At 39.1% G+C, this 71922-nt stretch overlaps 2 protein-coding genes across 3 annotated transcripts in view; one reads left to right on the forward strand and one right to left on the reverse strand.

Annotated features, from left to right (window-relative positions):
• Positions 1-2521: 2521 nt before the first annotated feature.
• PSPC1 (paraspeckle component 1) lies at positions 2522-59428 on the forward strand. Of its 2 annotated transcripts, none has more exons than XR_003248655.1 (9): positions 2522-3023; positions 4767-5068; positions 7495-7590; positions 8337-8533; positions 12545-12629; positions 13239-13347; positions 57243-57348; positions 58808-58920; positions 59276-59428. XR_003248655.1 is itself a non-coding variant. In XM_026035045.1 (9 exons), exons 1-9 carry the CDS (start codon positions 2649-2651, stop codon positions 38743-38745), a joined length of 1578 nt encoding a protein of 525 aa, XP_025890830.1. In that variant the 5' UTR covers positions 2522-2648; the 3' UTR covers positions 38746-39321. The 2 variants fall into 2 exon arrangements, 1 of the variants encoding a protein (XP_025890830.1); XM_026035045.1 differs by lacking the exons at positions 57243-57348; positions 58808-58920; positions 59276-59428 and adding exons at positions 30272-30329; positions 34853-35022; positions 38560-39321.
• Positions 59429-61237: 1809 nt separating this feature from the next.
• Positions 61238-71922, reverse strand: part of MPHOSPH8 (M-phase phosphoprotein 8) — a 19328-nt gene continuing 8643 nt past the window's right edge. The window contains exons 4-14 of the mRNA XM_026035029.1: positions 71891-71922; positions 70756-71007; positions 70101-70226; positions 69926-70014; positions 68683-68823; positions 67794-67880; positions 65854-66008; positions 64956-65110; positions 63949-64076; positions 63292-63375; positions 61238-62591 (exon numbers count right to left, since the gene is read on the reverse strand). The exon at positions 71891-71922 is cut by the window's right edge and continues 65 nt beyond it. Coding sequence (XP_025890814.1) covers positions 62550-62591; positions 63292-63375; positions 63949-64076; positions 64956-65110; positions 65854-66008; positions 67794-67880; positions 68683-68823; positions 69926-70014; positions 70101-70226; positions 70756-71007; positions 71891-71922 — 1291 coding nt within the window. The 3' untranslated portion in view covers positions 61238-62549. The remainder of the gene's footprint in view (positions 62592-63291; positions 63376-63948; positions 64077-64955; positions 65111-65853; positions 66009-67793; positions 67881-68682; positions 68824-69925; positions 70015-70100; positions 70227-70755; positions 71008-71890) is intronic.

Raw genomic sequence — 71922 nt, forward strand, 5'->3', positions numbered from 1 at the left:
GGATTTAGTTAGTCGGACAGTAAGCTAGCAGTCGTGTTGCTTCTGACTGTGTATGCATGGCACCATGCTGCATGGTGTGTATTTTGGAAGTTTCCCAAGTACCCTGCTAGTGATAACATACTTCAGCATACAGCAAACACAACCTTCCTCTGCAGTTGACAAAAGGAACAATATTGGTGCTTTTCATAGTTCTGCTTCTGTTTCCTTCCACTAAAATGTCTTTTTCCTTCAGAAAATGCTGATTATACCAAAGACGGTGCRCATGCAGAATATGCCACTGATGTTATTAAATGTAAATATTTAAACATCCATTTAATACTTGAGCAAATAGTTAAATATCCACTTGCAAAATCATAATCCAAAGTTATGCTTGCATCAGAAAAAAAAAAAAAAAAGGAGTCTGGTATATGTCTGTATATGGTCAGTATGTTATTAATACCAAACCAAAACAACAAACAAAAAGAAACCTTTTAATGTCTTAAAATTCTATGGCAAAGAGAACTTTGCTAGTACAAAATTAGGGTTGTCTGTGTGGCCTTTTTACAAGGTGAAAGCAAATTACCAAATGATCATAGCTATTGCTCTCCACGACTTTCATGCAGTTCAGCTGCTTAATATTAAACATAACTGCACTAAATGTACAGTTAAATTGAACAGTTTGGTAAAATTCATTGGTGATATAAGTTATAATTAGTAAGTTGGAACAATTTAAATTGATGTTTTAAGCAGAAAGAAAACATTAGAACGTGAACTTTGTGGGTCCACCTTGCCTCTTTTTAAAATTGTTTTCATTAACTGGTGTCAATGGTAAAGTACAGCAAGGCAGGAAACGAACCGTCCATGACTGTGATGATGAAGGAACAATAGCCAAGTGTTAGATGACACAGTGCATGAGCATCCTGTATTAAATAACTAGCTGTTTGGGGATATCTATTCGTCATTTTATTGTTTCTGAAAGTTGGAATTTTATTAAGTTAGAGTGAGATAATGTTCAGTGTTTTTAATTTTTCATCAACCAATTTCCCAGAATTACTTGAAAAAAATGCAACAGAAATGTTTCTTCTAGCAGTCAGTAATCATTTGCTATTGAGACATTRCTGTAGCTATGGAGACGTAAAAATGTAGAAATGGATTCAGTTCGTTTCTTACAATACATAGGAAATTATTGTTTTGTATATAAATACTTGCAACTTTTATTACTAACATGATTTGGAAGACTGTGCCTGAAAATCTTGGCAATTTTATTAGACAGTAGTGGCAATAATATTATGCATATACTCCTTTTTTTCTCACTTCCTGAGCCTTCACATTCTACAGTGCATAGTCCCATCCCAATTTCTAACATTGCCTTCACTCTCCTTACTTTTTTATTAGAACCAACCAATACATTGCAAATTATATTTTTTTTGGACAGTCAAGGTGATAGGAGTTTCATCCTGCTCTTCTGCATCCATCTTGTATCCCTGTTAAAGCCTGACCTCCTGCCTTTGCTTGGAGTAACTATCCTTCCTCTCTAATCTGCACTTTCTAACTTTCAGACGTTTAAATCTTTGTTCATTTCACTGCTTTATTCCTAGGAGTCTCTACTGGAGGGGGTCAGAGAAAGAGACACTGTTTGGGGAACTCATGGTTTCTCCAGATCTTGATATATGCTTAGAGAAATAGAGGAAGGTGATTGAGATCTTGTACTTCAGATGGAAAATAAACAGGCAGAAAAACTTAGAGCATTTCCCAAGAGATGGGGAAGTCCCTAAGCAACAGGTTGATACACCTATTTTGGAATTGATTTCTTCTCGAACATCATGCTTGATGTTGCTTTTTCAAAGAGCACTCCATGCCATGGATTAAGCTAAGTATATGAGATCTGTTGGGCTTTTTCAGTGTCATAGGTTTGTTAATAAAATAACTATTTTCTCCTGAAGCTTTGCTGTGTTACCCAAGGAGTTCCCTTGCTTGATGATGTACTACATGGGCACCTGGACCAGAGAGGCTACTGCAGCAGTGGGAGCCGAGGAACTGCCCTTTTCACCACGGTTTCTGATGGTTTTATCCCTGAGGAGATTAATTTTTTTTAATGAGATACTGTGCAGCAGCCTAATTACTTGTTGCACCTTAGACCCAGCCAAGCTGCTGTATCTGACAGGCGAGCAGGAGACCTCGGTGTTGGACAGTGAGGAAGCACCTGCAACCTCACACCTTTCGGGAGAAAACTGTCACCTTTGTAACAAAGCCGCTGCCCTGTAAGAGACTGGTCTGCCAGCAGACATAACGAGGCCTATTTCCAGACAGATTGATCCCCCACATCTAGCCCGGGAGCGCCTTTCTTGCAGCGTCCCCGCGTCCCTCGGGAGAAGAGCAAGAGCCGGGAAGCTCCCGCCCGGCCGAGCCCTCAGCGCTGGGACGCAGGAGCCCCCGCGCATGCGCACGCCGCCCCCGAGCGGCCACTGCGCGGGCGGCCAGTGCGCAGGCGCAGCGGCCGTTGGCAGCGCGGCCGTTGGCGGGCGGGGCTTCGCTCCGGGACGTTACAACTCGTCGAGGTTGGCGGCGGCGCCATTTTGAACAGGCTGCGGGCTGGAGGTGACGGTTGGCGAGCGCGGCTCCGCGTCCTTCGAGAAAAGCGGCGAGAAGGAAGGGAGTGAGGCCTGACTATGGCAGCGAATAGGAACTTGAAGCAAGTGCGGATCGAGAATAGCTCCCCAGCGACGCCGCTGGGCATGGTGGGGGGTGGCGGCAGCATGAAGGGATTGCGGGGCCTAGAAACGGAGAATGAGGCGGCGGCGGCGGCCATGGCGGTAGTGCCGGGCAAAGAAGCTGGCGACGAAGAACAGGAGGTCGGGTTCACCATCGACATCAAGAGCTTTCTCAAGCCCGGCGAGAAGAGCTACACGCAGCGCTGCCGGCTCTTCGTGGGGAACCTGCCTACCGACATCACGGAGGAGGATTTCAAACGCCTCTTCGAGCGCTACGGGGAGCCCAGCGAGGTCTTCATCAACCGCGACCGAGGCTTCGGCTTCATCCGCCTGGTGAGAGCTTGCGGGGGCTGCCTTTGTATGCGAGAGAGGTTTTCCCCCACACGCCCCCATCGCCTCCTCCTTTCCCTGCYGGCATTTATTAAACGGACAGGGTCTTCGCCGCATTCTTGTCCTCCCTCTGCCGCTAATGCAGCTTTCTCGGCCTCCTCTTCCCTCCCCTTTTTGCTTTCACGCAAGACGCCTGCATTTTAGCAGCTTTCCCAAGCCTCTGGCCTTTAGGCTTCCCCCTCGTTGCTCGGTATYTCCGCAGGTTTCAGCATGTCTCCCTCAGTTACCATTTTCATGCTGCTACCACGGGTGCTCTTGCGGGTACAGCATGAATGGTAGTAAGTGGGAGAAGTGTTTACTCAATCTCCTTGGCGTAACACTGTCATGTAATAAAAAATTCATTAATCGCATTTAATTGGGAGTACTCTTACAGTACTTAAGGACATTTTCCATTGTGATGAATTTTAGCCCGTATAGTTCACTATGAATATAGATTATGACGTGTGAAGAAAATACATTAATTTTAGAAGCCTTTTGGTAAAGAGTGTATGATGTTGTTTTAAAATACTACTGTTTAGGCGTTGTGAAATCTAAGAACAGAAATAGAATAGAAAACTAAGTATAGAATTTCAAAATTGGGAACTTAGGTTAGTGAAAATAATGGTGTCTAGGTAAGAAATAAATTAATACATTTTTAATGCAATTTAATCAATATTATCTTGACCATGCCCCCCCCCCAAAAAAAAGAAATATTGAAAAACTTGAGATTTAAATCAATCAACTGCCTATCAATTTAATGTTCAGGRTTACATTTCATGGCTTCCACATTGAGAATGCACTGATTTATATCCTTGCAAGAAAACCCTTACAGTGCTTTGGGCTTCCATACTTAGGATTTTTGATATAGTACACTATTTTGCTTTGTCTTCCCAGTCTCAAATAGCTTTTGTTGTTGCTGTTTTTTTTTTTTTTTTGTCTTTGTTGTTTTGACAAGGTGGAGTAGGTTTACATATATTATTCAGATGTATGTAAAATACAGACTGGTATTGCATTTATCTAAATTTCTCTTAATGGCAAATATACTTAGAGAACGGATTATTCTTTCACAGATTATCTAGTCAGGTAAACTGCAGAGAAAATGGCTGTGATCTAGATCTTTTTTTTTTTGAGTCTAAATAGTATCTAGCTAAGTGAAAAAATTTCAAAAGTAAAATAAGGATAGTCATTAAGGAAGACTATCTTGAGGATCTGAGCGCAGAAAGTATGTAAATGAATACAAGAGTAAATTATTTGTTGATKAAATTTGAATTACATGTCCATTAAGTGTTTTTTCAGCAACACTGATATGTGATAATGCCAAAATATTCATTTAAAAAATGAAGTCTCAGATGCTTTGATGTAATATTTCAAAGCACTTCTTCCTACTATACAGAGGTAAGGATGCAGGGTTTGCAGTTTTGAACTCTACTGAAAATGCTTTACAAAGCAGAACACACCAAACAAACATTGACAGAAGTAAGTTCATGAATGTGCAATTAAAGTTTGTGCGTAAGGCATTCTTTGAGTAAAACGTACAGGACACAAAAGTCTATTTTTAATCAATGGAAGGAAATTTTTTAAAAATAGTGTTGAATGAGTGTTTAAGGTTAAAACATATACATACAGATGCACATATTTTCTTTGAGGGGGAGGGTTTTCTGTTGTTCTTGAAAATAGTGCATATGAAATGTTTATATTTTGAAAAAGGAATCTAGGACACTGGCTGAAATAGCAAAAGCAGAACTTGATGGTACTATTTTGAAGAGCAGACCACTTCGAATTCGATTTGCCACACAYGGAGCTGCCTTAACTGTGAAGAATCTTTCACCTGTGGTTTCTAACGAGCTGCTGGAACAAGCATTCTCTCAGTTTGGCCCGGTGGAAAGAGCTGTTGTTGTAGTAGATGATCGTGGCAGAGCTACAGGAAAAGGTTTTGTAGAATTTGCAGCAAAACCTCCAGCACGGAAAGCTCTAGAAAGATGCAGTGATGGAGCATTCTTGCTTACAACGTAAGTTCACAGCTCTTTGTTTGAATTAGTATATATATTTTGTTAACCTGGAGAGAAGCAGCATTTGTGATCATTATCTGTTTCTTTGATTTTCATCTCATAAAAGTCATGAGATGAAGAATTAAGGTGATGAACACCCAAAATACTCCTAATTTTTTGATGACTTTTTTTAACTGACCAGCTGTAAATCTTAYAATTACTGTATGAAAGCCTGTCAGTACAATTATTTTTTGTTAACTTTTCCTTTTCTACATAATGGGTCTTTTTTTTTTCCCCCTCCTTCATTGATTGTGCTATTATGATTCTTGAAAGAATGTGGCAAAACCTRTTATATTCCTCTGCCTTTTGGTGTGAGACTGTGCACCGAACTGCGGGTGATATTTTTGTAGATACAGGAATGTTTTTGCTTGCTTTTGTACTCTTAAAGTTCTACTTGTGACATACATTTTGAAAATGAAGACTTTGATTCTGCCGAAGTCAGTGGGAGAGATCTTTGGAAACTCTGTAATTCTAGAGCAAGCAATCTTGCACATTACAGCAGTTTCCTATATCTTCTTTAATTGCTAAATATTATCATTCTTAATTGTGCTTTCATATATGCACTATTCACATCTTCAAATGTTTCTTAAAGATTATGTGAAATAATAGATATTCAATAATATATTTCACATTTATATTATTTTTTCTCACTTGGGAAAGTAAATTTATGGTCTCACAGTGTTGAAGATGCTCTGGGTAGTTGCTGCCATTCCATTGGGGAGCTCTCATGGGGAGTTCTCCTCCTCTTTCTGCCCTGTATTATTGATATTTCTGCCCCTTGAAAATTAGGCTAGATAGTTGTATAAACCATCTGAACTTGGGAAAGGAAAAGAAAGACGTTCAGCTGTTTCTGTTGGTTTCATTTTCTGGCAGCTCCAGCAAGTGAAGGTGCTTGCTAACAGGGGTAGTAGGAACATTAGGCCCAGGAGAAGTTAAGTCTTTTATTTTTTTTTTTTCTGGGAGAAGATAGCAGTTGTGGAAAGGATCTGGTGCTCCTCTTTCTAATGCTAATGAGCACTTAAATCTTGTCTGTCACTGAACTGCATCCTAATTATCTGGATCAGTGCCCACATAGTAAATTTAATCTGAGTAAGTCTCTCCTATCAAAAGGTACCAGCAGTTTGCTCTTATCCCCTGGGTTTTCTTGGCATTAGTGTTTGAATGGCAGCATGGGGAGCCAAACCAGGCAGCATACCTACTTCAGTGAACACCACAGTGTTATGTGAATGCTGTAGTGGGCATGAGGGATGTCACAAGGTGGGGAAAGAAATTAAGCTATACTGAGGACACTGTGTTTTCTTGTTTTATTAACTCTATAGGTGTGTTGGATTGAACTGACCATCTGATTATGGCCTCAGTAAATAAAAAGTACTTGATCTTGGTCTTGCTTAGGAGGTTGACATGTTCTGTAATGAACGGTTTTAGTATAATCAGTGTGATTCTGCTGGTGTAGTATTTACTTGGATAATTTCCTTTGGAATCCAGGATTTTACTTTCTTAGCTTAAGTCCTAAAAGTCTTTTGATGTATAAACCAAACATCAAACCCATGCATTTGRAACATGAATTTGGAGAGATATTTATTTTAATCATGAACATACTGAAATTACAGTTTAGTTGTATTTAAATGTCAGACCCAATAACAATTGTCATACAGATTAAGACCAGTAGCTACTGAGCCGTGCTCTGTGTTTCCAGATTTCATTTTTTAAACCTTCCTTGATGTCCAAATGTTCTTAAAATGTATTGCTGGCTTTTTTTTTAAATCCCATGAAAAAATTTTGCAAAATAATGTAAAGATGTCGAATGCTATAGTTATGCTTTTGGTCAATACTTGTCTCTAATTACTTCAGGAAAAGAAGGAAGGTGTTCTTGAAAGTCAATTGGGAAAATGGTTTTGTGAGAGTATGATCATAGAATGAGTTAAAGTAATTTAGAAATAGTTTTTTTTCTAGTCATGGGAGTATTAGTGTTAAATTATCAGGCTTTGTTATTAGTAGAATCATTTTTAAAAATAATAACATGCCCTATTCCATGTGAATATGAATATAGTAAATATTAGTCTGTTTTGGATTTCTTTGTGGCTTAAACTAAACTGTCTCACTGATGAAAATAAAAAATAGCACCTTTCTAAGTGTTTTGTAATTGTTTATAGAAGACTTTGAGTTTTTTGAATATACTCTTTAAACTTCCTTATATTTGACAATAGACACGACTATATAATGGAAGAAAAACACCTTTTTTAGGAAGAACAGCTTTTTTTGAATAGGTTTGAATAGGTTGTAGGTAATATATTGTTACTTGCCTAGAGTGCTTCCTCAAAATACTAAGGTAACTTTGTAAAGTGTTTAATTTATGAATCAATTATTCAGTTGCAATTCTCTTTCAGAACACCTCGACCAGTTGTTGTAGAACCAATGGAGCAATTTGATGATGAGGATGGGCTCCCAGAGAAACTAATGCAGAAAACACAACAGTATCACAAGTAAGTTTTGGTTTAAGTTTTATTTGATAAAACGTGATTTACTTGATTGGCTTAGGAAATACGTGTTTTATTTTGGGTCTATATGGTAGAGGCAGATACAGCGTTTTATTTTTAATGCTGTCCTGTGTCAGATGACTATAGAACCTTATTAAGCTTTCCTAATCATGCAAAAATTGAAACTTAGATACTGAGTCTTGACTGTGATGTCAGAYCACCTGATCTAACTTGAAAAAGGAAATGTTTAATATGGCAATTTGATGATTATTTAGGAATCTTACTGCTTGAAGGTGAAATTATTATGATATGCTTGTGGAATACCAGGTTTTAAAAAACGTTTTTTAGTTCTTAACTGGCAGTGTTATTGTTGAAATGTTAACTAAAATGTTTGCATGTTTTTAGAGATTCTGGTATTTTCAATAGTGTAGCATATTCAAACAGCTAAGTTTGTGAATTGATCAGTTGCTTTAGAAGGCTGAATGCAGTTAATTAGTGTCACAGCTTTAGGTATTTGTATCAATATAGATTTCTGTATTAATTATATTGAATGGGCTTTCATTTGGACAGCTTTTGTTGATTGCCTTTACGGTTGTATCTAACACTAAACTTTGACCAGTTGGTTTAGAACATTACCTGACAATTTGATTTGAAGTCAGAACCACCCTTGATTGTTTAGAAAATCTTTGTCTGCTACATTTATTGATCCAAATGTATGCCTCTGTAGATTTTAACTGCAAATTTTTAATTAGGGAAAGAGAACAGCCTCCACGTTTTGCTCAACCTGGAACATTTGAGTTTGAGTATGCTTCACGGTGGAAGGCTCTTGATGAAATGGAAAAGCAACAGCGTGAGCAGGTTGACAGGAACATTAGAGAAGCCAAAGAGAAACTAGAGGCAGAAATGGAAGCAGCTAGACATGAACATCAGCTAATGCTGATGAGACAAGGTAAAGATGAGAACCTGTTAGCTTGAAGTTTTTGTTGCATATTTTCTTTGAATAGCATATTGAGCTGTATGGTAAACAGTGATCTTGCTGGACTACTTTTAATTAAATGCATAGAATGAGAAGGGAAGCAATATTTTAACTTATGAATATTTGATTATTTGCAGAGATGGGTTAAGAAACAGATACTAATAAAAGAAACATTGGGAAAATGAGATTCCACAGGTTTATTTTCTTTACTTAAAAGTTGTCTAGTTTGAGTTGCATACATGGAAAAAATTGAATTGTGACCTCACATTCTGCAGTAAAATTTGTTTTCGGATTTTACTGTTGTATATAGTACTAGGTTGGATTATGCAGTGTTTGTGGGCCCTGTGTAGGAAAAAATGGATGGCACTTCTTAGTGCTGTTTTGTACATCTCTCACACAGCTTTATCCCAGAAGTTTATTTTGTAGGATCTTTCTCTTGAAACCCAAATTAAAAAATTCATGCATGTAGTTATATATAAAAATAGCTCAAGCGAATATTATCATTATTTTCATTCATCCATGAAACTGCAAAATTCTGTATCCATCCTCTCTAATTTTTTGGTCTCGTTCTCTGCCTCGCCCCCACCCTTTCCAGTTTGGAGGCAAGCAAACCCACTAGCAAATGTTTTCAGCCAGTGCCTTTGCAAATGGGACTGGGCAGAGTATGTTTCTTGGATGGAGAGGAAGTAGCAGGGCAAGTGCCCATGACTGTGCTTGTTAGCCTTCTCCCCAGGCCTCTATAGGCTTGTAATTATTGCTTTTGACACTGCTTTCCACTTGAAAACCTTTGAGTTACAGCTTCAGGTACTCCATAAGACTTCAAGAACTGTAAGACTTTTGAGTGGGTGAAGGGATCTCAAGTGTCCTTGCCTGAAGGATTTTGTAGTTTGCTAAAAATTTGTTAGATTATGAAACTGTGTACTAACTAATATGAGAGATTGAATTAAGAATACCTAGTCATTTTCAAAGGGATTTGAAATTCTTGAGATTGTAGGGAATAGATGCATTTCAAGCCTTAAATCCAGATAACTAATATATAAACTTAATGTTCCATTTTTGCTTTATGTAATGAGTAGCTCTTAAGAAATGTGTTTATAGTGCATCTTAATGTTATATAAGAAACCTAATGTTATGTAAGATCTTATACTGAAATACGGAACAAACTAAAAATTAACCAGCTTTTTTAAAATGACTTGATTATATTCATCACTGACATAACTAATTGTTAATATTTCATAGTGCAAGTGATTTGTACCAGAATCTGTATGATCAGTTTCTTATAATTTCTTGAACAGTCGAAGGACAAAATAATCCCTATTCTTACCTAAATTGTCATGTCTTAAACATGTTTTAAACTGAAGCTTGAAGACAGTGACCTCATTTATTAAGATAGAAAGCTCTAAATGGGAGAGCATGGGAGAACAGCTATGTCCTATGGATTTTGTGTTTTCTTTTAGGGACAACAGGAAAAAAAAGATATCTTTTTGAATATCTGCTAATCATTTTTTTGATACGTTATGGAAGGTTATTTCTAGTGTTCAAGAGGCATTAGAATATGGATGTTTTTGGTGCTGATACTAAGAGTGAAGAAACATACTACTTTTTAATGTGGGAATGATCCATTCCTTCCCTACCCCTCTCCTCCATCAATCATTTTCGATTAGAATATTTCACTTTGGTACCAAATAACTTGAATTTTGTTCAGATACTCAGTGTAGTGCTTATTCATCTGAAGACTTCTAACTTGCCAAGCTCCAGAGGTCAGTGAACAAGTTGTTCTTCTGTTTGATTTTCCTGTATCAACTCTCTGTCATGAGTATACAAAAACAAGTATTTCTGATGTATTTAATTTCAGACATTAGCTCTTTCTAAATCTTGCTCATTTGAACTGAGTGTCTGGGTCCATGTAGTTAAGAACATACGAAGATGATCTATCGCTGTAAAGTTTTTTAAGAAAGCATCAGTGAAACTAAGCATCAAAACCTAGTCTGACTATTTTTGTATGCCTAATGCATATGTCACAAATTGAGTGTTTTAAAATAGTTGTCCTCAAATATGAAATGTAAGACTTCAGTATTCTAAATGTCAGCAGCTAAAAAGAAGACAGGAAAGGTTGATTATTATTTTATATACTTCTACTGATTAAGCAGGAAATAGTTTTCATAGAAATTAATTTTCCTGATTTAGAAAGACTAGGTTATGTTGACTTAATATACCAGGGAAACATGAGTGCTTATTACTGAAGGAAGAGACTTCTTTCTTTTGACGGGTGTAATTTTTCACTCCTAACTGTCATGTTTGGAAAGAATATGAGTAAGAAGTAATTTATAAAGCAGAATACATACTTCTAGGTATAAATAAATTGACATAATATTTCTAGCCCACACATTGTTCAAATGCTTCAGAATTTTGTAAATATTTGCTCATATTAGTTTAATAAAGTAGTGGGAAAGTAGTAGTGATTAAATTTAATCAGAAACTTATTCTTTGTGAACTGTATAGAAACCTCGCATTTATTTTCTATTTTTAGAACCTGAAAAATCAGTTAATTTAAAAATTTGTTTTGGAGTTGGTGGTCCTGCTTGTGGGAATAATTCCTGAGGTGCAAATGTACTTTCACCTTCTGCAGTCCTTGCTTTGCAGAAGATTGAGTAGAAGGTGAAAAACATGCCTATTTAAATACAAAGCAAGCTGTGCTTGTAATGCTTCCCCTCCCTTTCCCCATTTCCTAGGCATCTACTTTAGTCCCATTCTCTTTTMTTCAAAGTAACATGTGTCCAACATGTCCAGAACTACTGTCAGCATTGCAGATCTCTTAATACGCTCAGCTTTGTGCACAACCTGAACCTCTGTATCTGTGTTTTTATTAGGTTAGCAGAGCTTTCTACCAATATTTTGTCATGGTCAAATGATACTGAACCATAAATTAACATGTTGAATTTTAAAGTACTGACAAAACCAGGAAAGGCAATAATTTTTTGCCATGGCAATACTAGGAAAGAACTGAAAAAGATTGAAGTATACACCTTAGAATACAAGAGAGGAAATTGTAAATTAATAGCAATAAATATAGAGAGATGATAGGAGATGCTTTTTTCATGTGTAACACAAGAAAAGGAGTATGCGACATAAAGGAATAAAGGCAATCGGTATTGAAAAGGAGCAGAGGCAGAACTGCAGAGGAAACCTCTTGTCCCATGTATTTGTGGTGCTGTCCAAGTAAAAGGATAATTATGGTCAGTTGCTAAATGAAGTACTATTGAAAAGAAATAGCCTCAGATTTTGTGATTTGAGTGCATATTCAATACAACCATTATTCTATTAAGTGTTAGTTTTGCAGAAGAGATGATAAAAAGGAGCCTGCAACATTTCCTTAAAAAAAGGACCTGTATTGTCAGTAAGATAAAAATCTGTATATCTTATTTGATAGAAAATAAAAGCAATGCACAGCTTTTTTGTTAGAATATACTGGTCATTGTAGCTTTGGGCTAGTGAAGTACAAGGTTAAATTGTAATATGTGTTGATGGAGTTTTGAAAATAGTCATGTGCAGAGCCAATAAAGATGCATTAGTTAGAGGAGCTAAGAAATGCAGAGAGCAGTGTGCATAGTACTTACTCTAAGGCATAAATGGCTTATTATAGACTGGTATGGTGGAAATTTCCTTACCTTGGCCATGAAAAACACCATGTTGCTAAAGTCCTGTGCAAACAGGCAAAATTTGTGACCCATATCCTGCCTGCTTTGGAAGCAGTGTCAATCCTGTGCCTTTGTGTATATATGGGAGCCTTCAATTCCACTTTGTTTTCTCGTATACCTGTCCTCCCGGTTCCTTTCCGTAAAGCTAAATAATATCAGTTAAATACATTGAGAAATTAAAGTAGTTGTGAGATTGAATTTCAGAACTATAAGCCAATGGCAATAGCAATTTTTGTTGTGTTGCAACTGCTAACTTTTGTCTCTGTTGCCTTTTTCATGCTTTCAGATCTCATGCGTCGCCAAGAAGAATTGAGGCGTTTGGAAGAACTTCGGAATCAAGAACTTCAAAAACGCAAACAGATACAACTGAGGTACTTTCTCTCGTACTGTGCAAAGGTGTGACAATATTTTAAACATGTAACTACTGCAGGTTTGCATTAATTTAAATATTCTAGCTCCACCTTTGATACCACTGTAAACATTTCTGTTAAGTTTATTTTTAAAAAGTACTCGGTCTTTCCTTTAAGATCTGATGAACAGTTATTTTCACGTATCTGATAAATTTCAAAAAATAGACCACATTGCTAGTTTGTTTATGTATTTGTATGACTTTTTATGATGGTAAATCTTTTTTGAAGTAAATATTATAAAAAATGTATATGAGAAGAAAAAGAAGAAAGCAAGGCCAAATACTTTGCAGGATTAACAACGTGACTTTGGAAGTATTCACATATTTTACTCTGTATTGTCATGTCCACCTCCTCTACCCCTGTGCCCTCCCTTGCCTCCAATCTGCCCCAGGGGGGAAAAAAAATTAATAATTAAGAGAATTATTAGTACTGTGAATAACTTGCTGTGCATGGTATAGGATTTTAAACAATTAGTTTTGTTAAAATGCCTGATATCATGCACTTGAGATCCAATCAAAGCCTGAAGAGATCAAGAGTCTAAATGACTGTATTTTCTGAAATATCTTTTAGGCATGAAGAAGAACATCGACGTCGAGAAGAGGAGATGCTGCGCCAGCGGGAGCAGGAGGAATTAAGACGACAGCAGGAGGGAGGATTTAAGCCGAATTTCATGGACAATGTAAGTAGAATTCTATGTGATCAAAGTCCAAGTTGTAAAAGACTTATTTTCTATGGTAATGTGTTTGTATATTCTAGTAGAAGTCTATTGAGCTGCTTTCATCCCTTTTTAAATGTTTTCCTTCAGAATTTTATCATTTTCTTAGTGGAATAGCACAGACGCTAGCAGTGTAGCTCTTCTATCATGAAATCTCATACAAGCTGGTGATGCATGATTTATGCTAAGTAAATGTCTTCAGAAAATACTTTTTCTTTTTAATTCAGGAAGTTAAATTGCTAATGCTGTCAAAAAATAAATCACAAATTTCTATGTAGGAGGTCATATGAATATATTATGTCTGCCTTTGATTGAAGATACACATTTTAAACCAATTTAGGTTGGGATGGTGGTGGAAGCTTGTTGAAAATTACTTTGTTTTAAACTTCAAGAGCAAATTGGGCAAGGTCAACTGCATATGGAGCCTAATTACTCTCTACCTTAATTCTACTATAAAACTAGATGAGGAAAATCTCTAGATCATTACTAAAGATAATTAACGAAGAAGAAAAATTTGGCGTCTGTTATTTTTGTTATTTTTTACATTATTTGTATCAGTACTTTAGATCTCTTCTACCTCTGAAGACTTATCCTGAAGACCTAGCAAAAGGGTGGTATGAGAGATGCTAAATCTCTCTTAATTTCATGTTTATCTATTTTGTTGTAAATTTTTTGTAAAGTGGTTTTTTTTTTTTTTTGCTAGCAATTATATTAGCACAACCTGTATTTGAAATGCTTCAATAGAAAGGATACGGTTCACTGTCAAGTCTCCTTTTTAGGGAGGAGAGTATTAAGATATACATACACACATACATACAAGGCTTTCTAATACTGTTAAAATTATAGCTGTTGTGGAAAGTTTTGCTGCAGTTTAGAAGTAAACTTCATGCATGAAAGAATTAAAAAGAAACTGTTGGTTCGTCAGCTACTTTCTGATTATTACATGGAACAAATACCTGCTTTATGTTCTGTGCTATTATATGTTCTGTACAAYTACAACCTTGTAAGAGACCTCCTAAGAAAAACTGGAATTTCTTGTCCTTGGCAGGAATTATTTTCTACCAGCCCATATTCCTTAGGATTTGTAATAAAGATAGGTAGGAGAAGTCTTCCTCTGTTATGTTGCTACCTGCTCTCTTTTGATTTTGATGACACTACTTGAGAAGCTTGCCAGTAGAAAAGTCAGTCATTGACTTTTGTGTGTGCTTACACTAAGAAAAACAAAACTTTTGACCTTCGGTTTTCTATGAAGTGTTGAAGATCACAAATAAAAGCTTATAATGCCTGTTAGTACATACCAACATATTAAATTGTAAGTAATATTTTCTGAAATAGCATTCTAACAATTGTCTGATGTGATTTAGGAATACCATTTAGTGATTGTGACTCTCCTAATACCAAACTTGAAGTTTCATTTTATTTTACTATTCTAACAGAGAATCTTTGRGATTGGCAAAACTTCCAGACTTCCAGAGAGTATGAACTATCTGAAAGTTATTGTTTGACTAGGAGCCACGAGAGCCCTGCTACTCACTCCAGAGACCTGTGGGGAAGGGAATGAAATGGCAGGAACTCTATAAATTCCATTGATCTGTTACAAGATATCAATGGTCTATACCTTGCAGTGTGGGTGCTTGCTAAATTAGGTCATGTTGGTCATAGCACCTTTTTCTGGTTTACTACTTGCAGCTATCTGGAGTCAGGTTACTTAGGTTGCTTGAACTGCTTACCGCTGCTTATGGCTGCCCTGCTGCTTARCTGCATACTGTAGTTAAATTTTTAAACCTGTCTGAATGGACAGTGTTCATGCTAATATGTCAGACATTTCAAAAATGTAATGTAAGAAGAGAGGAGGAATGGTTCAAGTGGAAAGTACKTTAGTTACCTCTATAATTCTCATGATTTCTATATGATGAAGKTTTAGGGAGAAAGTAAGGGTGGGAGAATTTAGAATGATTTGGAAGAATTTAAGTAGCTCTCTGACCAAGTTGCCTTATTAGAATTGTATGTTCATCTGTAACAATACGCTGCAAGAATATATAAAYGAAACTGCATAGTGACAACCCTACCAAAACTGGTATAAATTATATGTGGTAATATATAGCAAAGCTACTACTGGATTTTTTTTTCTAATGTTAAGTGTACTTAAAATGGCGTTTACAACAAGTTAAACAATGTAATCTCTCTGATCTTTAGAATTTTTACTGTTCTGGTCATGTGTTGACATCTGTGTTAATGTGTTCTGCACTTCAAAAGAGGAAGAATTAAACATTAGTGCGATACATTTCCTTTTTTAGCAACAATTTCTAGTAAGGTCAGTTGTGAAACCCTTAAACATGGCATATRATTTTGTAAGCATTTATTATAACGTGCTTAGATAACTATTTAGGTTGTAATATGTGATCAAAGTTTGAAAACACCTTTGTTTTGGAGCAGACCAGAAATGTAAAACATTTCTGGAAGCTTCTATTTTTCAATTTAATGGAACTTTTATTACCCAGTTAAAATTTTATTCATTATTTCTAATAYCTGTTTCCTGCAGAGCTTGCATCTGCCGGTTCTTTCTAGTCTCAGATTACCATTGTACAAATGGTGAAGAAATGTTAATTCTCTGCTTTGCAAGTTTATACCTTGCCGCTCTATAAAACTATTTTGCAATATTTACCATGTCAGGACTTGCTTTGCTATTAATTTTGGATAATCCCAGGAATGTTTTATAGTCTTGTGCCAATCACATATGTAGAAAGAAAATAATTTTCTGATACTTGTTTTTGTTTCTTAAAAGCTTTGAAAATTAAGCTTCCTTCACTTTTAGCCTATCTTTTTTTTTTTTAATTGGTATAAAAGGAGGACATAATTGGTAAGTGCCATGGCAGCCAGAATTTGAACCCCAGGGTTCCATGTTTTCAGTTTCTCCCTTTATCTTTCTCTTAATCTGTTAAAACTTTGATATTTTAGTTAGACTTCTTTTGAGAAATGTCTTTCAAATTTAAAGGGGGGAAAAAAAAACCCTCCTAGTAAACACAGCAGAATCAGTCACTCTTTTTTCCCAGTTTAGTTACAGTTCGCATATTATTTTTAGTATACGAGGGAGTTCTTTTGCTGAATATTTTTGAAGATCTAGTTCATGGTGATGCTGTGTTTTTTTTTCTAAATGATTGAACTGATGCAAATTTAATAGACCTAAAGAATTATGCTAATTGTATAATTTCAACTAGATAAAGATTTTTTTTCTTGCTGAAGCTCTTCATATTGCTTAGGATGTTGCTTTTTTTCTAGAAGTTGGTTAGCTGAAATCTGCTGGTGTATAGCTCAATAATCCATTTCTGTATTAGCCTAATAAGAAAACTTTTTCTGTGATGCATAGCTAATTGTAATTTTGCATGCATACTGTTTTTTGTAAAAGGAGAAACATAGTCATAGAGATTGCAAGCAATATTTTATTTGTGTGGCACGAGTATCTTTTTAACCAAAAATATAATAGTGTTAAGTGCTAGTAATATTTTAACTGGCTAAACCATACAGTGGTTAGTAGCCAGTTGTGAATGGCTTACACAGATTAACTTTGTATTAATTTTTTTATATCAGATCATTAATTCCAGTACGTGGGAATTATTTTTTGTGTGAGTGATGTAGGGAAATGAAATGTGAATGATTTGGATTTAGTGGTATTAAAATCATTTTTGTTTGTCTCCAAAAGAAATGAAAATAATTGGGAATTGTATGCTTGTTTTATGTTGCACAGATATTTTTCATTAGTAACACTAAGACAGGTGGGTGTTGTACTAAATTAAAATAATATCATAACTGTTGTTTTATGATATTGCCTTTACAGATCTTACAGATGGTTTTAAAAGAGAACGAGTCTTTTGGTCTCTCCCCAACTCCCCAAAAGAATCCTGTCCCTATTTTCAAATGTAATTTGGACTGTGTGGAATTCTTTTCTCCAGAGCTCATGAGTTTATGCTTCCGAATGGCTTCTCTTCTTTCAACTTAGATTGTGTCTTCAGTACATGCATTTCTTTTATCTCTTACTGTTTTTAAAAATTAAGAGGGTGTTTGTTTTACTTTCTTTGTTTTTCTTAATAAAGTTCCATTTTTCAGTTATCTTGGCAAGTATCAGTTAGCAACAGCCAAAGCAATGGAGATTGCTTGAACAGCAGAGATGGTGGTAGGCCTGAAGAAAAAATTGGAAGTCATAGGAGCATGGAAACTTGAAAAACAAGATAAACCCAAAACAGCACTGAAGCTTTCATGGTTACAGTAATGGTGAATACTTATTTGGGAGATAAAGATCCTCCAAATTTTGGTCTTCCGTGATATTTATGTTCTTCTTTGGAGGAGTCTATAAATGCATCTTCCGCTTCCTTGACTTCTTTGAGCCTACTGAGGCACGTTTTATCTCTTGCGTATTCAGCTACAATGGATAAAGTAGCAGAAAACTTTTTTCAAAAGATCCTTCAAAAGAGGATCACTTTGATTKCTTTAGACTTCTGTAATCTGAAGAATTATTTTGTACTTTCTGAATCTTGAGCAGAACTGTCTTTTAGGCTTTTGATTGTTACACTTCAAAAACTCCAACTAAAAGAGATGTTTAAATTCTCACTCAATAGGATATTTCTTACCTTGTTCAAAACAGTTAAAGAAGCTTCTAGTAATAAATTTGTTAATTAAAAATCTCCTAAAATCTTTTTAAATTTGACCTGTTTTCCACTACTAATAAATTTTGGTCATTATCTTTATCTTGGCAGACTAGTATACTTAATAAAGCTGACTGCAGTGTAATCTGCAGGGTAATCCCTAACAGACTGCTATAAAGTTAACCAAATTACCTAATGAAAGCTCTTTTGAAGAGTTTTTGTGGGAAAGATGATTTTCCTCCTTAATGCATTCTAGCATACATGTTTGTGATAAAAAGAAGCAGTTAATGTTTGACATGTTACAAGACTTCTTAAGATAAAAGTAGCTTAGTGAAAGGCAATTCATTAAATGTAAAACTTAAAAGCATCACAAAACATTTCTTTTTTTCCTATAGTATTTACTGCACTGATCAAGATTCTTCTTYTTCGTAAAGCAATTTAGATTAGGAGAGTACATTATAGGCAGTCTGGGTTTGTGTGTCTCGTCTTGGTTTTGGTAGCAACATTATTTTTGCAGATTGCAGTGATGCATACTGTTAGGCAGATATTTAAATCTTGATCTTGCATTTCTTTTGTGCCCCAAACAGCATTTGAAATATTAGAGTTGATGACTTAAGAATTATAATGTCTTAACAGGCTTTAATATATTCCCATTGATATTTTCAGAAGCTAAATGAAGTAGTTTTGAGATTTGGCAACAAAATAAAGACTGGAAATAACTGTGCTGCCATATATGCTCATATTATAAAAACATGTTGCATGAAAGTCATCTTTAACCATCTTTGTACAGAATGCTATATATATTTTTCATACTGAAGTTATTCTTGAACTTAGATAACTTTTGGCAAATAATCAGAATTTGTGATCTGACCTTAGTAAGTTGGTTCATAATTGATTTTCCAGGTTATTTTTATTTGTGTGAAGGGGATTATAAATTTTTCAGTAAAGGAGCAAATTGTTACAGTGTTACCATCATTTCTAACTTTATATCTCAGTATATTTGAACTATGAGTATTTAGGGTAAAGCGAGTATAACTTTGCTTGTTTTAAGTCATAATATACATATTTGGGAAACACATTTTGACCTTGTAGTTCTGTTGCAATCAATTTTTAATGTGTGCACAAAGTCTTCAGAATATTCTATGGTTTGTTTATATTGAAAAAGCAAACAAAGTGAYCACTTGTAAATAATTTTGTGTCCATCAATGTGCTGCAAGATGTGCRTAAATCTCTATATAAGAATTCAGGTGGTGCGGTACTGCTGAGCAGCTCGCTCCAGGTTTGTTTTGTTCCACAGTGTCCGCAGTAATTGATTCTTGCACATGTTTATTTTTAGATTATCTGGTTTTGTTTASAAATTAGTTTTCTTTTGGTTAGAAATTATTTTTTTTCAGTAAGCTAATGATGCAGAAACTAAAAATATCCCTCTGAAAATATTTCTATATGATGGCAAAATTGCCATCAGCCCTTGCCAGCCTTAATGTATTTCATGAAGCTTCGCATATGCAGAATGCTGTTTTTGTTAAACTATTTATTGAAAACCCTCAAGTGCCCTTGGTGTGCTTGTTTGCTTACTTAGTTTCTCACGCTTTACTGATTTTACAGATGCAAATAAAAATTCTGTTCCCCATTAAAGAACAGTTTTAATTTGAGTGTAGTTCCTTTCCATATATTTAATGTACTTGCTTAATATTGTTATAGCTGAGAAGCTAAAAAATAAGCACATAGCTTAAATCTAACTTCTTCAGATACTGAGTTCTCTATTTTTTCCTCTTTTGGCAAGTAAGAGTGGGGCTTCTGTATATAAAAGTTCTCATTTATTAACGTTCTATTGTTGAATGTTCTACATATTTTGAAGAAGCTAAGATTGATTATTGCCTTAATCATTTTCATTTTCTTTTCTTCAGCTACTGGAATTAAAGTTTGACTTGGAGTTTGTGCTTGTGTTTATCCAAGCTAAGGAGAGATTAACTTTCAGTCCTAGATGTTGTCTGCTTGGTATCTGTTTTGGACTGGTCTCTGCCTATCTGAATCCTGGGATCTTTACTTGATGGCATTGAGATTTGCAGGCAAAATAAGCTACTGTACCCAGAAAGGGTTACTGTTTTTCAAAGGTTATGTATTGTTTCGTTTTTTTTAAAACTTTTTTTTTAAAATAAGGATGAAACCCCACAGGAGTTACGAGCTGAGTAAGTCCATAGAGTGTTTTTGATGTGAGGAATTCTGTCAGTGGATCTGACTAAATTGGTGAGTGTGGGAAGATCTCAGTTTTAGAAGTGGTTGCTTTCTGCCAAGGGGTGGTGCCCTCTGAGATTTTCCTTTCCTTGGTGTGAGCAATAAATTTTGACCTTTTGACTGGTCTCTAATGCTTTACACCAGTAGCTTAAAGTATGGGAATTTGGTAAACTCTAGGACCTAGAAATGAGCCTGTCTTAATTGGATTGTCTGACTTCTGACACCAGACTCTATAGTCTTYATTGAAAAAAATATGTAAAGTTTTTTTCTCATGAATCTTTGACAAGTCTCATTTGTGTAGTGCTGTAGACATCAAATAGATTTATCTGGTTTCAAAAGCTGTTACAACTTTGGATTACTAAAACTTCATGAGCATAGGAAATTTAATTGTGATGCATCTGTTTCCTGCTGAATATTTTGTTAGATTTCATGTTATTTTTTTCAAAGATTTGCTGTTACTTTTTGGTTAACGAGTGTGTGTTTTTTTGTTTTTTTGTTTTTTTTTTTAAGTGTTTTAGGTTGGGGAGGGTATTTCAGAAAAGTTTCTGAGCAGCTTTTGCTTTAGTTGTTCAAATGAGGGACTTGATGGCTTGGTTGCTGCAAATATTTTTGAAGTTTCAAAGGAATGAACCATGGTTAAAAATTTGGTGTTTTTTCTCTCAATAGTTAAGATTTTCCACAATGGCTAAGGGCTCGCTAATTAGTGCAACATGAGCATTACTTGTATGACCAAGACTGGATTGCACTGCTTTTACTAGTGTTGCTGAAGGCAGTTCTGCTGATTGTGCCGTTAATGGAAAATCTTAGGACTTTGAGACAGAAAATGTATCCATACAGAAGCTTTACTGATAAGGACGCTCTGAAGTCAAAAATACACTTTCTCTGCTGCATGGGTTGTTGAAGCTTTTTATAAAATTGTTCCTTCTTTGCATCCCTCCTTTTTTATTCTGAATTATTTAATATTTGTTTATGTGTACTTCTATGTTTTTAGCTAAGTATCAGCAGCTTTTGTTTGTTCTTATTACGTGCTGAATCCCGCTGTATCCCTAATATATTTCTGTCTGTAGCACCTATATGTGGTGCTGGGATGGTGGGGTTTGTTTTTGTTTTGCTAACATCTTTGGAAGCAAACACTGTAGCAGGAAAAGTTACTAAATTTGGGGTCAAAACGTGATTTAACTAGAAGCCAGTGTTTTTCTTACTCCATTTGGCTTTATTCAAATGACAAGTTTCTTAAAGATTTGGTTAAAATACTCTGGCAAAAATCAACTGCTTTTTAATTTTCTGAATTAAATTTGTTTTGTTCAAATGATTGGTTGCAATCTTCATTCAGCACTACTTAATCTCCTTCTTGTTTCATAGTAAATGGTCTGCAGGTTTTATAACAGTGCTGACTGGAAAGCTCTGGAGCAGTGGGAGGGAGTGTCATTTTCCTGCCAGGAAGCTTCCTTGCCAGGTGCTCCCTTGTTTATGTTCTCTGTTTGTAAGTGCTGTGTGTGTGGACTGTCCAGAAGTGTGCTGGGGAAATAGCTAAACACCAGTCCATTCTGATCCTAAGCAACTCTGGTAACTTGTATATAAAGGACTTGGATATTTTTATTTTAGAAGTTTCTTCTACAGGATCTTTGTGTAGTGGTGAGAACGCTCTTCCATCTCCATATGAAAGTTTGGCATTCAGTTCCTTTTGGCAAACACCTGCATTAACCACTTGGTAAATCAGGTCAGTTACAGAATAGGTGCTATGACTGGACTTGGTATTTTTCAAGTGTTACTTAATATATATAATATCTTCTTATTTGAAGAAAAAATACTATTTTTGGAGAATCTGGGAAATAATCATTTAGTTTATTGTCATTATAGCTAATGCTACTGTTTTAATAACTTCAATTCATTTAGCAATATTGTTAGATTTTATGTGATCTTCTTTGACTTCCAAGTAAACATTCAAGTCTTGCCACTTCATCTCATACTTTATCGTAAGGTTGAAGATAATTGTCTTTTTGAAACATGTAGTGTTATTCTGTTAGTTTGAATATTTACTTTGACTTGTTCATGTGCAAAATACCGTATATATGCAAAATCTAAAATATTGCTTTGTTTTATAATACCCGATTTTTAGTTAAGTATTTTACTATATTTATTTTAACGTGATATCTTGTACAGTGAGCATATTTATTGTTACTGATTAAACAGCTCTTCAACTCTACAGCTACCACGGAGCGAATAGTGGAGTTTGTCTTAAATGAACTGATTTGCAACTTGTTCTGGTGCAAGTATCCTCTATGCTTCCAGTGATGCATCTCTTCTGCTTTGATATTCAAGTATTCTTATGTCATTCATTTAGCTAAAGTAAAAATAGAATGACTCTTAAGATGAGCTTCAACACAAAATCCTCTTATGCTTCATAAAATGGGAGTATTTTGCAAATGTAATGTGAACTCGGAGATATGGTGGATATAGCTTTCAGAAAATAGCGTTACGGGTAAGTAAAGACTTAAATGTCTGAAATGTTTTTTTAGTTTGTTGGGAAAATATTTGCATTATGTTCAACTATTGAACTGCATTTAACTTGTGGTTTTCATTATTGCCATTCAGTAAAGGAAACTAATATGGAATGGGCAAAGGTTTTTTTTTAAATATTGGTTGCATCTTAAGCAGTTCTTGACTCCTGGTAAACCAAGTTCATTAACAGAATGTGTTAGTGAGTAGTGACTATCAGGAGTTACTGTATAAATTAATTTTTTTWAATGACTTTCAGATTTGTGAAACTGTTAATCTCTTCTGGGCTTCTCTGTACTCTGAGAAGTTTTAATTTGAAATATTTCCAAATGTTATCTTTTAATGGAGAAGCAACACTTTATTTTTGTTGCAAGCAGTGGTTAGAAACTAGAGGAAGATTTGAGTAGTTTAAATACCTCTGTTTTTGGCTGGTAGATAATGTTTTCTGTAGGTTGTGAGAAAATAAACTACAGCTAATGCACCTTTTCTATTCAGTTTTATTCTGTGTTTATTCTGTGTTGCTTTATACGAGAGGAAATAGATGCTGAGAGAACTTAGACAATCATATCTCAAAGCAGGACTTTAAGCAGTACTTCTCAAAATAGAGAAAAGCATCAAGTAACTGAAAGGCAAAAAAAAGAGACAAATTTCAAAAGACTTTTTAGAGAAGAGCCAAATTTCAATAGGGAATGAAGTTCTATGGTTAGAGCAGGTTGTACTCTAAATATTTGCTATTTTTAGGCTACTGTGTGTTTTAGCAATCTTAGTTTATCATTTCATTTTTTTCTCACGATAAAGCATTCCCAAAGTATGAATTCTATGTATAATGAAGTTGTAAATCATGAAAAATTTTCATCTCAATGTATGTAACTTGCATAGAACTAGATTTTCCTCATATCTGATAAAACATCTAAAGAAAAGATTAGTTTTTATACTAAAAATGATTTCATTAGTCTTTTTAGTCAAGTTGTTGAGACTTTAGATTTTTCTTTAGAAGATTGCAGTTTCAAGCTTTGTTTCTGAGGCCAGTATAAAAAGACGTTTAGAAAAGCCTATTTAGACAACTTCTGTAGTAGCAATAGCCATTTTTTAGTATCGTAGATAGATGAATATTACTGCATGCCAATTGGTGAATTCTCAGTTGGCTCCATGATAAAGTTGGGATCCCAAGTGCTAATTGAGGTCTTCAAAAAAAGTTTTATATTACTACTTTTTACTTTTAAGTGTTCTGTTCACTTGCTCTGAGAATTTTTTTAATAACCATTCACTTTTTCCATTTTGAAGCTGACTTGTCTTCTCTAGCTTATATTTGCCATATTTCAAGTACTTAGAAAAGTGGCAATATTCTGCTTTTCAGAAGGTACCAGTGAGAAGGTTTCTCCATGGCATAACAACTGTTCTGGTCTGTTTTCATAATCCAGTTTCTAACTCTTTGTTAGCCCTTAAACTAAAACTTTGAAAAGCTCACTTGTTGACAGTTACTTCAATAATTTACTGACAGTAACTCCACGTTACACAGAGGTCTCACTTTTCAGTTGATTTCTTGAAAGAATTTCAGCTAGCTCTTAAGTTGTCATCTTGCATCTTTTTTTTTTTTTTTTTTTTTTTTTTTCATACAAGATTGTTTAATTTCTTGTGCTCTGATGTGAATCAGTAGCTGAAAAACTCTTCCAGTCTGGAATAAGCCCAACGTGTCCCAGATATGGAATTTGATTTCAGAATAGCCATGGTGTTTGGGAGTTCTCACTGTTTGGTAAAGATATGTTTCCTCTCTGATTATATTTTAGTCCATATTTTGTTTAAAGAAATTATATCTCTGATCTAGATTTCAGTTTTGATTGTAAAAGAATATGTATATTCCTGTTCTGACAGATATTACAGATATTAGACTCTCTTAGAGAATCAACTGGAATATTTTGCATTTAAAAAGAATTGAATAAGACAGTGATATGAAATAAATCTGGTTGATGAGCTGCTGATTTCTAGGCATTATGGAGAAGATGAAGGAGCATGTGGACTACTGTCTCTTAGAAACAGGAAAGCTGTATTTAGAAAGCATGAAATCTAATATTCTTGGACAAAACACAAGAACTACAAGTATACTGTATTAATAGACTCGAGAGATCTGCGTTGGGTTAGACTCTGAGGACAACCTAAAATCTTACAAATCATATTAAAGCTAATCTTTAAAAAAGATGGCTTACAGCCATCTCTGAGGCAATAGCAGTATAAGGATTCTTGAATATTTTCAATACTTGTAATTAGATTGCATTAATAAAACTTAGCTGTGATAGATGACTAACTTTTTTAATATGTACTTGTGGCTTTTAAATATTTGGTTAATGAAGTAGTATCAACTGAGTAGTGTCATGTCAATTTTTTTGGTATTCTATATAAAATTCATTAGTATATATTACAAGGCATATTAAGACTAACATTTTTATATGATGCTGTTGTCTTGCATGTTACTAACAAATYTTTCTTTGCCATCTCTTAATACATGCGATATGGCTGCACAGAAATCTTGTGTGTTGAAATTAGATCAATTTTTTTCATTTACAGTTATTTAAAATTAATTCCTCTGAGATAGTTGGAACTATTTTTGGTTACTGCAGCTTTAGAAATTTTGCATATAAATCCTAATATATGAGTAAAAGCTGAGAGTGAAAGATAAAACGGGGAGAAGAGGTAGCTTTTTCACTTCAACTCCTAACTGGTAGTTTAATTTTTAATGAGCTAGTGGTGGTAGAAATTCTGAAGAAAAAAATACATCATGTGTATTCAAAACTTTCTCATACATTCTAGCTTTCGGTGTCTGAACAGTGTTTTTTTAATAGCGTCCACGATTAATGTCTTTAAAATATAACCCTTTTACAGTGAATTACAGTGTTGTGTAAATCMGCTGATAGTTACTATTCTCTTCTGTTAGTCTGTCATGAAAGGGAAGAAATTATGATTAGAGAAAGCTATGCCAAACTTAGTTAACGCTTCCTAGAAGGATCTTTGGAAATAGCTTTTCTTACCTGGAAAGACTTAATGAAATAAACTGGTCTTAGAGGAAGAAAATACCTTTGTGTAAGAGGTATGTAAGTGTCTTATATATGTTGTCAAATAAGAAGTTTMCTGGAAAGCAAATTCAAGTTCCAAATAATGAAAATGGGTATTAAAGAAAAAAAAAGTCGTGAATTAATATTTTCTTTTAATACCCAACTTTGATAACTGTGTTAATTTATGAAGTTACTGTTTTTTTTTTTAATGTACAAATATGTGTTGATATGGGAAATGTGTTTTAACTAGGATTTTTTTGATGCTGGGTCTTATTTTGACCAACATTTCTTAGAGTAAATAGCCTTGAATCCATGATCAGGAATTGCATTTCTGAGCCACAAACACTAGGAACTATACAAGAAACTATTTAATCTATCTTCTGGTATGAACAGGTACTTAGTATTTCTGTTGATATCTTGTTTTTTCATTTTCTAAGTTACTCAGTGATACATACCCATTTAATAGTGATACAGTGATACATACCCATTTAATTTTGATAGTTGTATTGCAGTGAATACTTTGTCATTTGGAGACAAGCTTTTTGATTTCTTTGGACAGCTGAAATTACAAGGCATGTTCCTGGAAATGAAAAAAGGTCATGCTAAATGGTCAAAAGAAAGTCAGAGATATTGATTTAAAAGCAAAAGTTTGGCAATTTTGTAACTGCTTTTGTTTTCATTTTCAATGCGAGAGAAGAATGTAATATCTCTTTAAAAMAGAATCATCAACCTGGCAGCTTTCTGTTTAGACTGCTGGAATCAATCCTCAGTGAAGTGTAAGAACATGGTTATGCATGGTGTGTGTATATATATATATATATATGTATGTATATGTATATATTGAGTGTCAACAAATCCAATTTGCACTGCCAGTAAAAGGCAGAATCCATAAAATATAAAATGTTGAATGTGTATGCAATTTGAAAACTAGGAATATTCATTATTTTAATGTGCTAGGAATATTCATTATTTTAATGTAGATCTAATTTCTGTTGGCATTAAAAGAAATTGAAAACATGAGAATATCTAATTTTAATACATGCATCTAAAATAACTAGCAGGTACGATGCTATGGGTAGTTGCAATTATATCAAGTTTTCTAAAAGCAAATTGCTCASATGAGTCAGGCCCTTTGAAATTTGCTGGTACTGAGTTCTAAAGCATCTTACAAGAATCATGCAAAAGAGAGGTCAGTAGGAAATTTGGCTTTTGACTTGTGTGAAGCTTATGTTTCACTTTATTACTTTGTCTTTCTTGGTTTAATTTCCTTCCTGTAATTGTGTATTATCAACTCTTGTTCTCTTCCAGTTTGAGTCGTTTTACCAGTCGCTGTGCAACTTCAGAGATTTTTAACCATCTGCCTATTTCCCTAGTAACAATTTAACCCTCTTCCTTCTAGCTGCTCAGTTTTAACTCTGTTATGGCCACATRAGAAAAGTAGCATCAGTAAAAGGGCAGGAGCAGGCTGGTACTCAAGAATGGGCCAAGGGCAGGAGCAGGCTAGTACTCAAGAATGGGCCATCACCTAGTGAGAAAAGAAGCCTTGAGAAGACAATCCAGTTTTATCCTTGTGTTTCACAAAAGCTTTGAATGTCAGAGAGCAGAACCTTCAGGTAGGCTGGAATATCAGCCAGCCRTGGTGCAGCTGTTTTACTCTGGTTCCCTTCTGGATGGTGGTTTAGATAAACACAACAGAATGTTGGCCTTGGCTCAAGTAACTTGTTCCTACCCGTGTAGGAAATGGTTATCAAGGTCACAATCTGTGTGGGACAGGACTGAGACTTTCTATTAGCATAAGGCTCATTCAAATATGAGGTTTTGTAAATAATATTCAAGTGCTTTTTCATAAAAGCATGAACACTATGTCAAGTGTTTAATTACATTTGCGATGTGTGCTCTTAGTTGACCTTTGAAGCTGAATGTATCTTGTTATTAGGGTTATATCTTACRAAGTCAGCGTTAATTTTATAGATCAAGAATTTCCCTATGCTAAAAATTCAACAGAAGGTGCAAAATGTGAAAATACAACAGTAGGAAGAAAAGAATGGAACAAGAGTTTTTAGTAGGCACATTGCCAGATTAATAATCACCGGAGATCATGAGGTGCTTCAGTGGATATTGAGTCTAAAGCTGAAGTGTTTTTTTAGATCCTAGTGTCACAACCAAAGGTGAAGTTGCAAAATGGCAAATACTTTGGCTTAGTGTTACGAAGATTACGCTAGAGGGGAAAACCAAGTAAAGATTCCTACAGTCCTGCGTGCCTTTCACTCCCCTTTGCCTCATGTTTATTGTGCTTGTTTTTGACTGAAGACTTATAGAATTTCTGGCAAGCTGAGAAATTAAGTGTGTATCAAAGCTTACCACTGCCTCTGTCCTTCATGAAGAAAACTAAGTTAAGTTTTAGTAATTAGCACATTTCTATAGCTCTGTGTTTAATATTCTTTTCTGCCTGGTTTCATGCTGCTTTGCCCTGCCTTCTGTGCAGTGCAATCTGACATACTTAAATTCCTGAAGAATTRGAAGCGTCCCAAATTAGATTATGGGCAGTAATTCAAAATTGAATACATTCAGTTATAGTTAAGGAATGTCCCTTGTGGCTTCCCTGAAGTAGTTGCTTTATACACACTCAAATGCTCCAATATCCACATGATGGATGTAAATAGATATGCATGGCTGAGATGAGGATAGGTATTAGGGAAGAAATACCATTTTTTTTTCTCCCCGCTTCAGTATGCTCATGTGAGTTTAAGATATAATAACAGACTGATAACAACAAAGTTGTGTACTGTTTTTTGTGACTAGCAGGCTGGAATCAATTTATTGATGCGATTGCCTTTTGCTAGGGGTATTGCTACTACTTAAATACTTGTAGACATTGCTCTGAAAGGCTTGACAAAATTACTTGGTTCTTTGGGATGTAAAGGCCTGAGTTGGGTTATTGGATCAGAAGAGGAAGTCCATAAAATGTTCATCAATTCACTTCACAGCAAGACCTGTGAATAAGCAAGAAGTACTTCTCTCTCATGATCCCTACCTTTCCCTCTCTTCATTAAGTAACATTTCATCCAAAAGAGAGTTTAATCATTATCCTTAATATTAGACCCATTTACTAGGCTGATATGGTTTATCGAAGCAAAACTATTCACCTGAGAACCTTTTGTCATACGCATGRTGACAATTTCCTATACCAGTGTATTTTTACAAAACTCTTATCTGACCCTTTTCTGTCATTGTGATGGTTGTTGCTTTAAATGTGTGAAGGTAGAAGGCTCCCAGATTTGTCATCCAAAACATGACTAAATGAGAAAAGGACCTTTGTGAAACAGCAGAAATACTCTGACTGGATTTTCACATGGTAAATGAAAAAAGCTCAAGAGTTATTTTTAGCAAGACTGAGTTGCTCAGGATAATGGAGCTCATTTCAAAGGTCATAAATCATGAATGATTATCAGAAAATCAGGTAATATTTGTCTTTTCACATATGCTTAATGTCAGGGTGCATCTGTGTGTTCACTCAGGGYGGAATATACTTTGCCATTCTTGTGGAAGATTCTTAATGAAGAAAAATGTTGCTTGTTTTTTTGGTATAAATTCAATTATTTTTCATTTTGAACTGTGAAATTTGTTATGTTTAAATTGTCTAGAATTTCAATTACGTGTGATAGGTATTCCTTGTTCTCTTCTAAGTGATTTTTGCTACTCTGATTCTACTTTTAGTTCCAAGTATCGTTTTATTGCGGCCGTGGTTCATGATCGGTACTGTCGCAATTCTCTTTTTCTGGTGGATAATTGCAAATCAGTTGAATCTGGATCAGTTCAGAATGTCACAGTGCATTTATCTGTGTAGCATAAATGCATGTTGCATAGCTCGATATTGCATTTTATGCTAGCTGCAAACAGAGGGTCGCTAATCTGGCATGACAGGAGCACGATTTAAGCAATCCATCAAAAAATGTGTTGCCACTGAATTAATAGGCAGAGTTATTTGAACAGAGTTCATCTGGCAAGTTGACTCTATATGCCACAGTATAACCCATGTATTTATTGTTTTCAAATCTACAAAGCATTTTTGAGTCAAAAAGCCAGATTGACCGTATTATTGAACCACGGCCAGTAGGCAACATGGTAACAAGAAATCTTTATTTTCACATCAATACATAACTATACTGCTTTTTATTAATGAAAATAGTGAAGATTGTCATATTACTATTTGGAAATTTAGATGGCTTCATCTGATGAAGAAACTTGTGGTACTGTTCTCCTTTAGTTTTGGGCAAAAATGCACATTGTTCTATTGAACTTAATACTACCTTTCATTTTGTAAAAACAGGAGAATACATTTATCTTGTTAACTTCTGTAGTCAATGAAACTTTTAAATCTTGAAAATCTTTTATTTTCATGGAGTAAATGGGAATGTTAAGTTCTGAGAATCCTAGGTTGACCATGAAAACTATGTTTGCTTTCAGAGAGAACAGGAAATGAGAATGGGTGATATGGGTCCTCGTGGAGCAATAAACATGGGAGGTAGGGATCTGAAGGAAAAAGGCTTCTGTAATTTAAAATTTAATTTCTTTGGGACTGTACATGTTACTCATAGGTACTATTAATTTGTGGCAAGTACTGGTTAAAGAAACACAAAGTTTTGTATTAGGAAATAGAAAATCTCACTCATTTTGCTTCCAAACTGCTAGGGTTTTTTTGAGTGAATGCTTGTACAGTATTTTGAATACATGTGGGAGAAATCCTCATGCACAAGTTGGAAAAACAAAAAGGCAAGAAAAGATGGGGGAAGGGGGGGCTCTTGAATTAATCTGATCTGATATCTGATTTAGCTGATGCAGATATCTACATACCTGTTATCTAAATCTTCTGTTRCTTAAGAACTGTTCAGAATTACTTCGGCAGGGGAGGGGAGGGTACCTGGTCAKAAAAATGATGATGGTAATTGCATGTATTTGACATGGCTAAGAATTTTAAATAGGTTGTTTTTTGTTGACATACTCATCAAAAAGTTAATAATGAGACTGGCGTATTAGTTTATTAATAATGAGACTGGTATATTAATTTACTGGWATATTAATTTATTTGTACTTGCAAATATTCTCTGTTCACTTTTGTGGTTTATAGTATTCATTGCTAAAAAATGGTACTGTGAAGGCTCAGTATGTTCCTCATAATTAGCASTTGCTCTATATATTAAGACTGAAACAACTAGCTTTTTATCTGCTTTTAAACAATACTGAACTTGGAATACCTCTTAAAACCAATATTGGGAGGATTTCTAATGTTTATAAAAACTTAAAATTGCGGACTTAAGAAAAGTTAATATAGTTGTGTATAATAAATTTGAATGTGTGTGCAAGATTTATTAAGTGCAATGGCTTAACTTAGCTAATGTGAGTTTGTACATTAGCGTATTTGTTCAGCCCAGGTTTTAATATACACTGCATGTTCACCAACAGCAGCACATTTACAAATGTGCAGAAAGATTTTTTTTTTCTTTTGGAAAATGTTTTTGAAAGCTAAAATTATTTGGTCTTTACAGTGTCTTCCTTTTTAAAGTAATCTAGAAGTAATACTTAGAAGCATACATTTTCACTGATTTTTTTACTTTATAGTTTTTTTTGCTTATTTTCATATGCTCTACCTAAAATTTCCTATTTCATTGGGAAACTTAAAATATTGATATTGTGGAATATTATAGTGCCAGTTTTCCAGATCCGCATCATATGTCTTTAAATATATATATATATTCTAAATCTTTCTAGATGCAGTTGGGTCCTTTGCTTTTCTTACCATATTTTAATGTTTAATAAGTCTGTCATAGTCTTATTTAAAAGATTTTGATGATGACTTTCAATTTAAACATACTAAAAATGACTGCTTTAGAAATAAGTATGTAATTCCGAAAGAGAGTATAGTAACAGCCAATTGCTTTTTWGTTTTTAAAGAGTAAAATATTGTAGTAAGTAGTTAAATTAGGTATTTTTTCTGCAATATGTAGTTTTTAGGCTAGTTTGCTGTAGAGTGGTTTGTTCTTTTCTTTTAAACTCAGTAAAAAGCACTGATGTTACAGTACATGTTTAAGCAGAATTCCTTTAGCTGTTGCTCYTAGTGTATATTTCTCATGATTTCTCCTGGAACCTTAGCTTTATTTTTAGCTGGCTTTTACATGTGCTACTTGCTGGGACAGTGGGGAACAGGGTTACTGAAAAGCAACCTTTGTGCTGCTTTTAATTACTATAGAGCACTTGCCTATACCTTCTTGGCTGCAGCAAACAAGCTCTGAGAGGCCAYGTATGAGCCATGTGATGGCACTGGACTAGATGTGCAGTGCTGGGTCCACCTAATAAACCTTGCTCTAATATGGAGAATGACTTCATGGGAATCCTTGTCTCCCCTTTGAGGATTGCTGACTGGCTTCTTGCAGCTGTGTCAGCCCTCGACATGTGCAGCGTAGATATTTACAGTGTATGTAACAGTGGAAGGGTGATTGGAAATGAATTACACATGGCCAGCTGGGTTCTGCCAGATATAATTAGTGCCCAGGTAAACATGCTATAGAAAATAGCGTGGACTGGTTTAGGTTACCTGCAGGACGAGCCCTGAACACTGCCATCACAGAAGGGTTTAGKTTGGAAGGGACCTCTAGACATGGTCCGGTCCAACCCCCTGCTCCAGCAGGGACACCCAGAGCACGGGGCACAGGGTGGCAGCCAGGCGGSTTTGGAAGATCTCCAGAGAAGGAGACTCCACAGCCTCCCTGGGCAGCCTCTTCCAGGGCTCTGGTACCCTCACAGTCAGGAAGCTCTTCCTCACATGGAGATGGAACTTCCTGTGTTTCAACTTATAGCCATTACCCCTTGTCCTGTCACTGGCCACCACTGAGAAGAGTTTGGCCCCTTCCTCCCTATATTCTCYCTTCATGTAGTTATACATRTTAATCAGATCCCCTCTCAGCCTTCTCCAGAGAAAACAGGCCCAACTCAGTCTCTCCTCGTACGAGAGGTGCTCCAGTCCCTTAATCATCCTTGTTGCTCTCTGCTGGACCCTCTCTAGAAGCTCCACATCCCTCATGTCCTGGGGAGCCCAGAGCTGCACCCATTACTCCAGGTGTGGCCTGACCAGAGCTGAGCAGAGGGGCAGGATCCTCTGCCTCTGTCTGTTGGCAACATCCTCCTGATGCAGCCGGAATCCCATTGACCTCCTTGGCCACAAGGGCACTGCTGCCTCATGGTTAACTTGGCTAGGACTCCCAGGTCCCTCTCTGCAGAGCTGTTCTCCAACAGGTCAACCGCTGATCTGTCCTGGTGCCTGGAGTTATTCCTCCCCAGGTGCAGGACCCTTCACTTGTGCTTGTTGAACCTCATGAGGTTCCTCTCTGCCCAACTCACTGTTGTGATAGTCATGCTGAGTAGTTTTTACCTCTGAAAACAAAAGGTTTTTCTTTATGTTCATAGTTCTGTACTCTTCTCCATTTTCCTCCATATTTATTCCTTAAATGCATGGCACTAAAACCAGTTTTACCATGTATTCAACAGTAGTTTTCCCTTGGATTGCAGAATCTGCACCATGAACATGCATATGGATATAATAAGAAACACCTAACCTACTCGTGCATTGACTGGCTTGGTGTTACAGGGAGATGTTTTGGAGAAACATCTCAGGGCAAAACTCAACACTGGAGTTTTGCTTTTTGAAAATCATAGGGCTTCTCCATCTCGTCTAATAGAACTGTGTAGTACTTAACACATAGCACTGAGTTGCATGAATTATTTTTGCTGTACCACTTGCACTGGGCACTAATGTAGATGATTTGGCCTAGAGCTATTGACTTACTGCTGTGGTGCTTGTGCTCAGTGCAGATTATAAAGGTGTAGTTTTGCGTGGGTGCAGATGGTCAAAACCTGTATTTAGGCTAATGACCTACTTACAGTAATGCTCAMCTCTATATTAATTACTGGAAAAGTAGTAGTTCTCATGAGAGATTGGTTTGGGGTATGGAAATGATGATTAGTCTAACAACATGTCTGTTATTTCTGCGTGGGCTCAGGTGTTGCCATGGCTTAACACAGACTAGTTCCTCAAGGCGCRTTTTCTGTTACCAAATGATGGACGTGCACTCTCAGTTGATCAGCATGGATTATCGATGTGGAAAYAGAGGGCATCGCTACCAGTCTTAAAAGTTGATGACCTCTCATAAGAGCAAACGTTAAATGTGATCTATATTACCAGACCTTTTCTTTCTCATAACAACATTATATAATGTCAAAAGAGCAGTTTTACTTATCCAGTGAGTGTTAGTGGCTACTAGCAAAGTGTTYGTTAGCAGATTAAGGCACCCTACTAAATATTGTAACTAAATGATCTCCCCACAGGATGTTTTTGAGTTTTACTACCTCTTGCTGTGAATCAGAATTTGGGAGGAAGCTGTGTGCCTTTTTAAATTCACTTCTAAAGTCATTTACAATTACATCAAAACTTTTAGTTTTCTGTTATGTTTRCTCTAATAATCAGATTTAAATGCTAGATTTCTTTTACTGTGCTGCAAATTATGTATTGTAAAGTTGAAAGTCACTTCTGTTGTTTTTACATATTAGACTAATATCCTGTAACACAATATACACCTGACATATTGGTAGAATATAATTTTTTGTATTTAGTAGAACATTATAATCTTGACAGAACCAGGTTGTTCAGTTGACATTTCTAACTTGTGATGGGGCAGTGCATATATATGAAAGTATAAAATTTAGCAAAAATGGTACAGCTATATGTAGCTGCAAAATCATGATTCTTGAGTAGAGAAAGCAGATGACATAGTACAAAATAAAGGGATTAATGAAAATCTGTTTAAAAGCAGATGATTGAGATAAATGTACAGTCTCAAAGAATAAAGTTTTGAAAATGTATTTCAAATATTGGAAGTCTTAGCTTCCAATAAGGCTTTTTAAAATATTGTAAAGGCTTTTTAAATATTGTAAATTGTTTGTTTATTCTTGTAAAATTCAGATAGGACAGCTCTAAGTGTAGATTGTTTTGCATAGATGCGTTTAGCCCAGCACCTGCTGGTAACCAAGGCCCTCCTCCAATGATGGGTATGAATATGAACAACAGAGGAACTTTACCTGGCCCTGCAATGGGTCCTGGTCCTTCCATGGGACCAGAAGGAGCTGCAAATATGGGAACGCCAATGATGCCAGATAATGGAGCAGTGGTAACGTATCACAAATTTAATTTCTTTAAATAGTTGTCATATCTCATGGCACATTTTTGCTACCAAAGATATTTTCACACTAAACAAGTGTGCATCGTATGTTTTGAATTTCCTTAAAAGTAATTGGTAGGAAATTATTTGCAATGGAGAAGAGAAATCTTTATTTGATATTGGAAGGAAATGGCGAAAATCCTGTCCCCCTCAGGAGTGGGACAAATTCTTTGGTCAACAACCAGACTCTTTAAATTGAGGATGGAAGGCACCATGCTTCTGGTAAAATCGTGCATGTATTCTGTCATGCAAAACTCTTAGTGGTGCAAAGAATTTGCTTTTGTGAAATGCAGAAAGAATGCTGTACCAGAGTTACCTGTAAAGTTAGATATTTGCCATTTTTTTCTTCTGTGAAATTGTGTGCAAGCCTGTTTTTTCCCCTAATCAGACGATCAATTAGGTGTTAGAAGCTCTGTGTAGTGTGAAGATATCTTTGTGTACACTACTGATTTTTGTGACTTTAGTGTTAATGTATTTCCTTTCTAACAGTRTATTGAATGCACTAGTAGATAGTGTAATAGTAATTACACCCCTTGGAGAATCAGGATACCAACAGCTGTTAGGGATTATTGCTCTATCAACAGCAGAATATTGCCTCGTTGCCATGGGCAAGTAGGGAAGCGCTGTTGACATCTGAAACTTAGTTATCAAGAGCAGATGCACTGTTAGCACTAGCTGTTTTCACTCTGTTTTCATAGCCATTCATTTTTCCTAGCTGTAATGTCTTATGTGGAGAAACAACTATGTCATTTTAAATATCTGATTTTTTACATGTTCTCACATATTTTTACATATTCTCAATATTCTTTTGTAAATAGACATTGGTGATGTTATGGTGATAATGTGATATAAAGGAGTATATGGAGTAAACAGTGATTCTGTAGGCTTTAATGGAACACTGTAGCACTTTATAGATTAAATTACTTTTGTATGTCCTACCTCAAAAAAGAACGGAATCAGTGAGTTAGTGGTCCATATTATGGAAGTCATGGTAAAATATTATGATCTTGGGGGAAACTGCAATTTTGACAGAGTGAAAAATACTGAATCTGGTCTTTACCAGTTAAGAAAAAATCTCACCTCGCATCATAAGAGAAAGCTCATGTCATTAGTTAAATTCTTTCTCAGAAAGGGCAGGAGAGGAAGTACTGTAGTCAGGGACACTGGAAGCTCCTGTCTTACTGCACTGAGACATTTCTAAACTTGCCCCTCCGCCCCAATATTTCCTCTTAGTTTTGGGGGAGGAGGTGTCTCTTCTGCAAAAGAAGTAGATAAAATTGCTGGTGCAGTTTCATAAAACTGAGGATTTGAGAAGTTAATTTGGATGCTGTCTGGTCATCCTTGGAACATCCTCTTGTAAATAAGTGTGAGGAAAGAATGTGGGATCTTAAATTTCAAACTGTTGTTTCTCTACAAAAAGTCATTTCAGRTGTGGAAATGTAGGAAATTTACTGACATTTCCGAATGGCTTGGTAGAGTGATGTCCAGAAATAATTTCTCTTGCATTTTATTTCTGCATGCCACTGAAGAACAAATTAAATAGATACTTTTCTTATTTTCATTCAAAGTTTTCAACTTGGAGGGCAGGCTTCTGTAGAAAGGCAGGGCTGTCCAGTATTTTTGCTGTGGTTGGAAAGCCAGTCTTAAATCCTTTGAGGGACATCTCATAAAATGATGTTAGGATAATTTTTTTTTATTTCCATTGAGAGAAAATAGATGGAGTTACAGACACTAAAGAAACGTAGTTTCCTCTCTTTTTTTTATGCCGTATGTTCTTAATTTATACTTACTGTTAATTTTATTTTTGCTGTTAAATTCTGATCATGTTATCACAGAATCCCAGAATGGTTGAGCTTGGAAGGGACCTCTAGAGGTCATCTASTCCACTCGCCCTGCTCCAGCAGGGACACCCAGAGCATGTTCTAAATAAAAAGCAGCCCACAGCCCTCTGCTGGCCTTCAAAAATTGAGGCGATTTTTTTTTTCCACTTCTATCTTTTGTCACAGAAGATTTTTGAATTTTAAAAGATTTAAAAGATATCACTCTCTCCAGCATTATAAATGTTCCTTGGTTAAAACAGTTGTCCTTTGTCCAGAAGGACAACTTTAAAATGTAATAGTTATTAGGAGTAAGTAAATAGCTATTTGTTCAGCATTGCTAGCAGGYTGGTATAAGCTAGACAATTCTTAAATATTCAGAGCTGCAGTTTTAAAGGCAGTTTGGGATGACAGTAGATCTTTATGCTGCTGTTGAACTAGTTTAAACCTGAACAATACATTTCCTCAGACGATGCTGACTTTTTAACAGTATGTTAAATATGTGTATATATGTATGCAATAGATAATATATTGACTTAGATATATMCTACATAATACGTATATGTATACACACACACACATTGTCTAAATTCTGTATAATGAAGTAGACATAATAAAATGCTGCTTTAAAATAAATTCATAGTATTAAACTTTAGAACTGGACTTTACTGCTATGATTGGAATTATACTTCCAGAAGAATTCCTTTGTCTGCAACTTACAAAGTGGTAATCTTTGCTTATTCTGGTTGAACTTTGGAATAGCTGGGCAGCAAATATAGCTCCCTRTATCAGAAGAATTTCTTTCGAAAGCCAAGCTCTTCTGAAAAATGGATTAATTGACTACCTGTCTGCCTTATATATGTGTCTTTAATAGATTATATTATGTTGAGGTAATATTTTAGATTTCCTCATGTGAGGTTTTATTTTTAAATATTTACAAAAAAGCTGAACAATAAGTACTCAAATGAGTGTTTGCTGCTTTGAGTTTTGACTTTGCTATCATAGCAAAATCTATGTAAGTACATTTATCTTTGATATTGGGCAGAGAACTAAGGAAAATCAGAAATGCACAATATTAAGTGCATTTTTATTATAAATATTTTAGGTTAAACTTTAGATTTGGAGGAATTTTTAAACTAACATTCAGTTAATGATTTTATCACTAGTTATATTAATTGGAGCTGGATTTTAAAAATGGTTAAAAATTTTCCAAAATGRTACACAGAAAGTTGACTGCTGATAGTATGTACTGAAATGCTTCATCTGCACAGCTTTGGTATTTAACTTTTCAGGTTGTATTGGTATATTAAAAGTGCAGACTTTAGAAATAGAAAAGCTACAGATTTTTTTTTCTGACTTGACAATATTTATGTTTAATTCAGTAWGTGAAGCATTGTAGTAGGCGGAAGAGAGCTCATAAAACTGCTCACTGTCTCTTCTGTTACAGAGAATAAATACTGGCTTGTGTTCATAAATACTGGAAGGGATAGCAGTCTTAAATTTCCGTCTCCTTTTTCGTAATAACTAATTGAATTGCTCCTTTCTTCCCTCTATGTGTGCTCCTGACTCTGCTGGACTCTCTGCTGCCCTCCATGACACCTCCATGACACTTGTGGGTTGGCTTGTAACTTGCCGGGGGCGCGGTGCGAACGGACTTGCCTTGCGGTAGCATAACGAGCGCTTCCCCCCCGGAGGCCCGGCACAGATGGGCTCCCCCCTGGTTAGTAGAGCGGGCTCGGAAACGCCGCAGCCACCAATGAGTGGTGTAGGGGCCGTCAGTGGTGGACCCGGTGGCTTTGGTAGAGGAAACCCAGGGGGCAACTTTGAAGGACCTAACAAGCGTCGCAGATATTAGAATTGACTCCATTCCTTAATGTTTAGGAATTGCAGTGAAAATCCACGGTGGTATATGCCTTTATAATTTTAGCTGTTACCCCGAAACGGTTTTATTGTTATTGTAGTCTAAACGGTTTCTTTTGTAAAAAAAACTTTTTGTATTCAGTCATAGGCTTTGTAGCATAGAGCAGAAATGATGCAGATCATTATGTAAGGCAATGTGTTTGTGACTTGGGCAAAATACGATGTGTGACTATGCTGTAAAACATGCGGTTATCTGATGACAATAAACTATAAAAATCACCTGAAAGGATTTTGGAAATGTTATTACTAATATTGGGCTTAGAATAATTTTATGCTGATTGTAAATGGTATCATTTTCATTCTTAATATGTAGTTGCTACTGTGTGTCAAGAAAATTMCACTCTTAATAGTGAATGTGTTCAACTAGAACGGCATGTTGCAGTACCTGTTATGAACAATTTACATTGCAGCTTCTTACATTTGCTTTGACTTTAGAAAGCAGCAGTTTCATACAAAGCACTCTTGTATAAGGGAGCTCTCGTCCCTGTATCTCAGTCTCCCATTGCAGACTTAGCCACAAGAGACTTGTGAGCAGAGTCCACCTGGTATTCAAATTATTTGAAAATATAACTTGGAAAATCTTTGGAAAACAAATCTGTTTTATTCATAACTGAATGAATGGATTTCAGTAAACTATATATAATACACTTGTGCAAAAGGAAAACCTGCTGCGACACCAGTGTGTCCTCCTGCTGGTTTGGGTGACCGGGCATCGCAAGGGAGGAGGTGCTTGTGGGAGCCGGTGGAAGGCGTTATCATATGTATATATGTTCCCCATGCGTGGCCTCAAAAGAAACAACTCCATTACTAGGGGCTACCTGTTCAGTTTAAAGGCAAATGTGTGTTTTCATGTTAAAATAATTGTTTGCTTTTAATAGACTATTATTGTGCACTTAGAAGGAAATGAACATAAGCATTCTTGGTAAAAGGTTTGTAGAATAAAAAATTGGAAAAACACCCATTTCTAGCACAGTAACTCAGGCTGATTGAGGGATGTGATAAAACTGTTAGGAAACATGATTCATGATTCAGATTTTGCCAGTGCTGGAAGATGATGGAAAAGGCCTATTAGTTCTAGTCCTCTAATGGCAAAAAAAGTCAGCATGTTACTGGTTAATGTTACATTTTTTCTGTACAAAATGGTTTCAAAATAYTAATTTCTCTTGTCAGTTTACATTTTTACAAATTATTAATCAGCATGAGTTGTAATGCTAAACTGATTTCGTATAATAATGAACCCTGAACAATATGTATACAGCTTAAGGCACGAGCTGCAAACTGCAGAGTGTATGTGTTCTTAATATACATTTCTGGTGGTCTAATAAGGAGTTTCGGGGAAAAAAACAGACACATTGCTGGCATTTTGAAAATACAGTATTTGAAATGCCAGGGTTGTATGGCTTGAGATAATTGCAAATTGTTTTGATAGAATTAGAGTTAATATGTTTGTAGGTCTTCACCTGTCTTTTCCTAGTCTCTTTTTTAATGGTACTGTCTTTTTTGCTCAATAATTTGAGATAGAAGTCACATTTTATAATTGGTATTGCAATAGTGAGTTAAATTTGAAGTCTGCCTGATATTAGTAATGTTACAGCTCTCATTCTTTCATTCTTAAATCTGGTTTTACYGAGTCCACTATCTCTTAAAAAATAGCTGTTTTTTCAGGAAGCACAAAGATCTGTACTTACTCTCTCCAGTTTGTTGATGTGCACTTAATGGAAGGATACATCACTGTGAGTTAACGTCTAAATTTTTAAAAGTTTTTACACATCTTTTTTTCCCCACATGTTCAGATCGTGGCATTTGCATTGGGATTGAGAAAACTACTGCCATTTATTTGGTAGTTGTCCACTGTAAAGCTGTAAAGGGACACATTTAAAAAAAATGTAACTTGAATTAACGAGGGTTATTTTTGTGGGTTTTTTTAATAGTTTTTTTGAGCTGTTTCTATTTTGTTTTTGCTCTAAGGGAAAACACTTGGGCCTTTGTATTTGTTCTAGGTAAATTCTTGGTACTCATCCCTATGGTATCTGTTTCAGCAGTTCCTTAAACATACCATATCTGTGAAAAATGATTCATTCTTTCCTTGCCAGCCTCGTGATACTTTAAGTGATTTTTTTTTTCCTAGCAAATAGGAGGGTATTTTTTGTTTGTATGTTTTGTTTTGAAGGTTATTACAGAATTTAATGTGACAGTGATTTTCATTCCACAGGCTTTCTAAAACTCCCCAGCTTGGGTAGGTCTGCCGATGGTAGCAGTCGATTTGTCTTCTGCCCTGTTATTGCAGAACATTATCTGATCTTTTTGAAATGCACATGAACAAAGTCACTAAGTCCTTAAAAAAGGCAAGTACTCAAATGTTGGGTTTGGACACACTTTAAAGCTCCCATAAAGAATGCTTTTTGTTGCTGAAAACAAGCTGCCAACTTCTTATTATAATGTTCCTAATTGTTCCTAATTTATGCCTTAAAGATGGATTTTAAAAAGAGTCTTTCCTAATTTATTCCGTAAAATGGGATTTAAAAAAAAAGTCTTTTTGTTGTTGTTTTTTGTTTTGCTTCAAGATACTGCTCATGTGCTGGGAGTGATTTACCCTTCTTTTTCCTCATCTGGCCCRTGGTGCATTCCGTACTTTCCTGCTGTGTGCACATGTGCTTGAGCTGTACACTCTCCTGTGCTGGCTGGCCRGGAAACACACTGAGCTCCTGACTGATTTCACTGCTTGCTGTTGTAGTACTAATAATAGTAATAACAAAAGATACCAAATTGCTAACTGTAATGTGAATACTTTTTAGTTGTCTTTACTGTGATTTTAGGATACATCTGAGATTTCTGGGCAAAAATACTTAATCTTCATGTGAGGCACTCAGTACTCTCACGTTGTAAAGGTTTAATATTCCACTTTTTAAAAAGTGTAGAACATGTCTATACTTTATGTTTTATAGAAAGAAAATACATAGACCACTTCAGTAGAGTCCTGCAACTCGATCTCTGCACTAGTTTATCAGCCTGTGCTCCATGAGCTCTGATCACTACGACAGCGGGAGGTAGCTGCCAAAATATAAAATTAAAAAATGCATGTATTCATTTTTAAGTCAAAAATGGGAAATAAACGTTCAGAGCGGTCTCTGTATACTAAAGAACAAAAATATACAAAATACACAAATGGATTTATGGATGATTTTTTTAAGGCTTTTTTTCATTGAGAAGGGAAGTGGTGGGAACACTTGGAGTACTGTAAACGTTWCTTCTGCGCTACGATGATGTTCTGAGTGGTCTAAGGTCCAGCATGTGGATCTGCTCTTGTATCTATTGTGTCAGTTACTTAAAAGGGAACTTTCTGACACTTGAACAAAAAGCCATTTGCTTATGAGTACGCGTCTGTTTAGTTTCCTCTGTTCAGTGTCTTAGAGAAAGAGCCTAACAACTTGCTGGTGATCCAGGCACACTAAGCTATATTTTCTAATACTATCTCAGTTCTTCTGAAAAGAAGATTCCTTAACTTGAGATTTCTCTTGGCCATGTTTCTGTTTTAGACTGAAATGCATTTGGACCTTAAAATAAATTGTAGACCAAAATTTTGAACCTCCTTTTACTTGAAATGATGAAATAGAAAATGGAAAAAATGTAATATGAAAACTAAATGAGTTTAAATKTAATCATAATGGAATAGAATTTCATAATATGCATTCTGTAGAATTCTGCTGTAAATTGCATTGTCATATCTTAAAAATCCATATAAAACTTTGTGTATTTACTTTCAATCCTAGATATTTGACCATTAAAAATAGAATCATTTACAATTACAACTTCTTTTATAAAATTGTTAAAAGAATGCACCACCTCTTATGGAGCACTGCTTATTAATCAATTACATAACTAATCTAAATGAAAATTCCCCCAAACCTTAAAGCTTTTCAAAGGCAGAATAGGCTCAGAAGTTGGAGATCAGCRAGTTGTGGTCTCTGATGGCTGAAGGGTCATACTACTTAAACATACTGTAAACAATTTTTGTCAGTATTGTAGCAAATTTTTGTCAAGTTTTTTTTTATACGGAAAGTAGTTGGCAGTGTTTTCCCGCTTGGGTAAGTTGAAATAAAACGTAAATTGATGAAATAAACATTTGAACTATTTTAATATTTTAAAGCAGGTGAGCTCAGGCAGTGACTGAGAGGGTCAGTTTAGGTTGGACCACAAATGTGACTTGATTCTCAGTCCCATTCCAGAAACTTGGAATGGTCCATATATCCATAGAGACACAGAGGGTGTATCCCGTGTGCTAGTTGGACTGTGCCCTCAATTTGTTAATCTGGGCACTGGGCTATGCAAACAAGTAGTCTCATCTTGGAATTGGGTGTGTTGTGGGAGCTCTTTTGGGATTAATATTCCTTCCTGTTAGAATTTCCTGATTCTTGAGTGTATGACAGAGGCCTGTGGAAAATCCAGGGATTGGATGTTACTTTTTTAGATTGTTGGCTCTTCTGTAGTATCTTAGTGGCAACTTGGAACTTCTTTTAATAGCGTTTGTTTTGTTGAAGTCCATTTGCTGAAATAAGAGGACTTGATACTTGATAAAAGAGTTTGATAAATAATCTGCAGTACTTTGCAGGTCCTTTTTTTTTGCTATTGTTGTCTAAAACCTGTGTTTTAATTCTGATGAAAAACTGAATATTGAATTTTCTTGAAAACAGTACTTTTGAAACCAGCAGTTCTATGTTGCTTTTCAGTGGGATAGATCCAATAGGTCTTTTCCATCATAAACTTCCTTAAGCTACAACAAAAATTGAAATAGTTGAAATTTGGAGGTTTTCACGTTACACAGCTTCAGCCTTACCAAGTCTGACAGAGAAGTTAAATGTGAGTTTTAGTAAGCAGGAAGAGGCAGGTTTCTTCAGAAGAGCAGGGCTGAGCAGCTGCTGCTGTATTCTTCTTATGGAATGAATGAACCATTCAGAGCTCAAGTTTAGAGAGAAATCTAACCTTACAGGTAAAAATCACTTGAAAACCACCTTGACAGAATGATTCTCTTTTTACATCCAGTCATATTGAGAAAAAAAAAAAGTTGTCCCTATAGAGGTGGATAAACTTGATGATTTTGTGCAGTTCCTGAAGTTGGGAACAAAATGCTATTCCTAGGAGGTGTGAAATTCCAAAGAAGGGGAATGTGTCACTGCATACACATGTTATGTGGGGTTTTTACTTTGTTTTGCAACACGGCTTGACTACAGCTTCTGTTGTTCCTAGCTTTATTAGTGCTTTTATATCTGTTTTTTGTAGAGTAACATATAGCTGTATAAGTTTGTTTGAATTTACACACGTGCTTATTGTATTTGCAACATTGGTGCTTGACTTAAAAGAAGTGCGGTGAGAATAAAGATACTGTTCTTGCTTTTAATTCCTCAGTTAAAAAGATTGCACAGAACCTTGAAGCAGGAATAAGCGTCCTATGTGTAAAATGAAAAAAGTGGGAGCAAAAAATAAAGCAACATAATAAAAAYGGGAAAATTGTCGGTTAATTTTGTACATTTGATACACAATTATCTTGTAAGGTTGTCATGATGAAAAACCTTGGAAACTAATATTAATGGAAAAGATAGAAGTACAAGTTACATTAATGTCTTGAATTTTTATGAACTTCAGGTTTAGCTTTTTACAGATTGTCAGAGAACATCAGAATAATCAACCGAGGAACTGAAATGGCTTAATCATCTGCAGGTGATTTAAACGTGTTGGGAAAGTTGGATGTTTTTTCCTGTGTTCTTAAACTATTATTTAGGGCTTCATTTTTGTGGATGAATACAGTTGTGTAGAGCAGTCTGGTTGTGTACAGTGAGCATGTCATCTTTGTAAGTACAAAATAMTTGATTTTAAGGATATTTGCTTATTGTCCAATTTTTGTAGACTTCAAAGCTTACTTACAAAATTACACGGATGCATCACAGCCAAAGAAGCAACAAAGAGAAGATTGCAAGAATAACAGTGGGAAGTTCTTTTTCACTTTAACAGGCTTTTTATTTTGAATTATATGATAGGGAAGGTGGTTTTATTCTCCATTTTTAAGTATTTCACAGAACTAAAGAAAAAGTCTTTGTATTCCAAGTAATCAGATATACTTCAACAAGGTGAAAGAGGAAGTGTAACAAATCTCTAAAAACATGCAAAAATAGTCAGGAATATTTATTATAAATCTTTCTATAGGTGACTGTTCTTGCTGGTTTGGACATTTTAATGTCTACTTGATTTTGTGTAGTTTCCTGCTAGCTACCATAGTTATAGTTATTAGGTAGATACAACARTTAAAAATCAGTTTTGTCTGGCTGAAATAACCAATTTCCAAATTGTAAATGTCCATTAAACAAGGATATTGCTGGCGCAGTGATTATTGAAAACTGGTAGTTGAAACTAATATTCTGAATATTTTGCAACATCATTCATAGCGCTACTATTTTTTTCCTGATTATTTGCTATAAAATAATTTATTCTGTAGTGCTGTAGCTAAGCTCTAAGTGTTTTTATCTGGAGTAAAATTGTAAGAAAAAGACATGAACTGTAAGGCAGTGACTGCAGTACTGTAGCATGCAGTCCTAGTGTAGTGCAGGCTGAAGTTGCTTATAAAAGTTTTAAGTGTTTGAAAGCTCATGGAAAGCGTGAACAAATTCGAATTCTGAAAATTGAAATATTGTTTAGGTAGCATAATCTTTGTATATTAAAGATTAAAGCTTAAGCTTTGTATAYTAAAAATAATTCCAAATTTACATTTGTGGAGTTGGGAAGGCTCCTTCCTTTTGCCTGCCTTGCTGCTGCTTRGGGCCCCCGTGGACTGATGGTGCTGGAGCAGCGAGCGGGGCCGCTCGAGCGGGGCTCCTGTGGGCAGAGGCCAGCGAGTGCTGTAGCTRCAGGCAGCAAAGAGAACGTAACCTGCCAGGTGGCCCCACAGTTACATGTGCCTATACCTGGCAAAAAGGGCAAGAATTCGAGGTAATTAACTTCCTGTGCAAATGTGTTACCATATAGCATGTGAGCTTGATTCATCTCTTCATCTTCTGCAGTCCTTTTAGAAGGTGATATATAAGCCACTAATTGTGGAAAATGATGCTCTGCACACCTTGCCCAAGAAAGGTGATATGCACAGTTGCTTTAGCGAAGCAAACCTGTTCACTTGGTATTTTTTTTATTTGAAGAAAATATGTAAATTGCAGTTTTGAAGACTGGAAATTGCATGTCTTTAAAAATGGGAACTTCTTCACTGTTTAATACAATATCATAGCGTGGTTCCATATATAATGTAAGCACGTAAGGGGTGGAGCGTGTGAAAGGTAAGCGGCAGCTCCGGTTTTAAACAACTTTGGATCAAAAGCCTTTTCCAGAAGACACAGGAGGAGAACACTGTAATTGTGTAAAACAGTTTTATCTTGTGTTTTGTTGCGCTGCGGGGCATCAGGCTTCTCAAGCTTCTTGCATTGGTCGAGTAGCTGTTCCACATCTGAAATGTTCAGAACCAGAGATGCGCCAAATAATGCAAGTAAAGTTTCTGCCTGGGTGGAGAATGCAGTTACCACATGTCAGACACTGAACTGTTAGAGTTTTGAAATTATAAAATACTTGTGTGTATTGAATTACCGGTTTATAAGTGTCAACTTGCTTGGCATTAAGGGTTGGCCATGCTTTTAGAACTACCATGTTTTATTTGTTGATTGATTGTTGCCTTGTTATCCTTTGTGTAGCTTTTGTAATGTCACTTCAGTTAATGTTTGTTTTGCCTCATTCAGTCTTGAATCACAGCTGTCTGTATCTCAAGGTTTATTCACCCTCACATTTAAGTGCAAGTGCCCATCTAGAAGGAAGACACTGKCATATTTATTATATGACTATAAAATTTGGGAGTCTTTTTATTGCTAAGCTTGTTTCATGTTCACTCTGTGTGTTTTGGGCAAAAGCTGCTTTTCCTGCCTCTTACAGGGGGAAGGAGGATCAAGCCGTTAAAATGGGATTATTAGGAAAGTAAGCTGAAATCACTTTATTGTTTCCAGAATGAGTGGCTCAGGATGAAACCACTTGATCCATCTTTCTGCATGATTACATCTAGATTTTATTCTCTTTACGGGCCATTTCAGTGTTTATGTAAACATTTTTTCTCAATTAAATCTTCGTAGATGATGTGCTGTTTTTCTAATACGTAGACACAAGCATCACAAACGTGTAAAAGTGTGTTAATAAAAATGGTTTTATTTTTGGTCTGAATGTTACTAAGTCTTCAGAGTGTGTTGAACATGACTTCATAATTTTTAAAATGAATATTAAAAAATATATTTAGGGGGAATAGACAGTCCGCTGCATATAAGAGAAGTTTCTGTGCAGGATGTGTGAAGAAATGTTGCTCTTGCTTGGGTTGCATTGTGTTAATGGACTTGGAGTTGTTTACACAGCTTTCCTAATRGAAAGAGTGAAAATTCATTCTGAACAATTAAAACTAGTATTTGTGTTAATTTTAGCCAACTTTAGACGTAATTCACTATGCCAGCATCTTAGCAGTAGGCTTGGTAAGATTAGGCACGTTTGTGTGTTTTGGGTTTAGCTTTGCACTAAGAATGTATGAAACAGGAAAGCTCAAGCAAGGGCATTACTGAAGACTGATGCATATTTKGCTTTTAAGCCCACTCAGATAAAAGCTAATGACAGGTTAGCATTATGCTTAGGACCTTTTGACTGCAATCTTGTGTCTTTTTCCACTTCCAGTTATTCATAAACCTGAATTTTCTAGATGCCTGATACTTGGAGGGAAAAATTAATTTAAAAAATTTGCCCACAGCTCTGATACTAGTATTTGCGCTTGTAATTTATTGCTGTAATAGTTGTATTCACAACTTTAAAGGTCATATTTTTAGATTTTGTGGGGAGGAAAGGGGTTGATTAATTGTTTATTACTTACTACCAGAGGCCTCAAAAGGAAAGAAAAAAAATGTTTGAAACATGATACTATTGTAAAAACTTCCTTAATTTTTAAACAACTATGAATCTTCAAACCTACTTAATGTCAAGGAAGCTGGATGGTGCATCTTTCCAAGAAAATGGTAGGCCTTTCTACTTTTAGCAGGTATTTAAAATGTTTGTGAAGTATTAGAGTGTTAAATACCTTCCTGGCCTGCCCCAGGTTATGTAGAATCTCAGCCATCGCATTTTCTCACTTTCCCCAAAACTTTAAAAGCAGTATGAGGAAATAATGTGGGTATCCTGATCCTTTTTTTCCCTGTAGAATTTCATTTCCAATTCTATATTTGGGGTTTTCTCTTTATTGTGAATGGCTTTCATGTTTCCTGATGATACAAGTGTTTTAAAACTTTGTTCAGGAGGCTTTATTGCAAAAATTGACAAATAGATTAAAGAGAAGATATCAAATACACAGTAAAAATAAAAGTGGTTCTTCATCTGATTCTCCATTTCTTCACATCTCCCCATATGCATGTTGTTAACATGTGTGCATCAATGTAATGTTGAAAAAAGGATTTTCAGCACTTTGTGTTGCAAAAGTCTTATGTCAGTTCTGGTTTAATTTCTTTTTAAAGTTTCTCACTAGTGCAAACAAATACACAAGAATTAAATGAATAAAATAAAATTTAGATAAATGCCCTACTCATAGACATATGGAGATAACAATATGGAAAACTTCCATAGAAAGTAACCTTTCCCGGATTTTACAGATGTGGGAGATACTAATATGGAAAAACATGTATTTTTGATCTGATTTTTTTGTTTCTTAACATTTTTTCATCTCCACCTTTCAGCATAATGTAAGCTACCATTAAGATTAAAAAAGATTAAAATATGACTTTTGATAAACTTTATCTAAAACTCCTGACTGCTCTTTCAGTTCTGCTAAAAACAAAAATTATGTAAATAAACTATGTACCTTGATGGGCAAAAGTAACCTGGAAACCTGTGTTTCATTATGGTATAGAGAACAAGAATAGTGACTAGATAGACTTGATTAGTTTTCTCATTTTTAAAGCTTTGTCTAAATAAGCTAAAAGAAGCCAAGATGGAAATTATTGATGCAAGCAAATGCTCATAATGTTGCTATAAGAAGGGAAAAAAAAMTGTAATTTGATTCTTTTATTTCTTCCCGTAGAGAAGTGCATGCTCGGTCATGAATTCAGAGAGCTGCTGTTGAGAACAACCGCTGCCCAGCCCTGCTCTCGCTGTCATTGCGGGGCTGTTTTGGCTTGGCAGCAGCAGGCCTGACAGTGACAAAGAGCAGGAACAGAGCTACCAGGATTTACATTCATGAAGAACATGATTCTCTTGCCAAAGTGATAAATCTAAGTAATTAATAGTTCGGCAGTCAGCACCCGAGGTAGCYTGTCTCATGACTGGGTATCTCTACAGCTATATTTCATCCCACTTCTTTGAATCAGGTGCTGCCTTTGGTTATTTCAGGAGCTGCTTTTCCAGCAAGTGTTCATTTTTCAAGAGTGTTTCCCTATATCCCGCTCTGCTTAGTGAATTTAAATCGCACAGTGGCAGCTGCTGTGCACTGTGGGGGACAGTGGCCATAGGTATGGAGCACATACGCTGGCTCTTGCTCAGGGCAGCCTATAGGGCAGCCTGCAGGCAGCTTGGCTTGGTCCGTCCTGGTGGGATCATTGCACTGCRCTTCCCAGTGTCAGCTGCACGACTTACAAACACGGTGTTGATGTGAGCAAGTGTGGATGGGAACTTGCCAATAGCACGCGCAAAATTTGAAAAATAAAAAGCCATTGTACTTGTATGATCATCCATGGAAATTCTTTTAATATTTCAGTGTGTCCTGTGGAAAATGAATGTGTTGGATGGCTATTTTGGTCTCTTATGTCACTAATTTTGTACTGAAGCAGTTGTCTCAGCTCTACCTTTGTCTCTCAGTGCTCCCTTGGGGCTGTTAAACTGTTGGGCATTTGCTTTAGTTTACACAGTGTGACATGAACTAGAATCACCCGTGCTCTGTGAGAGCACCTTTGCAGTCAGGTGTTGACCAGCTGCAGTCTTTGGTAGAGCTCAGAATCGAGAGAAATCATCCAAGATAGATTTTAAATACCCCAAGAGTCCCATTAAGAGGAAGCAGTAGCAGGATAGGAGGGCTAACCATAAACCTTGATACTGTTCCGTTAAAAACAGTGGAAGAGTCTGGTAACAAGTGAATGTTCTTTCTGCCTCTCAAAGAAAGTGGTATTTCAGTGCACAGAGCTTTGGATTTGAGATATGGACTGTGTCTGAGCAACATGGAGCTTCTTTTCAAGACATAGTAAAGGATGTTTGTAGCATGCTAGAATGGATGGGTTTTTTCCTTTTCTACATGAGAAGTTATAAGCAGGTAACTATGAAGCACCAGCATTTGTATTTTAGTCTGTTCATAAGCATTTCTCATGTGTTATTTAAAAATGTGTTGCTGAACATCTGCCTTTAACTTATATATGTACATTTTTAATATGTGGGCGTTTTAGTATGGGCTTGCATCTTGAAATCTGAATGAACCCTGTGTACGATGAAATTTAATGCTAATTGCCTGATTCAGAACAGCTCGATCGAGGATGAGGCCAACTGGTCTGACTTGGATCCTAAGATGACAGCAAAATGAATTTCCCTATTTCTTACCACGTAGTCTTAGCCTTGTTTTGTACAAAAGTGGTGTGAACTGTCTTTTAAGAAATAAAAAAGGTTAATGYTAGTGGTAGTCCTAAAAACACACTGACACATAGCTGGCAGTTCAGTCTGTTACCCAAACTTGAAAATACTGCTGCTGTTAACTGCTAGGTGTCTTGCTTTTGTTCAGTCCCCTTTATTACACAGGTACTTCCTTAGCTACACGGCAGCTTGGGCTTGATACTCTATTGATACTGTATTTGTCTGATACTTAGAACTATTTCACATCTGGTAGGAACAATGCCTTCAGTAGGAAGTAATCCCTATTTAAATTAGAGTGAGAGAAGGAAGCTGCTAAGTGGGAAGTTGAGGTAAATCTCTGTGGAATGGCAGCAACATGTTCAGCTGTAGGAATAGGAAGCTGTCATAGGAAGCTGGGAATCTCTGCACTAATCCTAGAGAGCTGAATTCAGGGAATACTGACTTGCCTTCCAAGTGTATCACGGGTTCCTTGGCATTGCTGTGTGCAGCTTCAGCTCAGGGCTCCACAGCAACCTGCTTAGACGAGGCAAGTGCAGCCTGCTGTTCGTCTGTGAAGACTACATATGTAATATTGAAACACTGAAGTGTTTCATGGCTACACAACAAGTCTTCATGAGAGCTATTACCTTTATTCAGCGTTCTCTTGTGTTTCTTTTTGTGAACAGGTCTCATGATTTCAATGGACCAATAGAGCATGTGCAGGATACACTGCAAAACATTAACGCTGTGTTTTCATCTGTGTGAAATACACATTCTGTTTCCTGCCTTTTTCCAATCCAACACATTTTTTTTCTCTATAAAATATGTTTCATTACATTAAATGGTATTTATTACAGTACAGGTAGCTACTTTGTCATGGTGAAGCTATTAGAGGTAGGAAAAGTCAATGTTCCCACAGTACAATTGAGTATAGGAAAGAAATTATTTAATTGCAAAAACAGAAAATATCAGATCTAAGTAAAACTTTTGACTTTAATGGTGTGTATGAATAAACATAAGCTCTGTTAGCTACTAAGCCGTGCCTAGCTCCTGAATGCTTCCTCACCAGGAAGGTTGCACGTGTTATTCAGGATTGCTCTGTGCTCAAGTGAAGCACTGCAGCAATGAGAGCTCTGGGTGAAACTCGAGTTGTTGAGGTTTACATAGAGCAGAGGTGGCCCTTCCCTTTCCCCAGCACAATCCTGTGCCTTAAGAAGCTTTAGTCCCACAAAGATTTTTTTTTCAATTCAGCTGTCATTGTTTTGAAAGAGGAAGTTAGGACACGGGCCTTACTTGGCACCGGCTTCACAAATGACAGGTAAGGAATCCTGCAGGAGGGAAAGGGGAGGTTGTATAAGGTTGTATAAAGCAGCATTACTAGTGCTTATTCTGAAATCATGCTCAGTACCTCAGTTAGTTTTATGGTTCCTTAGTAATACGGCTTTTGAAATTAACGTTGTGTAATGCAAAATCCAGGAAGTTTCCCTTGAAACTAGAATGCCTTTTCACTGTTTTTTTTTGAAGGATAAAATATCTTCAAACTACTGAGGTATTCACATTTCAGCTCTGGGCACATATTCTTCTAATTGCAAAGACAGCAGTGATTTTCATTGGTGTTACAAAATGTAAAATCTGTGAAAACCATCTCTTAAGCTTTTGCTTTAAAAAAAAAAAAAAAAGCTTTTGCTTTTTTTTAAAAAAAATTCATGCGAATCAAAATTGATAATAAAAATATGCAGGCATATTTAAATATCTCTATTTTAGTGGTGGTCTTACCTCAGATTGCATAGTTGTAAACCTCTTTGCACAGTGCATAGCACAAAAATATCCTGCCTTTTGGCTCAGCGTTAGTGCTAGAGCAGTATACATAATACTTGGATTTGTGCTAGTTATGTTGGTTTAGCTACATATAGTCAGCTACTGAACTGTAGTTTAAGTTAAATTTACTCCAAGTTCTGTGTTTAAACACAAGCTATAAATGGCTGTGACGGTCACTTACAAAGTTTCTGGAAAGTGACTTAAAAACCCACTTACGAAATGTTAGCTGTAGTTCTAATGCTGAGTGATACCACTGGGTTTTGGATCCTTGTGATCTGTCGAGATATTTTTATTTTTATTTTATGTCCTAGATATTTGTTAGTGTTTCTGGGTGAAAGAGATGATGAGGGTTAGGGATTTCCCCATGCTCTTTCAGCAATTTTTACGTCCTAGCTGTTAATGATAAGGTCAAATAGCATAAAATGTTGATGAACTGACAAACTGTCAAGCGGTACGCGCCTCGTGAAGGCAGAAACTGCCCTTGCTTCACTCTCCGTGCGGATGTGACCATTGCAAGCAGAAGTCAGGACATCAGAAGGAAGCCTCTGCTGCATGAATGCCAACAGATATAGGATGGAAAATTATGAAAATCACCTGCATTTTAGCCACTGTTCTCGTCGTGATGCAGGCATATTAGTGAATATAGAGATTGGGCCAGTAATGCAAAATCTCTGATTGTGTTGTTTCTTGTAGGAGTATTTTAATGAATATTTATAGGTACAACATTTCATTTAAAAATGTAATCATGTAGTAAACAATTCTGCTCTGTTGTGGTATAGAAATGTGGGTGATAGTTAAGAATTTAATTCCCCTTCTATTTATCAGGTCCAAAGCTTGAAATCAYCCTAAGTCTCTGATTTCTGCCGAAGAATTGAGCTTTCTTATTAAACGTGCAGTATTGGGGAGCAGTAGCCTCCCCAATCTACTATCAAGAATTTTGCAATGTACTTAAAAATTTCRGTGTGTTGAAATTTGTGTCTTAAGCCATATACTTAGATGAAATTTCTGCAGTTTCTGATTAAAAGTTGGAATATTGATAAACATATCCATCATCCCTCTAATATTTAATATTCAGCTCCTGTTTGAATAAAGTCATGTATTACAGACAAAATGGAAGAAATGTGTCCCTCGAAAATAATATTGTTACTAGTACTGGGACCGTGTTGGTCAGTACCAAAAGCCTCTGTTTAATTTATTTGAAAATCTGATTCCAGGAGAGGAATATTACCCTGTTCACAATCCCCTTTCCCTTCAAGGTGCTAACTTCAGGTACATTGCAGCTTGTAAATCAAAAATCATGTAGCAGATGTGAAAAGTTCTTAGTCATCATCTAGATGAAGGAAAATGAATGCCTTTTTGGCTAAGTTAAGTAGTGTTTGTTCTTGCTTATAGGAACTTAATTTGGCGTTGTGAGCCTTATTTTGGTAGTGTTTTTTTTCTGCCTGAAGTGTCTGCAAGTACATGTCCTTAAGGAAAATTCGGGGAATGTAGGATTGTAAAAGAGTATGTTGGAGTTAACCTCCTGTAGTCACTGGCAGCCGTGCAGTGATGTGCAGCTGCTGCTCAGCCTCTGAACCTCTGGTAGTTTGGTTGTGGTTAATGCAAAGCTCTGGCTTCAGCAGGGTCTACCTGTGCTTAGGGTGAGCAAGATCCAACAGACTGGAGTGAAAACGAAGAAAAATATGGAGAGGATGTGTTTGACCATGTAAATATGTCTARTACTGTATCTCCTGTTTAGCTTTGGCAGCCAGTGTTGTTATCTGTTGCATTTTGATAGGAAGTCCTCCCCAAATGCAAATAGCAGCACAGCCCTGCAGAGCTTCCCTGCAGTGTCGGGGTCCCCTGTGCTGCTCCCAGTAAATGACCACAAGGGATTTGTGTTATCCTGGGAGCACCTCGGAGCTGCAGCTGGTGCTTTCGGTGTCACGGCTGGTGGGCATGGCGCTCGCCAGGGGCTGCGGGCACCTGCTYGTGCTAAACGTCCCGCTAAGCCGGGCTTTACCTGTGCTGCTGTTCTGTGGCACTAGGTGACCATCTGGAAGTAGACATAAAGGGGAAAGCGGGGGTATTAGGGGAAAAGATCATTACAGTAGTAATTTACAAAAAAATTCCTGTTAATTGGAGGGGGGGAAAAAAGGCCAGGGAGGAGGCTACATGTTGTACTGTCAAGCTGGTAAGACTGAGCTGTGTATGCTCTGAGAAGGAAGCTTCCAGTGTATGGAAGTGCGCAGGATGAATGTAAAAGGGGCTGCGGTGCCACCCTGTCCCTGCTTTCGGTCCCGGCATGGTGTGGGGGGCAGTGTGGACCTTGTCCTCCTGGAGCTTCAAACCAGAAAGCAGGGGAATAGTGTGTTAGACTGCACAGCTTGTGAGTTAGAGCTAGTAACGAGCAGCTGCTTCTCCTTTTCCTTTCTCCCTTCATTATGGCACAGCATATACCTAATACTGTGTTGCTTCATTTTATGTCCTGGCAAAGCAGCGCGTCTTCTCTCTGCAGAACACGTGTTTATCAAACCGCCAGCCTTTTGGAATATTTCAGATACATTTTACCAAGCACCTAATGTCCCTGCTGAGCTTTTGATTATTTTTCAGAATAATTAAGTTTTATCACGAATGAAGAAGATCCTGTGTCTGTTACTTTCACAATTGTTTAGCCGTGTTGCTGCTTACTCACAGATTTCCCAGCATTAGCTGCTAGGTTATAGTCAGGTTTAAGAGTAATTACAGTTAATTAGTGTCTCATGCTTTGGAGGGAGATTGGAATGATCTTTCATTTCTTGTGGGAATAGATCTATGAAGAAAAATGCAGCAGTGAATACGTGTTCTTAAAAATCATTCTGTAATTGCTTTGTGCATGTTAAATAGTGGTGAATGGGAGAAGCAGCAACGCGGCCGCGTGGTCCTGCGGGCTGCCCGTGAGGGTCCTTCTGCAGAGCATCGTGGAGGGCTCGTGTGAGAGACCTTCTCACCAGCTCTGCCTTCCTGTAAGTGTGAGTGCCCAAGGAAAAGAAAACGGAAAAGAAGAAAACAGGAACGAGAGGAAAAAATGTCAGTAACGGGAGCTGGAGAGCCTGTGCGCTGGTATCTGGGGGGTTTAGCCTTGCTCATGGTGGCTTTGGGGTAAGGAGAATGTCTCCTACCAGTCTTTGTGCATAACGTTGACCGAACGTTTCTCAGTTTGTGGCTCCTTTTAGGAAGCATACATTTAATTTCAGCCATGGAAGTAGTTTCCCCACGTGGAGATGGTGTCCTTGGAAGCTGTGTCCACGTTGGACACATGCTAGTCCTGGCAGCCATTCCCGCCTCCTGCCTTAGTTCAGCACTCGGAGCTCACGGCTGTTTTGTACCTGACCTATTAACAGATTTGAGCCGTGCCTGCCAAACGATGGCTCTCGTTCCACAGATTAGGATGCTGTGCTCTGGGATACCTGTTTGTAATGGGAAGCTGAAGCTCTGCGCTGCTCCCTGGGTGCTCCCAGTTTCAGGAACRCCGGCGGGCGGTGAGCAAGTGCTGCCCTGTGGGCTGAACCCCTGATCCCTCGTGCCCGGAACTGCCCGTCACGGCCCTGGCGCTGCACTGTGTGCCCAGGGGCGGTCGCCCTTGCTGKGAGCGCGGCCCTGGGTGCTGCGTCCACACAGGCCCCTGCCGCGCCGCCGCCTGAGGCTCTTGTGAGGCGGCCACGGGTGCGAGGGGCCGCTCCGAGGTCGGGCTGTGTGACAGAACGTGGAGCTGGAGCTGGGCATGCAGCTCCCTTGTTTCCCCAAGCCTGACCAGCACTGCGCTCCTGCGGCTCTTGGATCAAACTTGCCCTGTCTGGAGCTCCTGGGGTCTGCAGCGTGTTCCCAACTTGCGCTGCAGGTTGGGTTAAACCCAGCAAGTGTTACAGTTCTTAGGAATTCTTCTAAACTTGAAGAGTTTGTGAAGAAGACGCAACTTAATAGGGGAGCAAGGGAATRTGTGTGTTGGTGAGAGCTACTTTGAGGCCTGAACGAGTGGCAGAGGGAGCTGAGGAAGCTGCAACACTTTAACTTACTGTTTTGGGTGGAGGATCTTGAAGGAGACCCCCCCAGAGTTCAGGATGGATACTCTAACATAGTCGTTATGCAGAGCGCCATTTGAATATTTACATTTTAATATATGTATTCTTAAAAGTAGGAATAAAATTACATTCTTGTTCAAAGTTGTAGGCACATCTGTGAATGTGAGGAAATTACTAGAGATTTGATGCGGCAAAGCCTTAACTCTCACACGAATTTATAACGCTTTTTAGCTTTTAGTATTGAAATGCATTTTAGTGACACACACATGCAGTTTTGTCCCCAGGTGTTAATAAAGCAGCACTGTTTTGCTGAATTTATAACTCATGTAATTCATTTTTTTTTCATAATTTACGTATTTTAAGTATTAAGTATGGACCACAGCAGGCTGWCGAATGTGGAAAAGAGTGTTTCTGCTGTCAGACCTTCCAGACAACTTAGTGAGAGCAGTTACCCCCATTTTGTTAACAMCACTTACGTGCAGGAATCCAAGTATTTCAGTAGCAGAGCACGAGAGGGAGCTCTTTCGTCTCGGGTACTGGCAAACCGAGCAGAAAGCAATTTTGTTTGAGTGTGTGCGTTGTTAAAACCCTCCCAAAAGAAGGTGGAACTTGGGAYGAGTGTCAGGAGGGGATTTGTTCTGATCAGGGCTGCACCGGCTGCAGTTCACACTTGAGTACAAAATGTGGAAACTTGATGGGGCTCTTGAACCAGCTGCAGTTGTCAAATGTTAGGGAGCAAGAGTGGGAGCCCTGTGTAYAGGAAACTGCGGGTAAGAGGAGCTGGAGAATAGGAGGATTTGTCTGATGCTGTAAAGATTCATTAAGAGCTGTTACGCTAGTAAAAAAAAGTGGGTATTTGAGGGGGACAAAAAAAAGCTATTGTATTTTCTACTTGGTTTCAAATGTTCTGGTTATTTACTGTCTTTTTATTTTTTAGGATCCTGTTAGAGTGTTAAAATGCGGATGAAGATGGCCTTGTGCAGAATCCTGCTCTGCCTTGCGACTACATAAAGGCAAGATCCTCAAACGAGTTCTAGTATAAGGTATGTATTGGGTTATTTAACTTTTTTCAGCAATTACTGAAATTAGGAATCTGCTTTTTGTTCACATTTACCAATTGCAGTAGAATAATTCCACTTAGACTGCAACTAGTATTTACTTTCAGATAATTCCTATCTGTTCTTTGCCTAATTCCTGCCTGCTGCTGGGTGTTTCTCAAGCRCACGGAGGCAGCTTTGCAGGTAGCTCCCTGACGTGCCTGGCGCCCCAGACCACAGGCCGCCCTCGCGGGGCAGTGTCCCAGCTCGGGGGTTTTGCTGCTGCCTCGTGCTCAGGATGCAGTTACTGTGCCCCGCGTCGTCCTTCCCAGAGCCTATTCCCACATCCATCTTTGGGATGTGCCGGGAATCTGATGTGGTCTGGGCAGCTGGGTTTGCTATAAAACTCGGGTGGAATTTGGCTGCCTGGCAGTAGGGATTGAGTTGAACCTGCCCTAGGTGTGGGTCTGTCAGGTACCAGTTTTAATGGGATATTTATACAGCTTGGTTCAGCTTCCAAAATATCAATTACTTTTGTAGACCGCAGATGATTTTAAAAGCTGACAGGGGGGTGAGATTTGCAAGTTATCCTGAAATAATGAGGAATTTGGGCGGGTTCTTCCATGCCCATGTTTGACCTAGTGCTGAGAGCTGCCTGTTCTCTTTGCTGCCAACGCCTCCGCCGTGCAGGAGCAGTGTGAAAGGCCCAGGGTATCTTTGGCATCCGAGGGGCCCTCCCGGTGCCCCCGGCTGAGGGAGCGGCCAGCAGAGCCCAGCTGTGTCCCGAAGGAAGCAGTAGAAGGAAAAGTGCTGGGTTTATGTCTGCCAAAGTAAACTCCTAAGAAGTCTCCCTCTGCAGCTGAGTCTGAGCAGGTGCTGGTCTGGCGGTTCTCCTGAGTCACAGGTTTCCTCCCCTCAACSTCTCTGTTCCCTTCCTGTGCGGGGAAGAGGGGTGGCCAGGGTGCCTTGGAGGCGCTAGTCTCTGGGCTGGGCCGTGCAAAGGCCGGCTGCGAAAACGGGCAGGGGGGCAAATGAGGCCAAATCAGCCCTGCTCAGTTTGCTCTTCCCAGCCTTTAGATGAGCAGTATTTTAGGGAGGCAACTCCCTTCTTCAGCTCTGGGAATGCACTTGCTTGCAGTTCAGTTATACCAGGACACACATTGGGCTCTGATTTAATTTCTAGTGAAGCCAAAATGTTCTCCTGGTCTTTTTGCTGCTGAAACGTCTAAAATGTGGTGGGGTTTTTTTTTAGATAACTGCTTGGTGCTGCTATCTAGAGCAGCATAAGCGCCTCCCAGCTCCTGATCCATCCAGGTGTTTGTGAGTATGTGCAGCTCAGTACTTGGATTTTGCCCTTAGCTGCAGTTCAGTTATGGAAACACTTTCTCAGGCTTTTTTTTTTTTTTATTATGGAGATTATCTTACACTTCAGCCTCAATCTTAACTTCTCCAAACATTGTACTAGGTTTCAGTGGAAGCTGCCAGAGGCCATTGAGCCTTGGGAACAGAACCATTGCACTGGGCCGTGCCGGGGTGCGAAGTTCTGCCCTTCAGGTCACACCGAAAGGATGCTCCGTGGTGAGAATACGTGATGTTTTTGTCGTGGGAGCCGTGTTTGTGAGGACACCTGGGTGCTGGGTAGACGTGTGCTGCGTCCTGCCTGTGTTGCTGGTGTGCAACACRTGTCAACACGCCAGCAGTCCGGTAAAACTGGGCTTAAATCCTGGCACTGGCTGAATGGTGGAGAGGGACGAGTGGGGGCGGCTCTTGCTGGAGCTGCCCCTCGGTTGTGCTCCTGTGTGTGACKGTTTCAGTCGTCCTGCAGACCTGGGAGACGGGGCCAGTTGTTGGTGTAGGGTGATGGAAGGCAGGGGGGCTCATCCGCACGGAGACGTCCTGATTCCGGGCTGTTCAGCTGCTTTTCCACCCACAGTGGAAAAGAAGCTGGAAAAACCTGCTGCCGTTCAGGATCCCGCTTGCTCGCTGAGAAGCAGAAGCTGCAGCCGTGAGGTCTGATACGCATCAGCAGGTGGTACCTGAGGCCAGGTTGAGCATCGCCTGCGAGAGACAGCGTTGATGCTGAACTTGGCTTCTGACTCCTGCCGCAGCCTAGATGGAGCTGGGAGGTGGGTTTAGCTTTCAGGTCTGTACTACTGTTCTGTGGTAATGACGTTGATAAAAGGAATTACATTTCTGGATACTTCAATTGGAGTCAAAGTAAATGATGCCTAAAAATACTGTTTCCAGGCTAAATGTTGCATTTGTATTAGTAAACATTATTGGAAGTAAATGAGTAATACTCATATTAAAGCACTCATGCAGTAAGGGAAAGTACAGTGCCAGGACTTAAAGAAACACGAAAGTCAGACTCTTGTTTAAGCTACTGAATCAAGTTCAGTTAGGCCAGTTGTGGTAGTTATCCAGTAGGAAAGGGGTGAGGCAGCAACAGCTTAAAAATGGTGAGAAGATGTGAACCAGCTGGGAGACCTAAGCTGCGGAGAGAGTTCATGAGCCGTGCAGGGAAGTGTTGCACTTGCAAGCTATAATAAAAGCATTTGCCTAAAACGGCCTAAAAGATGAACAAGAAAGAAAAAAACATGAAAATTTATTTTGCTGTATTAGATGTCAACATTGTGCTGTAACATATTACCAGTGTAACTACTTTGGAGGGCTTATTTTTCCAGTAAAATTATTTAAATATATTTTCCAATGAAATTATTTCTAATTAATCTATGACTAGCAGGAGGAGCGGGGAGGAGCAGTGTGAAGAGCCCAGGGCCGCGAGCAGCCCCGTGAGGCTGAGCAGAGGGAGGCGAAGGCGGCGCTGGGCCCAGGCGCAGCGGGGGCCCTGGCCCTGGCATTGGAGATGGCCGGACACACGGAGCCACTGGAGGCGACCAGAGCCTCGGGAGGCGGGAGGCAGGCGGATGCGCAGAGCTGCGGGAGGCGGGAGCACCCGTCAGCGCCTGCAGGGTGAGTGGAGCTGCGCGGCGAAGCTGGAGCGGCTGGGAAGGGCACCGGCGCCTCCAGCCGCACCGTGGGCTCTTCCTGGCCGTGCTTGGACTTGGACAGGGCCGCAAGCCTCTCCTGCCTTGCTGGTGCCGGTACCTCCCTGTCCTCCTACACGCTGCTGGAAGAGCTGGATTTGCTGTGGTTACCTTCTGCACCAAAACTTCTGAGCACGTGGGTAATAAAGATCTAGTGAATGAGAACAGCTTCAGCCACCTCTTCAGTGCCTTTGGCTCCATCTTTTGCAGGGATCTTGGGATCACCACAGGGAATGATGTCTGCAAGAAAACTGCTCCCTGGGAGCCCCATGACCTCAGGTTTGCTCCTCTTGCCTGGCAGCCTCCTCCCCGCCTCCCTCAGGGCTCAATCCAGCTGTGCCAAGAGAAGCTTCCAGGTCAGCCTGCGCAGCAGCCTCCGACCAGCCCCGTGTTGAGCGCGTGGCCGCGTGKGCGCCAGGCCCCGCGGTGCCACCGTCCACAGAGGGGAAGGGAGCACAACCCGCCCTCACCCGGGCCCGGTCCTGCGGGGGGTGCACTGTGAGCAACAGCACTGCACACTACACAGAAACAGTCGCTCCAGCCCAAGGAAGGGGCCTGTCCTTAGGAAGCTTTCAGGATTCTTTCCTAATATCTGGGTATAAAGAGTCAAGAAGAGGGGCTACAATGAAATGCAGCTGCACCGAGATCCTTGTTGTCTCTACCCTGCAGCAAAACAAGGTATTTACCAYGTTTCAGAGGTGCCCAACACCTTTGTGCAGAAGCAGACTTGACATCCCCTCAATACTGTTTAAGCAAAATAAATAGGCAACTATTTTAATTGGAAGTAGAACTGAGTATTTGTATGTCATGGTGCTGTTCTAGTTTTATTTAGCTTCATGTAACATTCCACAAAATTGAAATAGTGTCCTTAGTTCCTACAGTTTGGCATCTCTTAATATGAAAGTTTTAAACTTCCAAGAACCAAAGACTAAAAATTGGTTCACTGAACTTTACATTAAAAAGTCACAGTTCTTAAAATACATATTTGCACCATTTTGATGGTGAGCACTCAGATACAGTAAGAATTGACCCGCAGCAGTTTTGTTAACAAGATAGGCACATAGCGGCATGTAAACTAGAGCTAGCAGCCRGAGGAGCAAAGGCACAATCTGGAGCTCTTTACTTTTCAAGAGGTTGTTTTAATTTACAAACAAAAATACTCTGTACTTCATGCTGAAGTTCTACAGCTGTGTTTGCCAGCACAGAGCCCTTACCGAGCTGCTGTCAGCTGAGGAACTGGGTCCGTGCAGTGCCAGCTGGAGAGCGGCTCCGTGCCCCGAGGCGCCGTGTGGGGCAGCAGCGCCTGCCCCGAGGCGCCGTGTGGGGCAGCAGCGCCTGCCCGTGGGGCTGACAACAGCTGCCGTCCTCAGGCAGCACCAAGCGCTGCCCACAAGGGCCAAGGTCTCGGGTCTGCCCTTTCGGCCCCATTTGCTGCTGCCTGTCACTTCATGAAGGGCTCACGAGCTGAGACGCCTGCAGAGCTATCCGTCAGTTGCTTCTCTAGTACAAAATTAAGTCCTAAAGCAGCAGCGTAGCCAGGAGCGACTGCAGTCCCCTCAGCCTGAAACCTGCTGAGCTCGTGGTGTTCCTGCCTGCAAAGAGCCTCAGCCGGGGCTGCCTGGACACGGACCCGCCTTCTCGCAGAGGAAAGTGCTTCAAAGCAGAGCGCAGCCCGGCTAAGGCCGTGCCCTCGCCCTCACAGCTCCAAGAACAGACACTGCTCCGTTTTACTGAGAAACACCAAGGTCCGGGCAAGTAGAAAAGTTTAGTTTACAAATGGTAGTTCTTTCTATTAAAAAAGACATTTTATGTAGTTACTTTAAATAGTTCTTATATCACCATTCCACATTGTGGAAAAGCTCCAATAGGCAGTCTGGACTCCACAAGTTAAACAGAGCTATATATATTGGCACAAATACTTACACCTACATCTGTACAAAGCCGCCCCAGCAGGGAGCCGGGCAGCCCTGCCCTCGAGAGCAGCCTATGGGCCGCTCTCCAGCGGGCACCTTCCGCCAGGGATGAGGATGAGGAGGCAGCTTCGGCCCCAGCGCAGGGCCACGAAGTCCCAGACTGCTCTGTGAGCCCCGACGCAGCAGCGGGCAGGCCGTGCAGGCAGGCCGGGGTGCTGCCCCGGTGCGGTGTGACACAGGGCRCGGGTCAGTGCAGCTGCACTCGGTAGGCCCCGATCAGCAGCTTCACCTGCAAGAGCAAACCAGGGGTCAGCGCCCTTCTCGGGGGCTCGCACCAAGGCCTCGGCCAGGGGCAGGCGAGCACGAGACAAGGTGGAGGCACAGGTGCTAGGGGCTGCGCAAGCCAGAACGGCTCACAAGCTGTACTTAATTCAAGAAAAAAAGAGAAAAAAACACAGCCTTGGGAAAAAGAGATCCAAAAAAATACTGCTACCCCAGTAGCACAAGCACAAAGCACAAAACACAAGCCTGGCCTGGAGCCAACAGCATGCACTTCTCTGCATACGTACTGGATGCTGGAGTACCCCTACCCTTGCTAAAACATAACACTGAGTAGAAAACCTAAGAATAAAAGGCTGAATTTAGACGATCAGAGGCTTTCCAGGCCCTCTCCTGCCTGCGGGGAATCGCTGCCCCGACGGGAGCTGCTCCTCGTGCCGCAACATCGCAGTGTCCCCCAGCCCGGCTGCTGCCACGCACAGGGCTCTTCCCCGCTGCAACGCYCCTTATCCTGGCTCAGGAATTACACTCGTTTCAGCAGGGAAACGTTCCCGAGGGACCGGGCAGCCCGCTCGGTTCAGCCCCGCGGAGCCGTGAGCGCTGGGGAGGGCGCTGGGCTTGGGCTTGGGGTGAGGGGCCCCGAGCGCTTCCGCAGTCACCCCTCGCGCCGCGAGGCGCTGGGGGCTCCGCACGACAGCCACACTTCGTACCTTGGCAGTGGGAGCTTCTGCCAGCCGGATRAAGAGCTTGTTGAGGCCTGCGGTAGGGCTGAAGGAATAAATAAAGTGACTGTCCTGGAAGGGAAAAGGAAACAGAGCCGGTTAATGACAAGAGCGGACCTTCAAACGTGACAYTCAACCCACACACTTTTGAAGAAGTCCTGAATAGTGCGGAGAGCCTTTGGAGCAAGCACAGGGAAAAGCAGACGACTTGAAGTGTGCGCAGCAGTGCCCACAACGGGGAGCCACTGGGAATACGGGGAACGTTAGTTTGAGCAGGGCAAAGCACTGCGCTCCAGGGCAGAGCTTCCCGAGTCAGAAATCTGAGGGGGGAGGTGACTCTGACGACGAAGAGAGCTTTTAAATTCACAAATCCTGTCTGCCGGCTCCAACCCTCAAGTCCTTCCAATTTTGAAAATTTTGCCTTTCAAGGCAAATTTATTTTTAATAGACTCTAGTGTGGGCAAGGCCTGCAGCCCCCCTCCAACTATAAACAAAAATCCAATTTTTGTAGCACMCCAGGCCAAATCACGATAAACAAATGCTGCATTACACTGCTCAAAATCCCAATTAAGGATCTAAAAGTACCCAGATTGTTCTATAAAGATAAAGCTGTTTATAGTCTATTAGCTATACGGAAAGATTTACCAAAAATACAGGAAGCTGAAATTTGTCGTTCAGAACCACAGCCTGCACACTGCAGGGTCCACAGAGCCGAGCGATCACTTCTTTACCGAAGAAATTTGCGTGGAAAACAAACAGAAGAATTCCCGAGCCTGGAAGGGGAGAGGGGAGGACAGTCAGGCAGGGCGGCCCCGGCGCCAGAGCCAGGATCTCGCCCAGCCGAAGCACCGAGCGGCCCTGCGGGCCGGCACCAGCCGGGCTTCCTGCCCCCGCCAAAAGCCGCACAGGACGGCCCAGGGCAACAGAACACGCTGGATGCGCCTGGAAAACGTGGGGTTTGTAGCATRAATACTGAGCTCCAAGCTGCATCCAAGGGGCAGCTTCGGAACTGCCCAGTGCGGCCCCGGGCCGGTGCTGCCGGGACAGGGGGCAGGACAGGGGCCAGGAGGGCCCCGCGAGCGCCGCTGCCTCCGGCTGGGAGACGCAGCGCGGTCCGGGCTGCCCTGTTAGGGAGGGAAACCGAATCTGAACAMGTTCAGACTTGTAGCAGCTGCAGTAAAATGGAACGAGCAAGATCCTTCAGCACCCTCATATGCCTCAAGTTTCTCTTTTAACACATGAACAAATATTTCTTAACGCTACAATTCCAGGTGCCAAGTAGAGAAATGCTTTAACGCAACCACTTACAATCCTCACAAAGCACCTACGTCAGAATAATGCACAATTTAGAGAACATCAGTACCCGCTGATAGAGGCTCCTTACCGGATATTCACGAAGAGGGAAAAGCTCAAGGTGGAGCCAAGAGTGGGGCTTGTGCCCACGGGATGAGGCCACGTCCCCAGACGCCTCAGGCACAGCTGGAGCCCCTGCAGGGCCCCCGGGCAGGGCAGAGCTGCCCAGCCCAAACCAACCCCGTCCCGGGCCGCCGCGTGCGGGACTGCGCGTGCTCTTCATGGAAAGGGCAGTTACACACCCTCAAAACAGAAGCACGGGACACRCAGACACACAAAGCAGGCATTTTTTTCAGTACCTTCTGGCACGTTTTGTGGAGGTCTGTAGTTAAAGTCCGTGGAGAAGTCGGGCCCCTCACAGAGTCGGTGGCAGGCGATGGGGAAGACGGGCTCCAGCAGGGCGAGACGGGCCTCGAAGTACTCCCGGATGGTGTCCTCGGCCACCCGCGAGAGCCTGCGCACAGCGAGGGGGAGCTGACCCACAGCGACAGCGGGGCAGAGCTGACCCACAGCGAGGGGGGGGGGGCAGAGCTGACCGCACGCAGACCAGCGATCACCAGGCAGAACAGGGTGCCGGTCCCTGCGCCGTGCGCTGGGTGTCAAGAGCGAGTGCCCTCATCACCAGAATTAATGCACAGACTGGCTGGGACCTCTAGGGATCACCCAGTGCAACCCCCTGCTCCAGCAGGGACACCCAGAGCACGGGGCACAGGGTGGCAGCCAGGCAGGTTGGGAAGATCTCCAGAGAAGGAGACTCCACAGCCTCCCTGGGCAGCCTCTTCCAGGGCTCTGGCACCCTCACAGTCAGGAAGTTCTTCCTCACATGCAGATGGAACTGCCTGGGTTTCAACTTACACCCACTGCCCCCTGTTCTGTCACTGGCCACCACTGAGAAGAGCTTGGCCCCTTCCTCCCTACATTCTCCCCTCAGGTATTTGCACATGTTGATAAGATTCCTCTCTCCATCTTCTCTCCAGGCTAGACAGGCCCAGCTCACTTAGTCTTTCCTACTACTGAAATCACAGCTGGTTCACATCACTTAATTCACATTTATCACTGAGCCTTCTGCCCAAAGGGTATCTTGCTTCTTCCTTGGCACTGCCCCTCTTTCCCTGTGATTTAAACCCAAACTATGACACATCCAATATTTCAAACTTTATCAAAACATGCACAAAACTCAAAATGCAGCTTACTTACGTTTCCAAGTGGTTCTTGAGCTGCTCATACACCAGCACGTTATTACACTGCTTAGCAAAATGGAGCGCGTTGTTCTGGTGCTTGGACAAAATGTTACAGTCCGCTCCGCTTTCAATCATAAGCCGCACGATATCAGAATTCCCTCTCTTACACGCCTGCAAAAGAGAGTGCAACAGGTAAGAGCGGGCAACAACCACCCCTTTAAAACAACCCCAAAATGCTGGGGAGGGAAGAAGGGGAAAGAAGCAGAATCATAGAAGTTAATGTAAAAATAAACCTAGAATTCGTTACTGTCCAGAAAGATTTTTTTCAAGTATTTGCCCTCTGAAACTTAAGAGACTTGGAATCTGTGCTCGCAATTCAGAAATCCCTCACTTTTTCCAGGCAATACTAGGCACCAGATCATCCAGAAGCACCAGCATTCAGGGTTCCCAAATGGATCATTAGGAGAACCAAGAAAACCCCAACACCCTGCAAAGGCAAACAAAGAGCCGCAGCAAATCTACATCAACGACTGTATTCYGCTAATTAGAGTAACTGCATTTCCTACAGTTACCAACCAAAATAAACCGGTTCCTACACAATGTTCAGAACTGAAGTAACATTCCAAAGCAACTATTCTTCTAGATATCTCATTTCAAATGAGACGTTAGATGAGCAGTAGATGAAGACAACCCGCTCCATCTGTTATTCCATTACGTCAGGCAGGCTCTCTATCCGCTGCCTAAGTGTCCAAGGGTAGTCAAAGTTGTCTGCAAGAATTCCAGGGCATCTCAACTTGACCGAAGCCTGATGACTKGACAAGGGTAGAGGAAAGCCTAAAAAACCCTCTTCTCTGAGGACTGCAAACACCACGTGCTGTTGGCTGCCCATTCTCAGACAGCTTGTTCTAATGGCCAGTTACCTTCTGAAAGGCCTCATGAAGAGGGACATTTTTCTGTTGGGCCTTTTTCTAATTCTTTTGTTTCAGACCTGAACTTTCACCTGCGTTTTCCATCTGTAAAAACAAAATCCTCACAGAACGGAATAAAGTGTCAAGCCTTTTTAAAGATCCAACATGTAAGGCTTTAATAAGAGTGACGTGATAAACACACTTATCACTTGTCCTGTTCTCAGCATCCTTACAGAGAAGCTGTGTGAGGAAYGAAGCCCTGTGGGCAGCCTGGCAGAACAGGAGGGGTAGCCAAGCGTTAGGCAAGGCAGGCAGGTCTTCAAACGAAGTTCAGAGATGCAGCCTGCGTGACTGAGGACATCACAAGCCTATCCTGACTTCTCTTTATAGAAGATGTGAATTCTCTCTGTTAAGCCTCACAGAAAGGAGGAGAAACGAAGTGTAAGCTCTTCTGCAGATTTGCTTAGATAGCTCCTATATAAATAACTCCCTCAGGAAAGGCAATTTTTTTGTATTTGGTAATTACACAAAACATAAGAAACTATGAAGAGGWGCACAGACTATTTTAAAAGTTTCTGAATTTTCCCAGTACAACAAAACAAACTGCTCTTCCTTTTAGCGTGTGGGGGGAAGCAGAGAAGAGTCTTTCACCCCAGGATCTCCSAGAGATCTGATGTACAATGAGGCTGAGAGATGCAACATGTTTTTTGCATTCCTGATAACAAGCTGGTTATCTCAGTTTTAAGGCTACAGGCTGATTATATTCTATTTGGGTGGAAAGGGAAGGCAGCGGGAGAGGACRATGCTATGCTGACAGCAGGCAGATCCACTGCTTACACAAATGACCGTGTCACACCATGGACTAACACACTGGCTGGAAAACCTAGAGTCATTTTCTATTTCAAATGGAGCACATGCTCCCTGGCGAAACCAGCTCTGGAAAAACGTCCTTGAAGAAATATGTTCCCATGTCCTCACGCCCCTATTAGCTCACCAGATGTCAATACTCTTTCCTATTAAACCCCATGAGGACACCCACTGAATTTACCTTCATCAAGGCAGTCTCGCCGCTGCTCTGCTGCGTGTTCACGAACGCTCCCGCTTCCAGCAGAATGGCTACCGTGGTGAGAAAGTTCTTCGAAACAAAACCATGGCAGAAGTCACTACAGAGCACTTTGTTTGGGTTCCAGACTATAAAAAAGGCTCATTTAAAAATCCCTCAGTAAAAAAASAAAACATGACGCATGACACAACTAACACTGTGCTCTCTACTGCTCATAAAGAGCRATATACACTCAGGCAAGCAGGCAGCTTGCAGGATCTCTTTTTTTCTAATCCTGTAATATGAAACACCCACAATAAAGACTGTAGGCTTCTCTAATAAATGAACTGGAATTGAACTCGCTCTTGGCCTTTAGCTTCCTGTAATGATATGGAGAAATGAATCAACTTGAACAAAAGTTCACTCTGTAAAACATCATTAACTCTGTGGTCTAGTTGGCCTTAATTTAAGGTCTGCCCTTCCCCCTAACTCTCAAGTATTAAATTCAGAGATGAAAATCAGAGATCTAAGTTCAGCTATCGTGTAGTCAGAGAACATAACAAATTCTTTCAAGTACTTTCATCACYCAGGATAGGCATAAATACCATTTTACCTCATTTTTCCTTCTAGCTGTGATATTCCTTCCTCAGAGCAGKCCTCCGGGATCATCTAAGGCAGCTGCTCTGATTTTTATTTATTTATTTAATTACACACTACAGTCAGCACAGCCATCTGAAATACGTAGTTTACGTTGTTGTCCTGTGTCTAGTTGCCTATGTTTTAAGCAGAGCCAAATGATGGTAGAGAGGGAGCGGAGGAGAGGGATCTAAATTCAGCCCCACTTTCAAAAGGCAACGCAGGAGAGCAGCACTATCAGCGTGACAAAGGAGCCGACCTTTTCAGCTGCGTGTATGAGGGCAGTCGTTCCATTCTTCTGCCTGCCGTTCACCTTAGCTCCCTTCCTGATGAGGACGCGCAGGAGGTCGTCGTGCCCGCCGGCAGCTGCGAGCATCACGAGGGTCATCCCGCTGGAGTCCTGCAACAACAACCGCCATGAATCCAACCTGCAGCAGGACAACCTGCGGGTGCGTCAGGAGACTGCAGCAGAAAACAAACAAARTACCTAATAATCTGAGAAAAGAGTCACAAGGCAGAAGAAAACCACAGCACTCAACAGAACCAGTAATAGTGCAAGACAACAAAGCAAAATCCCACAAAAGTGTCTGAATTCCTTGGTCCCTACAGAGATGATAACTCAAATTCATTTAAAACAGAAAAAGACAACTTCTATTTAGCCACTCTGAATTCAAAACTATTTTACTCTGTTTTTTGGGGTTACGCCAGCTCCTACCACAAAGGTGCTTTCAGATTTACTCTAAGCATAAACATGGAGAGCCCTCTGAGCAGCTGAGCAGTCTTCCCAGTCACTCTTCATTTTCTACTAGATGTTACAGTCCACGGCCTGCACTGACCTCCGTCCTTCACCTGMCATCACTTTTCCTACTACTACTCTACAGATATTTTAGCGTAATTTAGGGTCTGAATGCTAGGTAATACCAGTAAACAAGATCAACTGAAACCAAAACAAACACACAGACACATTCATGTAAGAGATTTTAATTTTCAAAATTTCTTTCGGAGAGATCTTAAAAGACCTCTGGAAGAAAAACAAAACAAACAAACAAASAATCAGAGTACAGCTGAAATGAAGAACTGGAGAAATCACATTTCCAATGGGAGTGAAACGGTCCAAACCAGCCACACAGAGCATTTTATTTTTGTTTGCTCGCGTGGATATTTTTATATTTTAGCCACTTGACCTGCCAGATTTCAGCCAACGTCATAGCACAAATAATTTTACATTTAATATTCACTTAAACCTAGCAGACAAGTCTGGTGCTRATTTAATTACCAAGATACTTCTGCCAAGCTTTACTTTTTCTTTAGAAGAAACAGAGAACAAGTATCAAAGCCTCAAACGCTACACGGCCTTTKCTCCTGTGCTTACATTCACCAGAGGAGACACAAATCAGCTCCTTGCAAAAGAGAGAGGGGGGGAAGCTTTTAGAATCATTCTATTTTTTTCCAATATAATTTTCTTTCCCTCAGAAGAATTATCTCTTGATCCAGATTATTACCTCTTGATCCAGGTTATATTCTTCATTTGAAGAAAGTGCCATCTTCACTGTCATATAGTCTCCATTTTTAACTGCATCCCTCAGGAGAGCTGTAAAATAAATTTAATGCAGATATARGGTATTTCTCTTTGAAATGTCAGATAAGAAGCGTCCCTTCCTCCCAGCAACTACTCACTACTTGATATTGGTTCTGCAGAGATGTGATTCTCGTCTTCTCCATCAAGATGCTTCTGAAAGTCTTCGAGCGTCAGCCATTCTAACTGCATGTCCATACCCAAACTCAGGACTTGCTGCTTGCCATCTGTCATATATTGGAGTTTATGGAAGAAAACCAAAAAATGGGTCTAACCAACTAATAAATGGTCAGCTCATTCCTTCACTGATCAGCAGTGCAAGACACATTTCCTTCCCCCTCATTCCAGCCCACTGTGAGAGGAGCTGCTCCAGGATGGCTCCAAACGCTGGAGGCCACATAACAGACCTAAATCACGAGTTAAAGTAACACCAGTCACCACTGGCTGCTGCTGCCAACTTCATCTTTTGCTTAAAAACAAATAAACAATAAAAACAACCAGCAACATTCGTTTGGTCTAATAAATCAGGCTAAAGTGTCCGCACATGAAACACTCCATTTCTGTCACAGCACAAGCATGCTGCATATTTAAGATTATTATCAGTGATTTTTTTTTTTTTTTTTTAAATAAAACATTGTTTTAGCCTCCTGAGAGACATGGATTTCAGCACCAAAAGATGCAACTAGGAACTGAGGGGAAAAAATAACAGAAAGGATTCGGGTGCTCAGCTTTCCCCAGTCTGTTTCTGCTGCTCACCAGAGCTCTCGTCCAGCTGACAGACGTCCAGCCCTTCTCGGTCCCCCTCCGCCGCGATGTAGGCCCACGTATCCGTCTCGTCCCTCACGCTCCTCCTTTCCTTGTGCATCTTGCTCTCCTTTGATTTTAATTCTTCCACAAATTTGTAGTCCAGACAGGATTCTTCCCTTTTGCGGTTATTCTCAGAAAAGTCATTTTTCTCCTCTGAAGCTACGTTAAGCAAGTCGAATGTGCTTTTGATGTCCTTATAGCCTAGATTATAAAGACAGACATCAAGAGGGACTGAGTCCCTACTACACAAAGTCCACGTAAACGACTAGAATCAAGTCTTAAAAAAAAAAAAAMAAAMAAAAAAAACACACACATTATTCCCGTTTAAGAGGTTCACCACTGTTTAAGAACAGCAGCAAACTTCACAGTTTAAACCAGAATTAGTGAGGACTAGTTCACTTTTGGCTACCTTGAGCCAAAGGTTTTGAACCTAGTACTATTTTTAAAAGAAAAATATCATTTAGAATTATGCATAAATTACTGCTTTGAAAAACATTCCATATTTCTGATAAATGTACAAAGGACACAGGCAGTGTCATGAAAAGTAATTAAGCCTGTTAATTTTCAAAGTACTGTAAGTATCCAATCTAAGTCAAAGTTGTCTCTCTCCCACATGCCATAGTTCCTCCTACATCCATTCAAAAGCCAAGATGGAGCTACCTACTTTCCACCCACCAGTTCATTGTCAGAGTAGTGAGAAAATTTATCCTGAAYACAGTCACTCAAAATTTTACTGGGATCAGGAGCAGTACCATTAAAACTCTATTATACTACTAAAAATGGAAGTAAAATGCATGAAACCCGTGCGTTTTTCTTCATGTTTCAAGGCCTCTTCTTTCTGTGATATTTTAAGSCTTGTGCAATCCTCACAGCTAATGCCAGAGATTTCTATGTATACAAACCTTTCATGTTTCATTCTCTCAGTACATGAARAGGTCATTAAATAACAAACTTTTGCTTCCTAGAAGTACAAGCAGAATCTGTTGTTTCTGATGTGTGTTACAGAAACGCACTGCTCTGCTCCTGTGGAAGCCAGAGGACTACACACTGAATGGTCATTCCCTTCTCAACAACTGGCACTTACTTTTTAGGCCCTTCTGTTCTCTTCTGCTCTTT

The sequence above is a fragment of the Nothoprocta perdicaria genome, unplaced genomic scaffold (genome assembly GCF_003342845.1).
Source record: "Nothoprocta perdicaria isolate Ctin4 unplaced genomic scaffold, notPer1 scaffold_155, whole genome shotgun sequence".
NCBI lineage: Eukaryota > Metazoa > Chordata > Aves > Tinamiformes > Tinamidae > Nothoprocta > Nothoprocta perdicaria.